At 35.2% G+C, this 72,089-nt stretch overlaps 1 protein-coding gene, 1 long non-coding RNA gene and 1 other non-coding gene across 3 annotated transcripts; 2 read left to right on the top strand and 1 right to left on the bottom strand.

Moving 5' to 3' along the window:
- Nucleotides 1-37,826: 37,826 nt before the first annotated feature.
- Nucleotides 37,827-39,006, top strand: LOC141719228 (uncharacterized). Its single transcript, XR_012574048.1, has 3 exons — nt 37,827-37,940; nt 38,092-38,170; nt 38,962-39,006. It is a non-coding gene; the product is annotated as an uncharacterized LOC141719228 (long non-coding RNA).
- A 6,793-nt stretch (nt 39,007-45,799) lies between these two features.
- On the bottom strand, nt 45,800-48,700 carry LOC141721212 (floral homeotic protein DEFICIENS-like). The gene is made up of 7 exons (XM_074524023.1): nt 48,361-48,700; nt 48,114-48,180; nt 47,294-47,355; nt 47,083-47,182; nt 46,425-46,466; nt 46,284-46,328; nt 45,800-46,198 (listed from the first exon to the last, which is right to left on the bottom strand). Exons 1-7 carry the CDS (start codon nt 48,546-48,548, stop codon nt 46,031-46,033), a joined length of 672 nt encoding a protein of 223 aa, XP_074380124.1. The 5' UTR covers nt 48,549-48,700; the 3' UTR covers nt 45,800-46,030.
- An 18,169-nt stretch (nt 48,701-66,869) lies between these two features.
- LOC141722591 (small nucleolar RNA R71) lies at nt 66,870-66,976 on the top strand. Its single transcript, XR_012575602.1, has one exon. It is a non-coding gene; the product is annotated as a small nucleolar RNA R71 (small nucleolar RNA).
- Nucleotides 66,977-72,089: the final 5,113 nt, after the last annotated feature.

The following is a 72,089-nucleotide window of genomic DNA, read 5'->3' as shown; positions in this document are numbered from 1 at the left end:
CAAGTTATTGCATTCTTAGAGGTATTGGCTTATTCATTTGGTTATGGTTATTCTGAGGGGATCGATTGCATTCTCATTTAGTTGCATTCACATAGTTGCATTCATGCATTAGGTTTGTTTTATAGTTTTGAGTCTGTTTATGCTTGAGGACAAGCATCGATTCAAGTTTGGGGGTGTGATAAGTGGATATTATATCCACTTGGAATGCTTCATTACAAGCTTAAATTGGTGTTTTGGACTCAAGTTGTTGGTATTTTGATGTGTTTTTGTGTTATTGCATTTCAGGTATCAGTTAAATGAAGAAAAGAGCTTTTAAAGGAAATATGATGAAAATTGATCAGAATTGGAAGCCAAGGCCATTGTCAAGTTGTAGAGAATCTCGTTAGCTTCGCGTGGGCAGTTGAATCGCCTAATTCTGACGAGTAGAACTCAAGTTATGGCCAAAACAAGATTCATCAGAATATTTTCCCAGTCAGTAGCTGAGCGCCCGCTCAGCAGAGCTGAGCGCCCGCTCAGAGAGCTGAGCGCCCGCTCAGGAGAGCTGAGCGGCCACTCAGGGCGCGGCTGGTCGCTGATTTCGCTGAAAAAGCCTTTTTTGAGTGGAATTTGACGATTTTAAGGGTCTAGGTCCACTAGGGGCGTATATATACTTAAAAAAAGGGTTTTCATCATCCGGGAAGATTGGGATACCAAGGAGAAGACCTAGAAGCATAGAACAACTCCAAAAAAGAAGATCTTGTTTTCAACTTGTGATTCTTTGAATTAGTTGTAACTTTGGATGCTCGTTTTCGTTCTTGTTGAACCTAGATCTCGTTTATTCGTACTTTAATTATTATTCAGTTTATTAAGACCTTGTTTATACCATGCTTTCACTGGAACCCATGGTGACGATGAGTTCGATTATGGGCTAATCGTTGTCATGGGGTTTTAGCGGATTTACTTAAGAATTTCAATAATTAATTTGTTTTGATATCTTGGTGTGTGGTGATTGATTGATATCCTAGTATTGGTTGTGTTTATTCGTCTTATATGCGTAGCTAACATATAAGATAGCGTGTTAATCTCTATTGAAGCGACAGTGAATATAGAGGTTTAGAACTTGCCATGCTAGCATAGGTTCATGTATTATATGCATGATTCGTAGGTAACTCTAACCGTTTTACTTGCCCTGTGTAATCAAGATAGATAACTTGTGCTTAAACCATTATGTTGTCAAATTCTATAGACATATAGGGTCTCAATATAATTGGTGCCTATTCAGCTTCTATCTCTTTTGTGGATGTTTGGTAGAATGGTACTCGTGCAATAAAAGTTGGCGTTTATCAGTTTTGTGTTATCTGATTAGTGTCATCACCATCACATGCTAAGGTTAAGAACAATGACTTTGAATGAAGTATTTAATGAAGTTAGAATCCCTTGTATGTCATATATATTAATTCAACCTCAATTCTCTTAGTTAATGTTATTTAGTATAATCTCTTAGTTTAATAAAAACCCAATTTATTATTTGTCTTAGCATTGAGCAATAACCATACATTGTTGCATAGGTGCATAAATTGAACTTAACCTAAACCAGTCTCTGTGGGAACGAATCTGATTTATATCTTATACTATTTACGAACGCGTATACTTGCGTGAATATTAGCGTGTGTTTTCTCCCTAACATCATACTGGAATTGGATGAAGAAGATAAGTTCTACACTCTTGATGAGCTTGATGAGCTAGATAAATCAATGGCTTACTTGGCTAGAAAATTCTCTAACATTAGAGTGAAGAAACCAAGATTTTTCAAGAGCAAAGGACAGTCCTTCAACAAAGACAGCAGCTAGAAAGGAAAAGGGAAGTACACTCCTGATAGCAAAAATGGCTACAGAACTGGATCTGTTTATAGATCAAACATAAGGTGCTTTAATTGTGATGAGCTGGGCCATTTTGCTACAGAATGTAGGAAACCCAAGAAGGCAAAGAAAGACAAAGCCTATCTTGAATTGGAAGCAAAGTATGATGCTCTTCTAAAGAAGCAACAAGGGAAAGCTTATATTGCTGAGGGTAAAAGATGGGATGATTCAGATAATGATGAAGATGAAGAAGTTGGAAACTATGCACTCATGGCCTTGGAGCAAGGAGACTCTTCATCATCTAAATCACAGGTACCAACTCTTACCACAATTGATTTAAATGTGAGTCAATATAAGGAAACTGTTGAAAAGATCAGCACGGAAATGTTCCACATTCATACAAGCATGGTTGCTGCAAATGAGGAAGTTAGCAGATTGAAAAAGATCAATGAAAAACTTGAGAGTGAAAAACAAGAGACTGAATTGTTGCTGGTTGAGCTTGATACTGCTAAGCAAGAAAATTCATACTTAAAGAAAAAATTAAAGTGTGCAAGTGAAATTGAAGCAGTATTGAGAGAAAAGTTGGAGAAGAATGAAGTGAAACTGAAATCCTTCAAAAATGCCTCTGATTTGATTGGCCAATATCATGAAAAGAACAAGCCATGTGCAAACATCGCCATTGGTCTTGATTATGAGGGTTTGAACAACAAAAAGAAGTCTATCAGTGACAAAGGAAAATCAACTGAAACTGAGGATGTTCCAATTATTCTGAAGAAAGTTGAATCACCTTTGTTCAAGGCATGTGAAGTGAACTTCAGTGAAGAAGAGTTGATCATCAAACATGAGATAGCTGATGAGGACAAGGAAAGGAAAAATGATGAGACAACTCAGTCTTCCATCTCTGTTAAAACACCAAAAGCCAATCAAGAAACTAAGGAGTCTGTGAAGGAGATTAAAGCTGAACAGGTCAAAAAGAAAAAGAAGAATAGAAATGGAAAGATTGGGATAAACAAAAGTAATAATTTTGCTTATGTTGAAAATGCTCCTAGAAAGAGGTGAGAATTGTGAATCAATGAATCACCTAACATGAAAGTGATGAATCAATGAATCACCTAAGATTGGGATAAGCTAAGGATAATGATCCCTATTCATTCTGTGACAAGTTTGATTGCATTCCCTGCAACATGAAAATGATGAAGAGTTGCCATAAATTGAGAATTGATCTCATAAAAATCAAAAGTTGGTTCTATATCTAAAAGGGAAAATGCTCAATAGTCTATGAATTCCATTTTATCTAAAAATTCTCATTTAACCTATGCAAAATCAGTTAACAAGAAGAAAGTGCCCAACACAGCTTGGGTAACTAAACACAATTAATCCTCATTGTGTGCAGGGAAAAGGAAAGAAGGTTATGTGGATCATTGATAGTGGATGTTCCAGGCATATGACAGGTGATAAGGCCCTGCTATCACAATTTGAGGAGATGGCTGGCCCTTTGGTGACCTTTGGAGACAACAACAAAGGATTCACAATGAGATATGGCAAGATTATTTCTGAAAATGCTGTCATTGAAGATGTAGCACTAGTTGCTGGATTAGAAGTAAATCTCCTAAGTGTTAGTCAATTTGCAGACAGAGGTTTTCAAGTTGTTTTCAACAAAGAAGATTATGCTTTTATTAGAAAAAAGACTGGTGAAATTACTCTTAAAGGAGTAAGAAAGGGAAGCTTGTTTGTTGCAGACTTAGACTCAACAAATAAGGATGGAGTGTGTTATTTCTACACCAAAGCATCAGAATAGCAAAGCAAATTATGGCATAAGAAGCTATCTCACTTGAATTTCAAAGCAATCAACACCTTAGTCAAGAAGGAGCTTGTGAGAGACATGCCCAGTCTGGAATTTGCTCAACTGGAAGTTTGTGAAGCTTGTCAGAAAGGAAAGATGAAAAGATCTAGTCACAAGTCAAAAACTGTGAATTCCATAAGTGCACCTCTGTAACTTATTCACATGGACTTGTTTGGGCCAGTAAATGTCTTGTCCATTTCAAGAAACAAATATGCCCTTGTCATGGTTGATGATTTTTCAAGATACACTTGGGTTGAGTTCATGTACTCTAAAGATAAAACTCCAAAAATTATAATTGAGCACATCAAGAAAATTGAGAAGCATGCTGAAGGAAAAGTTAGTGTGAAAATATTGAGAAGTGATAATGGAACAAAATTCAGAAACTCAACATTAAGTGAATTCTGCAAAAGCAAAGGCATTGTTCAAGAATTTTCAGTAGCTAGAACACCTCAACAAAATGGAGTAGTTGAGAGGAAAAATATAACATTGGTTGAAGCTGCTAGAACTTTGCTACAAGATGCTCAATTGCCAACTAGTTTTTGGGAAGAGGCTGTTAATACTGCATGCTACACTCAAAACAGATATCTCATCAACAAAGCTCAAGGCAAATCACCCTACTCAATCATGTCTAACATGAAGCCTACAGTGAAGCATCTACATGTGTTTGGAAGCAAGTGTTATATTCCAAAAGACAACTCTGAATATGTAGGAAAATTTGACTCTAAAGTTTTTGAAGCAATTTTTCTGGGATATTCATTGGAAAGAACAGCCTAAAAAGTTTATGTGATTGATCAAAAGAAAATTATGGAAAGCACATATTTGACTTTTGATGATGACAAGTGTCCAGGCTTGGAATGCCTTGATGTAAATGATGTTGAAACCCTTGCATTTGAAAATCTAACCATTCATAGTGATTCTGATGAGGAAGATGAAGTTATGGCACAATAAGTGACAAATGAAGAGACCTCTGAACAAAATCATGGGAATGAAAGCTCTCTTCAGACACCTGAATTTGATGGCACAAACTCAGGGGGAGAAGAAGAGAATGGAAATGATAGTCATGGTAATACTGAAGAAAATAATGAAGGCACTAGTCAACAGACACACACTAGAAAGTGGGATAATAGTCATACAGTAGAGGCTATTATTGGTGATCCCTCAGCTGGTGTGAGAACTAGGAGTGCAACTGCTATTGAATGCCTACATGCATGTTTTCTATCTCAAGTAGAGCCCAAGAAAACTGAAGAAGCCCTATTGGATCCTGATTGGATATGTGCTATGCAGGAGGAGCTGAATCAGTTTGAGAGAAACAAAGTTTGGAAATTAGTTCCTGCACCAAAGAATAGAAGCATAATTGGAACTAAGTGGGTGTACAGGAACAAAATGGATGAAAATGGAATTGTTACTAGAAACAAAGCAAGGCTGGTTGCTAAAGGCTACTCACAAGAAGAGGAAATTGACTATGATGAAACTTTTTCTCCTGTTGCAAGACTAGAAGCAATAAGAATTTTTCTGGCATTTGCTCCACACTCAAATTTCAAGGTGTATCAAATGGATGTCAAGAGTGCTTTTCTTAATGGTGAACTAGAAGAAGAAGTTTATGTGCAACCGCCACCTGGCTTTGAAGATCCAGAATTCCCTAACTTTGTTTACAAATTACTCAAGGCTCTATATGGATTGAAATAGGCACCTAGAGCCTGATATGACACACTGTCAGAATTTTTACTCAAACATGGTTTTATCAGAGGTACTATTGATAAGACTCTTTTCTACAAGAAGCATGGTGAAGATATGATCCTAGTTCAAATCTATGTGGATGATATCATCTTTGGATCTACAAATAAAAAGTTGTGTCAAAGATTCTCTAGGCTAATGTAGAGTGAGTATGAAATGAGCATGATGGGAGAATTGAGTTACTTCCTTGGCCTTCAAGTTAGTCAAAGAAGTGATGGTATTTTCATCAGCCAAACCAAATATGTGAATAAATTATTAAAAAAATTTGGTATGGTGGATAGCTCACCTGCATCTACACCTATGTCTACTGCAACCAAGTTGGATGAAGACAAGAAAGGCAAGAGTGTGGATATTTCAAGCTACAGAGGGATGATTGGATCATTGCTTTATTTGACTGCTAGTAGACCAGACATCATGTTTGCTACTTGTCTATGTGCCAGATTTCAAGCCAATCCAAAGGAATCACATTTGATGGCTGTAAAAAGGATTTTCAGATACTTAAAGGGAACTCCAAACTTGGGATTATGGTATCCTAAGGGAACTGGTTTTGAAGCTGTTGGATACACAGATGCAGATTTTGCTGGATGCAGGGTTGATAGGAAAAGTACTAGTGGAAGCTGTCAATTTCTTGTTCAAAGACTTGTATCCTGGTATAGTAAGAAACAACAATCTATGTCAACTTCCACAGCTAAAGCTGAATATATAGCTGCTGGAAGTTATTGTGCTCAGGTGCTTTGGATTAGAAATCAGCTAATGGACTATGGTCTAGTGTTACACAAAATTCCCATTATGTGTGATAATACTAGTGCCATATCTATAGTAGCTAATCCAGTTAATCATTCTAGAACAAAGCACATTGATGTTAGGTACCATTTTATCAGGGAACATGCTACAAATGGTACCATTGAGCTCATTTTTGTTCCAACAGAAAAATAATTAGCTGACATTTTTACCAAACCTTTGGATGAAGCAACCTTCACTAGACTTGTGAGTGAAATTGGAATGCTCAATTCTTCATCCTAAGGCAAAGAACGCAGCTAATATGTTGGATCAGATTAATTTCTAATAAATCAACCTAGTTTGATTTAATTGGAAATTAACTGAAATATGAATTATAAATATTTCAGAATCTCTGTATATTTATTTTTCTTAAAAATTCAAAAATTAACTTATAATATTTCAAAATTCTAAGTAAACTGCTCAGTTGTTAATTTACATCTTAAATGTGTAAAATTAACACAAGGCAGAATTACAGTACTCAAAGGTATAGAGAACTGAGTTCTCGATAAGTCAAAATGACTTATCGACAAGTCATTTTGGAGTTCTCGAGTGAGTCCTCGACAAGTCTATTTACAGACTTCTCGAATGACTTCTCGATAAGCTCTATTATGATTTATCGATAAGACCATGTAGAGTTCTCTAATAGTGTTAATTCACAGAGTTCTCGAAAAAAAATATTTTGAGACTTATCAATAACTCAGAACTAAAATAATTTAATTCAATGAATTATTTTAGTCAAATAATTTTGGAAAATTTATTCTGATTTGAATTTGATTCAATTCAAATAAATTAGAATTATTTCAGTCCTTTTTGGACAAACTGGGCATTTATCAGAGTGCTCGATAAATCATCTCTTAGTTCTCGAAAAGAATTAATAAAATGACTTATCGAATGTACCTTTTTTAAATTCAAAATTACTTCTCGATAAGTTTAATATCAAACGTTTATTTGACTTCTCGATAAGTATTTGACTTTTTCTATAAATACCCAGACTTCCCCATATATCTTAACTTGGAATTTCTCAAAATTCTAAGTAAACTGAATATTATTACGTCATATCTTCAGTATGTGAACCTAATAAATAACATATCAAAAGAAGCAAAAAGTATGAAAAACTGAACAAAATTAATTCATAAATTATGTTCAAAAAAATACTTTTGACATACTTTGTCTCTAAAATTTCTCTAACTTATTGACACATTTACATGCTTATAAGATTTCTTGCTTACGTGGAAATATGTTAGTCCAATGTTAGTAGACTAGTACATTATTTGTGTTGTTTTGAGTATGCTGATAGTGATAATTTTATCTAATTGCTTGCTGATAGGGAGAGTTACTTTTTGTGTAGGGAGTACGTGCTTATTTGCATGGGGAATAGTTACTCTTTAAAATAAACTAATATTCTTGAGTACTTGCATGGGGAATAGTCACTAGTCATTTCTAGCTGTCTAGTAGGCTTATGTGATTATTATTCCTATTATCCGGGCAACTCAAGAGTCTCTTGGTTTCTATCTTTACTTCCTCTATAAATTAAAACGCTTCACTCTTTATCACTCATCACTCTCCTACTCTCAACAAACATCAAATTTCAAACTCACCTTCTGTTCATCTCTCTCTCTCTCTCTCACATTCAAATGGATGCCCCAGTCTTCTACAGACTTGTTAATGGAGCTTATCAACCGGTCCATCATTTGGATGATGATCTAGTGTATTTTGATCTTTTTGGACTTCGTGTCCGCCTCAAGGGGGTTGTTTACAGCCCCTTTGATATTCCACTTGAGGTCTTTTACGAACTCTCGTGGGATGATCAAATCGACATTCTCTTCTTTGAGATGGAAGCCTCTTTCGAGCAGGTAAGACGAGCCAGGGTGGCTGAGCAGCAACGCCTTGCTGCTTTGGAATTGCAGGAGAGGATCATCTCTTTTGCACACTCCATGTCCAGAGCTTACCAGCGCAGGACAAGGAGGTTGGAGGCCGAGAAGAAGGAGTCTGAATTAGAGTAGTTAGGATTATGATTTACTTGTTAAATCTATGTCTTAATGTACTATGTTTTTTTATGAAAGTTCCGATTCTTGTTTTGAAATATCTTGTTTGTGTAATAATTACTATGTGCTTATATCTATATTAAATTTTGTCTTCTCTGCAATAGTGCTTGCAACTAAAATATCTTACAATGTATTTGTCTAATGAAACTCCAAAGAGATACAGTTGTTCAATGCATTTCAGGTCTAATACAAGACATCAACAGGGAATTCAAATAATCAATTCACACGTATTAGTGCTAAAACTGCCGCAAAATCACCTCAAAACCAAACTGTGGTTTACCTAAGCACAGCAACACAAACACAAACTCAAACACAATCCCACTCAAGTGACTCTCAAAAGCCACTTGTTTTATAAAAGGATAGCAATTTCTTGATGACCTTTAGATTGATTCAGTTGTTTGAGAAAAGAATCCACCAAACATGAAAGTTTATCAGTTACTGAATATTTCATGAATGTTTCTCTTGCACCTTCATGTGCACAAACAGTCTTCATAGACTGAAAGGTTTGAGGATAGTACTCCTGAGGGGGAGCTATCTAAATCCTCTCCAATTTAATTGGAGATTCCTCAAAAAGGAACAACTCCCCTCATAACTCTAGCAGAAGCTGTCTTAGCAGTCAAAGCTAGAAGAACAATTGCCTATGACAATATCATAAGAAGGGCAATCTTATCACATTTATGTGACAGTGCTCTGCAAGGTGCACAAAGGTTTGAGGCTGGTGTACATGACACTAACCCAGTCAAATCCTCTCCAATTCCAATGGAGGTTCCCACTACAAGTGGAGGACAACACACTGTCATAACCACAGAGCAATCTGTGAGTCAAACTGTGACCCCAGTCACAGATGCTAATGCACTCATTTTTCTGGTGAAATGAGTATGCTTAGCCCTAAATGGTCTTCCTCTAATCATATGATCACAGATTACCTCTTCTCAGCCAATTCTTATTTATGTAGGTCAAACAACATTTGAGCCTTTCATGTGAGGATACGAGATAAGAGATAAGAGAAACTATCTCAGCATGATCAAGTTGTCATAGATTCCATCTCTTTGGATGCTGAGACATTTACTCATCCTGTTCCAGCATATCAACTTTTGGCTGAACAGGGTAATGCAAATGCAGAAAAGATGCTGAACTTGGTGCATACTACTCAATCAATACAAAGAGCAAAGGATGCCATCACAACCATGCCACCTAGAGCTAGTGATGATGTTGACTGTGGTACTGGTGAATCTGCAGATTTCTTTGGAGATGATGGTGATGATAGTGAAGAGCTCATGGACATAGGGGGAGAAGAAGGCCCCAGCCCAGATCTGGCCTGCCTTCCTGGGCATTTTCCAAGGAATGTGATGTTCAACACTTTAAGACCACTCTCATCCATCAAATTCAAGAGACACATAAAGCTCTTCAATCCACCACAAATGCTAGCACCATGAAGCTCTTACAGGCACATCATAACTCTCTACATTTACATCAAATTCAAGCTCTTCAACACAATCAGGATGTCACTTCTATCAAAAATGAGATTGACCAAGTAAAGAAGGATGTTTCTGAAAAATTGGATGCTAAACTTCCAGATGCCATAAAGCTTGACATTAAAAGATAGCTGTTGGTATATAATAGATGATGTCAAAGATTACTGGAGCTAATAATATCATCAACATCTATGATCTGAGTATATCACATTTGTGATCTGAGTACATCAGAAGATCAGAAGAGTTGAAGGCAGCAGTCAAGAGCAGAATATCAAAGGATGGAATATTTATGAATGTAAAAGTTGGCTCTTTGTCAAGATACAGGATAGGGATGTTAGCTAGTTATCCTAAGCCGGATTTGCTGAAACTAATAGAGGCTCTAACTGACACCCCTATCCTAGAAGAATTAGAAATACTTGTGCAGATTAAGAACATATTTGAGAAAGAATCAAAAAGCTCAGTCTTTACTTAATCATTGTAAGCTGTCAAATGTTCAATGCACAAGTGTTGTATCAACTTTTGTATCATTTTATTTTCATTCTTTAACTTGGGGTTAGTCTTGTTAACAGGCATGAATTTGTGAGAAGCAATCTTCTCACAAATTGGGGGAGATTATTGTGCAAGACATGCCTGTATCATAACAAGACTAAGTCATACTGACAACCCTAAGATTAGTTGTATTGTAACCTTAATCTGTAATTAATACTTGTAACACTTAATGTCTGTAAAATGTAAATGGAGCAGACTAGAGCATTTTTCTCTAAACAGTGTCAAGCCTAAGAATTCTATCTGGAAGAAGATCAAGAAGGTCATGCCTCAGAAGAATTATGAAGAAGCTTGGAGTTGAATAAATTTGTTTGGTGTAAAACATTCTAAGTCAAGATATCTACAAGTCACAAAATTAGTGTTATAGAGAAGTCATTCGAGAACTCAGAAAGACCTATCGAGAACTCAGGATTTGTCTATCGAGAACTCAGGAAATGCTATTGGAGATATCGATAAGTCAGATACCCATTCGAGAACTCAGAGATATCGACAAGTGCACATTCATTAGAGAACTCTGAGTTATCGATAAGCCAAAGTCCATTAGAGAACTATGAGTTATCGATAAACCAAAATTCATTAGAGAACTCAGAGTTGTCGATAAGTCAAGTCAATAATGAAGTTTCAAAGATATCGACAAGCCAACATGCCTATCGAGATGTCGAGTTCTCTACAGTTTAATTGGAGATCTCGAAGTGAAGAAATTTCTCTAAGTACAGAATTGCAGAACAGTTCAATGTCCAAAGTTGCAAATCAACAAACAATTCACATAGCTGGATTGACAAGTCTACAAAAAGCATCTTGAGAGATGTGCAAGATCAATGGCAAAGATTAACTGACAGAGGAGATTAAAGTAATCACGGGATGCTAAAGATATGCTAAGCCAGAAATGGAAGATTTGCTTTTCTATAAATAGAAATGACAAGTGACAGTTTAGAAAAGCTAATAGCATGTTTATTATCCACTGTGTAAATCAGAAGTTAACTGAGTTATAAAGTTAACACTGGTCCTCTAGTTAAGTAGAACAATCTAGATAGAAAATTGTGTGTTCTCTCTCAAGAAAGAAGCTAAGTTCTAAAACAAGAACTTAGAGATTTTGTAGCAAAACACTGCTTGATTTTTAATATAAAATTAAGTGAGTTTTGAAGATCTTTGTTTTACATATTTACACAGTTATTTATGTTTAACATCTACTCTACTAAATCATTATTAACAACCAACTGCTAAAGCCAAAGTCGATCAAAATCAAACATTAAAGCCAAAACACATTCACCCCCCCCTCTGTGTTGTATTCATAACTAACAATAGATAAGGAAGAATTCTGATCTTGTCACTAAAGTGGATTCCCTGGATGCAAGGCTAACTGCAATAGAAGCATCTCTCACAGGTATCCAACTATATCAAGCACAACAAACTCAATTGCTGCAAAAGTTGGTGGCTGCACAAACTTCTACCTCCACTCTACTTGATGATAACAAAAAGGGGGAGAAAGATTTAACAATCCAATCAATCAAGCAGAGCCAACCGGTGAGGGGGAATATGTGATAAATGTTCAAATCAGTCAAGTAATTGTTCCAGAAATTACTCTGCTAAAGCCACCAGTATTGGACAACATTGATCTGATCCAAATAGCAGCTGTTAAACTTGATTCAAAGACAAATCCCAAGATGCTTGATGTTGCAGCTGTTGAGAAGGAACTAGATGAGAAATGGAAGAAGATTAATGCAAATATTCAGGAGAAATTTGGTCAGCTACAGAAGCCAGACAAGACCTTTCATCACCATTCTCAAGTCAAACACATCAGTGCATGAAATGAGTCTAGGCAACTTGGAAAAAGGCCAAACTTCTTGCATCAAATCTCCAAAGGCAAATCTGGTCTTGAAGCCTAAAAGAAACTACTCAAAGTTCTCAGACAAAAATCCTGTGGATCTTGTGTTTGAGACACCTAGGCCAGATGAGAATAAGATGTTGGCTAGGTCAATTATATTTTTCAAAGATCCAACTGATTCAGCACTTAAAAGAAGGATAGCCAAAATCTACATAAACGGTAAGGAAATCTGTGTGGTGGCTGGACACCCTCAGTTTGTAGAAGCTAAGAAGGAAGAGAAGGAAAGAATCAGGTAAGAAAAGAAGCAGGGTGTCTTAGATGCTAAGAAGGTCAAACAAAAGAAGAAGCAAGCTGCTATCTTGGCCAAACTTCAAGTTGTGAAGACTACAACTGAGATTTTTGCACAACCATCTGTGATTACTGAACCTCAAGATCAGAAAATGCATCAGGAACCACAACAGAAAAGAAGATTCAGATACAAGTTCTATTCCAAAAGAAAATTGGACTTTAGTGATGAGGAAATAGAAGACTACATTCCCAAAAAGTCTACAAATTCAACTCAGACATCCAAGCCCTCAGTGGTACATGAAGAATTCAAGGTGGATCCAACTAAGAATTTTCATGGTGAGCCTATAATTCCAAAGGATGAGCCAATGGATTGGGATAGTTTGCCAATTCCTGTAGTAAATTTACCTATCTTCAACAAGCCAAAGAAAACAAAGATAAGAGCAACCAAGAAAAGCAAGCCTGTAACTCTCAGAACCAAGACCTTAACCAAATCTAAATCTACAGTCAATAAAGAAGATCTTTTATATATCTGTGATATCAAGGAGTTTTAAGATCTAAACCTCTACTTGGATGAACTGGAAGAAGTAAGAGGAATTGATGCTCACAGACATCTTCCTGAAAGATTGGTGTTTAAGTACAAGGCATGTAAAGAAATCACATGGCCTCTTTACAGGATTCTAGAAGAAAGCTGTTCTGTACTAATAAAGATCTACTCATCTTTCAAAAAGAACTTTGGATTTAATGTGACTGCAAAGAGATTGGTTCTAAAGAAGATTGAAGAGCTAAAGAGTAATGAAGCCAAAGATACACTTTTAAGAATTCTATCAATTCCCTTCACAAGAAAGATAGTGCATTTGAGGTCTTATTGGCTAATGAAATTCATGGATGATAAGGGATTTAGAAGATTCTTCAGACTGGATGACCAATTGAGTATCTCTAGCACTGAGACTCTATTAGAAATGCAAGAAATGTTGGACCTATCTGAAGCTGATGAACTTGAATTCCACAGACAACTCCAGAATCAAATAGAGGAAGATAACAGGAAGCTTGGGAAGAAATCCAGACAATCAAGGAAATAGAACTATCTGCTCAGACTAGAGGAGCACCGTGATAATGATTGTGATAAATCTTTGTACACTTTGCTTTGTTTAGTTTTCAATAAATTTGGTAGCACTTATCAGTTTTATCTACTACTTTTTAATCTGTATTTTTAGGGTGTTTTGTTATCATCAAGTTTCTCTTAATTTATGGCTACAATTCCAGTAGACATAAATTGGGGGAAATTGTTAGGAATATGTTGTCAACTTGATGATAAGTTAAACAAAACACCTTAGTAGATTTAACTTAGTGAATTTCATAGCACTCGACGGATGATCTAATATAGTCCCGACGGATAAACTTTATAGTCCCGACGGATGACAGATTAACATCCATCGAGTGAGTAGCTTATATAACAAATAAGTTATGTATCACATTTCTGCAAACAACATGTTTTAGTCAAGTAGATTGTGTAGGGTTCTCTAAGTCATGTTGACTACTAGATTGATATGCTGAATAAGTTGACTAATTGTAAATATGAGATGTCTTGTAATTCTATATAAGTGAACTAGAGTCAAGTGACAGATAGACTCCCGACGGATGATCTATAAGACTCCCGACGGATGATCAACATAGCTCCCGACGGATGACAAATATAGTCCCGATGGATGATCAAATTCAAATAGTTGTTGACAGTGACAACACAGTCACATGCATTGAGTGTTTGCAAAAGGAATGTGGCAGCCTGTTAAGCAGGAATTTGAGAACAAAGAAGCATTGCCATTTCCATGCTAATATGAAGATATTCAAAGATGCTTGAATATAGTAATGAAGTAACATGATTTTAGACTAGATAAATTTTGTTTTATTGTCTTGTCTTATTGTCATGTAACTTGGTGATATATAAACCAAGTGTAGCAAGTAGAACAATTAACTAAGCAAGCTTATTTTCAAAGAAACATGTCAAGCTGCATTCAGTAAGCATTTCTCTGTAGTTTTGTTTGTTCAAACTTGTAAAGCAGCTGTGAGCTAGTCAAAGCTTCACAGGGTTCTCAATTGATATATATCTCTGGTGGATACTCTCAAATCCACCAGAAAGTTTTAAAAGCTTGTGTTTTTATTACTTAGTGTTTTGATTTCTATCTCTCTTTATTCTGCACCTTTGCTAATCAAACACTGTTATGTGTATTAATTTAGAACTTTTTAAAATCAAGAAAAAGTAGCCAGAATTACATTTAACTCCCTTCTGTAATTCTTGTTGTATTGTTAGGGAATAATAGTTTGTGCATTTTCCCTTGCAGATGTAGATCCAATACTGACTTCTTTGAGATCTAATCTCAGCTTATGGAAACTTTTCATTACTTTTAAGTTACATGGAATGTAGTCAAACTTATCACAAAATGAATAGGGATCATTTACCTTGGCTTCATTATACTTGCAGGCTCATTCAACTGGCTTGCTAACAACCTTTTTACAAAGGTAAGTTAGGTGATTCATAGAGCTGCACTTTTCACATTTCTTCCTTGGTGCATCTGCAACATAAGCAAAATTGTTGCTTTTGTTTATCCCAATCTTTCAATTTTTATTCTTCTTCTTCTTTCTTGCATCTTTAGTTTTCACTTCCTTGACATGTGTCTTGGAATATTGGTTGACCATGGGCTTCTTTTCATCTTTGAAAGTTGGAGTTGTTTCCGCATTCTTCTTCTCATTATCTTCATCAGCAATTTCTTGCTTTATGATCAACTCTTCTTCACTGAAATCCACTTTACATGCTTTGAACATAGGTGAACCAACCTTTTTAAGCATAGCTGGAACATCTTCATTTTCATTTGCTTTTCCTACAGTTTTCTTCTTCTTGTTCAAGGCATCATAATCAAGGCCAATAGCCATATTAGCATATGGCTTATTTTTCTCATGGTATTGTCCAACCAACTCAGATGCATTCCTGAAAGATTTCAACTTGACTTCATTCTTTTCTAGCTTCTCCCTTAACACTGCTTCAATCTCATTTGCACACTTGAGCTTGTTCTTCAGATATGCATTTTCTTGTTTCACGGCTTCAAGCTCTACCATCAACAACTCAATTTCTTGTTTCTCATTTTTAAGCTTCTCATTTATCTTTGTCAGTCTGCTAACCTCTTCATATAAGCAACCATACTTGTATGAATGTGAAACATTTATGTGCTCATCTTTTCTACAGTTTCCTTATATTGACTCATATTTAAATCAATGGTACCTATTGTAACGCCCTCCAAACCCGGGTCAGAAGTTTGGGGTCCACAATACACACACACACACACCATATTTAAACCTATTTATAAATATAATAATATATATACAATGACCCTACTTACCATTATCCATGGATCAAAGTAGTTTAAAGTATGGTCACAAGCCACAACCTTATTTATTATAATGTTTCAAATCCAGTTTATTTATCTTACAATGGAAGTAAACTTTATTACAAACTATCAACACAAACTAAACCAACACCATCTTCTAGCTTATTCCATCTCAACCCGGATACCTAGCTCACACACTTTTCTGGGGATCCTCGCTACCACCAGTTTCCTTTTTCACTGGAAAAAATATAAACATATTTGCAAGAGTGAGCTAACTAGCTCAGCAAGTCACAATGACAATACTGCGATTAACCAATGATCAATTGAAATGATGTAAAGAATCAAGATTACTGATAAGTAATGATTAGAATTGGATATTCACTTTTATTTTAAAAACCAAGATTATGCTGCTGATCAGTCACGCACTAACCCCGAGCAAGGAACCCAACTTTGCTCTATATACTGGATCCAAGGCACACATTGGCCTATTATGACCACGATCTGGTCCGACCACGAATCTGGTCCATATTTAAAAATAATTCAATTCCAGAATAACAATATGATAAACAATGTAAATCAATAAGCTGAATTATAAACAACATTTATCTCGAAGCATAGGGTGATTCATAATACCATGAAGGTATAACAAGGAATTCGAAAAGGTATAACAAGAAATGAAATTACATATCGAGAAGTCATTTAAAATTACTCTTATAGAGAACTAAAAATTGACTTATCGAGATGCCAAATAAATACCCAGTTTATCCAAAATGGACTAAATTAATTCCAACTTTTATTTGAATAAATTCAAGATAAAATTAGAATAAATTTGCCTAAAGTATTTTACCAAAATAATTTATTTAATTAAATTATTCCAGTTCTGAGTTGTTGATAAGTCTAGAAATTATACTTATAGAGAACTCTGTGAATTAACACTACTAGAGAACTCTACAAGGACTTATCGATAAGTCATATTTAAGCTTATCGAGAAGTCACTCGAGAAGTCAGTAAATTGACTTATCGAGAACTCACTCGAGAAATCTTAAAATGAATTGTCGATAAGTCATTTAGACTTATCGAGAACTCAGTTCTCTATATACTTTTGATCAATTTAATTCTGCCTTGTGTTAATTTCACATATTAAGAATGTAAATTAACAACTGAGTAGTTTACTTAGAATTTGAAAAATTCCAAGCTAAAATTTTGTTTTGAAAAATAGATATGCAGAGATTTCTGAAATATTTATAATTCATATTTTAGTTAATTTCCAATTAAATCAAATTAATTTTGATTTACAAGAAATTAATCCGGTACAAAACATTAGCTGAGTTCTTTCCTTAGGATGAAGAATTAAGCATTCCAATTTCACCTATAAGTCTAGTGAAAGTTGCTTCATCCAAAGGTTTAGTAAAAATATCAGCCAATTATTTTTCTGTTGGAACAAACATGAACTCAATGGTACCATTTGTAGCATGTTCTCTAATAAAATGGTACCTTACATCAATGTGTTTTATTCTAGAATGATTAATTGGATTAGCCACTATTGATATAGCACTAGTATTGTCACACATCATAGGAATTTTGTGTAACACTAGGCCATAATCCATTAGTTGATTTCTAATCCAAAGCACTTGAGCACAATAACTTCCTGCAGTTATGTATTCAGCCTCTGCTGTAGAAGTTGATATAGATTGTTGTTTCTTGCTATACCAGGATACAAGTCTTTGACCAAGAAATTGACAGCTTCCACTAGTACTCTTTCTGTCAACCCTGCATCCAGCAAAATCTACATCTGTGTAGCCAACAGCTTCAAAACCAGTTCCCTTTAGATACCATAATCCCAAGTTTGGAGTCCCCTTCAAATATATGAAAATCCTCTTTACAACCATCAAATGTGATTCTTTTGGATTGGCTTGAAATTTTGCACATAGACATGTCGCAAACATGATGTCTGGTCTACTTGCAGTTAAGTAAAGCAATGATCCAATCATTCTTCTATAGCTTGAAATATCTATACTCTTGCCTTTACTATCTTCATCCAACTTTGTTGTTGTAGACATAGGTGTAGAAGCAGGTGAACAATCAACCATACCAAACTTTTTCAATAAGTCCTTGACATACTTAGTTTGGCTGATGAAGATCCCATCACTTCTTTGACTGACTTAAAGTCCAAGAAAGTAACTTAATTCCCCCATCATACTCATTTCATATTCACTCTGCATAAGCTTAGAAAATCTTTGGCAAAACTTTTCATTTGTAGAACCAAGGATGATATCATCCACATAGATCTGAACTAGGATCATATCTTTACCATATTTCTTGTTGAAGAGAGTCTTATCTATAGTGCCTCTAGTAAAACCATGTTTCAGTAGGAATTCTGACAATGTATCATACAATGCTCTAGGTGCCTGCTTTAGTCCATATAGAGCCTTGAGTAATTTATACACAAAATTTGGAAATTCTGTGTCTTCAAAGCCAGGTGGCTGTTGCACATAAACTTCTTCTTCTAACTCACCATTTAGGAAGGTACTCTTGACATCCATTTGATACACTTTAAAATTTAAATGTGCAGCAAATGCTAGAAAAATTCTTATTGCTTCAAGTCTTACAACTGGAGCAAAAGTTTAATCATAATCAATTCTTTCTTCTTGTGAGTAGCCTTTTACAACCAACCTTGCCTTGTTTCTGGTAACTATACCATTTTCATCCATCTTGTTCCTGAACACCCATTTTATTCCAATAATGCTTCTATTATTTGGTGCAGGAACTAACTCCCAAACTTTGTTTTTTTCAAACTGATTGAGCTCCTCTTGCATTGCAGATATCCAATCAGGATCGATTAGAGCTTCTTTAGTTTTTTTGGGTTCTATTTGAGATAAAAAGCATGCATGTAGGCACTCATTAGCAGTTACACTTCTAGTTCTCACACCAACAGTAGGATCACCAATGATTGCTTCTCTAGTGTGACTTCTATCCCACTTCCTTGTATGAGTTTATTGATTTGTGCCTTTATCATTCTCTTCATTATTGGTATGACTACTAGATCTTTCTTCTCTTTCTCCCCCTGAGTTTGTGCTATCAAATTCAGGTGTTTGAGATGAGATTCCATTCCCATGATTTTCTTGTTCAGTAATCTCTTCATTCAATATCTGTAGTGCATTGACTTCATCTTCACCATCAGAATCACTATCAATGTTGAGGTTTTCAAATGCAAGGGCTTCAACTTCATTTTCATCAAGGCATTCCAAACCTGGACACTTGTCATCATCAAAAGTCACATTTGTGCTCTTCATAATCTTCTTTTGATCTGTCACATAGACCTTGTAGGCAGTTCTTTCCAATGAATATCCCAGAAAAATTGCTTCAAAAACTTTTGAGTCAAATTTTCCCACATATTCAGAGTTGTCTTTCAAAATGTAACACTTGCTTCCAAACACATGAAGATGCTTTACAATAGGTTTTCTCTTAGACATGATTCAGTAAGGTTATTTGCCATGTGCCTTGTTAATGAGATATCTATTCTGAGTGTGACATGCAGTGTTAACAGCCTCTTCTCATAAACTTGTTGGAAACTTGACATCTTGCAGCATTGTTCTAGAAACTTCAACTAATGTTCTGTTCTTCCTTTCAACTACTCCATTTTGTTGAGGTGTTCTAGCTGCTGAGAATTCTTGAACAGTCCCTTTGTTTTTGCAGAATTCACTCAATGTTGCATTCCTGAATTCTGTTCCATTATCACTTCTCAATCTTTTCACACAATTTTGATCTTCAGCCTATTTTTCTATCTTCTTGATGTGCTCAATTATGATGTGTAGAGTTTCATCTTTAGAGTGCATAAACTCTTCCCAAGTGTATCTTGAGAAATCATCCACCATCACAAGTGCATATTTGTTCCTTGAAATTGATAAGACATATACTGGTCCAAACAAGTCCATGTGAATAAGTTGCAATGGTGCACTTATAGAATTCACAGTTTTTGACTTGTGACTTGATCTTTTCATTTTTCCTTTCTAACAAGCCTCACAAACTTCAACTTGAGTAAACTCCAGTTTAGGCATATCTCTTACTAACTCCTTTTTAACCAAGGCGTTGACTGCCTTGAATTTCAAGTGAGACAACTTCTTATGCCATAGCTTATTTTGTTCTTCTGATGCCTTGGTGTAGAAGCAACAAATTATATCCTTATTTGTTGAGTCCAAGTTTGCAACAAACAAACTTCATTTTCTTACTCCTTTCAGAGCAACTTCACCAGTTTTCTTGCTGATAAAAGTGCATTCTTCTTTATTGAATAAAACTTCAAAACCTTTTTCTGCAAATTGGCTAACACTGAGAAGATTCACTTCAAGACCAGCTACTAGTGCTACATCATCAATGACAACATTTTCAGAAATAATCTTGCCATATCCCATTATGAATCCTTTGCTATTTTCTCCAAAAGTCACCAAAGGGCCAGCCTTCTCCTCAAACTGTGATAGCAGGGCCTTATCACCTGTCATATGTCTGGAACACCCACTGTCAATGATCCATATGACTTTCTTCACTTTGCCCTGCACATAATGAGTTTTAAGTGTGTTTAGCAACCCAAGTAGTGTTGGGTACTTTCTTCTTGTTAACTGATTTAGCAGAAGTAGAATGAGTTATTTCAGATAAAATAGAATTCAATGACTATTGTGCATTTTTACTATCTGATGTAGACCCAAATTTTTTTTCTTTAAGGTATACTCTCAGTTTGTGGCAACTCTTCATCACTTTTAAGTTGCAAGGGATACAATCAAACTTGTCACATAATGAGTAGGGATCATTTGCATCTACTTCATTGTATTTGCAGGCTCCTTCAATTGGCTTGCTAACAACCTTTTTACAAAGGGGAGTTAGATGATTTACAGAGCCACATTTTTTACACTTCTTTCTTGGAGCATCTGCAACATAAGCAAAATTATTGCTTTTGTTTATCCCAATTTTCCCATTTCTATTTTTCTTCTTCTTTCTTGCATCTTCAGTCTTGATTTCTTTGGGAGGTGTCTTGGAACTTTGATTATCCATGAGCTTCTCTTCAGTTTTGAAGGATTGAGTTATTTCTGCATCTTTCTTCTCATTGTCTTTATCAACAATTTCTTGCTTGATAATCAACTCTTCTTCACTGAAGTTAACTTCACATGCCTTAAACATAGGTGAATCAACCTTTTTCAGGATTTTAGGAACATTTCAGTTTCTGTTGCTTTCCCTTTATCACCTATATTCTTCTTCTTGTTGTTCAAAGCATCATAATCAAGACCAATAACAATGTTTGCACATGGCTTATTTTTCTCAAGGTACTGTCCAACTAACTCAGATGCATTCTTGAAGGACTTTAATTTAACATCATTCTTTTCCAGCTTCTCCCTTAGCACTGCTTCAATTTCACTTGCACACTTGAGCTTGTTTTTCAGATATGCATTTTCTTGTTTTACAGTTTCAAGCTCCACCAACAATAATTCAGTTTCTTGTTTCTCACTTTCAAGCTTCGCATTTATCTTTGTCAATCTGCTAACTTCTTCATTAGCAGCAACCATACTTGTATGTATGTGAAACATTTCTGGGCTCATCTTTTCTACAGTTTCCTTATATTAACTCACATTTAAATCAATGGTAGTGAGAGTTGGTACCTGTGATTTTGATGAGGATGATTCTCCTTGCTCTAAGGCCATTAAAGCATAATTTCCAACTTCCTCATCTTCATAATTATCAGAATCATCCCAACTTTTTCCCTCTACAATGTAAGTTTTGCTTTGCTGGTTTCTTCAGAAGTGCTTCATACTTTGCTTCCAGTTCAAGATAAGGTTTGTCCTTCTTTGCTTTCTTGGGTTTCCTGCATTCTGTAGCAAAATGGCCTAGTTCATCACAGTTAAAGCACCTTATCTTTCATCTGTCAACAGATCCAGTTTTGTAACCATTTTTGCTATTAGATATGTACTTCCCTTTTCCTTTCCAGCTGTTATCTTTGTTGAAAGACTGTCCTTTACCCTTGAAGAATCTTGGCTTCTTTACTCTAATGTTAGAGAACTTTCTTACCAGATAGGCCATTGACTGATCAAGCTCATCAAGTTCATCCAAGGTGTAGAACTCATATTCTTCCAATTCCAGAATAACATGTTCTTGTGAATTATTTGTTCTTTGCTCACTTGTTGAGGTAGCTAGAGTCTGGAATCTTGGCTCATCATTAGAGGTTTGGCTTTCATTGACAATTAGGGCACTTGAACCATCTACAACATGCCATTGACCAAACCTTAATGATTTCCTTTGAATTATTTCTAGTTCATATGTTTTCAAGATTCCATACAGGACTTCCAGAGTTATTCTGCTCAAGTCTCTCCCTTCCCTGATTGCTGAGATTTTCTATTCCAAATGATCAGGGAGAGTAAGCAAGAACTTCAAGTTCACCTCTTCAGCTTCATAGTATTTGTCATGAAGCTGCAAGTCATTTATCATCTTATTGAACCTTTCAAACACATCAGTGATACTTTTTTTTGGCTTGGACATGAAACCCTCATATTGTAAAATCAGTATCCTTCTTTGATTAGATCTAACTTCCTCTGTTCCTTCATAGAGTATTTCAATCTTTTCCCAGATTTGCTTGGCAATGTCATAGTTGACAATGTTGTTGTACATCATATTGTCAAGTGACTCTATCAATATCAATTGCAAGCTACTATCCAGGGAAACTTTCTCCTTTTCAGGCTCAGAGTACTCAGAAGGGTCTTTTGGAGCATAATGAGCTGGAATGACCATATCACCATCTGTTGATTCCTCAACTCTAACCATAGGAGTGAATGACCCATTTTTTAGAATCTGAATATAGAGTGGATTGGCCATCCTGATAAATAACAACATTTTCTTTTTCCAAAGAGTGTAGTTAGCTTTATCAAATGTAGGAATTTTGATGCTATTGATTTTCTATGTATTCATTCTTCCAAGATCTTGAATCTGTTTACTTTCAGATTTTGCTCTGATACCACTTGTTAGGAAATGAATAACACACAGAGGGGGGGGGTAATGTGTTTTACTATTTTTATACTTTTCTTGAGCTTTTTATGGTTGAAGTAAATTAAATCTTGTAGTGAAATGTGTTACTGCAGAGATTAAACATGCAATAATAAAGAACACGGATCTTTCAAAACTCACTTAATTTTATAATAAAATTTAGAATGTTTTGCTACAAATTTCTAGGCTCTTTGTTAATAAGGAGCTTAGATTTATTTAGCAAAAAAAGAGAGCTTAGCTTCTTCTTGAGAGTGTTACAAGATTTTCTTTCTCAATTGTTACTACTAACTAAAGGATTAGTGTTAACTTTATAATTTATTTAACTGCTGGTTCACACAGTATACAATAAGACATGCTATAAACTTTAGTAAACTGTCACTTGTCATTTCCATTTTAGGAAAAGTGTATCTTCTACTTCTGGCTTAGCATATCTTAGCATCATGTGTTTACTTTGATCTTCCTTTGTTAGTTAATCTGCACCATTGATCTTACACATCCTTCAAGCTGGTTTTTGTAGACTTGTCAATCCAGCTGTTTGGATCGTTTGTTGATTGTAAATCTTGGATATTGAACTGGTCTGCAAATTGTACTTTGAGATTTTACCTCGAGATCTCCATTTAGGTCTATAGAGAACTTGACATCTCGATAGGTATATTGGCTTATTGAGATCTCTAATACTCCATAGTTAATTTGACTTGTAGAGGTCTCTGACTTCTCTATAAGAGAATTTGGCTTGTCAAGATCTCTAGTCTTCATTTTTTCACTTTGACTTCTCGATATCTCTGAGTTCTCTAGCGGTTTATTGACTTCTCGATAACTCAGAGTTCTCTAGTCAAATTTGACTTGTCGATAACTCAGAGTTCTCTAGTGAATTCTGACTTATCGATATCTCTGAGATCTCTAGTGGAATTTGACTTATCGATAACTCAGAGTTCTCTAATGAATGTTGACTTGTCGATAACTCCGAGTTCTCTAGTGAAGAACTGACTTGTCGATATCTCCAATCTTCAAGTCTTCAATTTGGCTTGTCGATATCTCTGTGAGTTCTCTATTAGCTTTTCTGACTTCTCGATAAGTCATTTAGAGTTCTCGAGTGACTTCTCTATAACACTAAATCTGTGACTTGTAGAGATCTTTGACTTAGAATATTTTTATCCAAATAGATTTATTCAATTCCAAGCTTCTTCAATATTCTTCTGAGGCGTGATCTTCTTGATCTTCTTCCAGATAGAATCCTTAGGCTTGATACTGTTTAAATAAAAAGACTCCAGTCTGCTCTTTTACATTTTTACAGACTTTAAATGTTACAAGTACAAATGCAAACTAAGATTACAATACAACTTACTTAGGTTTGTCATTTTGACTTAGTCTTGTTAAAGTACAGGCATGTCTTGCACAACAAGCATTATTCAAATCCAAGCTTCTTCACAATTTCTCTGAGGCATGATCTTCATGATCTTTTTCCAGAGTTTATTCTTAAACTTAAAACTGTTTATATAAAAATACTTCAGACTAATCTATTTTACATTTTTACAGACTTAACTGTTATAATACAAAATGCAAACTTAGATTACTATACAACTTAATTAGGGTTGTCAATTTGACTTCGTCTTGTTATTGTACAAACATGTCTTGCACAATAACATTAATTGAAGAGAGTGTTTACAAGAGAGCAACTACAAAGGAAATGAAAACTAGATCTAAAAATTGAAAAGAGAGACTACTACTAAATTTAGAGTAAACTAAGATAAGCTAGATTTTTTTGCAAGGGAAAATGGGGGAATTTATAGCTAAAAAGTAGGGTTTTAGGGTAGAGTTGGGTGAATCTTGGCCATCCAAGTGTGAGGAGTGTTCTGTGGATCTTGACCATTGATTTCCACCAACTATCTCTTTTGGCTTTTTCTTCAAGTTGATTTGTGACATTATATTTTTTTTCATTTTTGCCCTTTTCTTATATTTTCTTCACATTTCTTATTTTTCCAAATATCTACAAAATAATGAGAATGCAACAAATTAATTTATTAAAAAAATGAAAGCAAGCAAGAAATAGGTATAAAATTATACAATAATATGTGATTATCAAATTTGCAAAACTCTTCCATAGAACTGTTATTGAATTCAGTTCCATTATCACTTTCGATTATCTTCACTTTGTATGTTGATCTTTTTTTCAGTTCTCTTACGTGATCAAGAAGAATGGATGTAGATTCATCCTTGGTGTATAGAAAGTACACCTGTGTGTATCTTGTATATTCATCAACAATTACAAGTGCATACATCTTCTTGGCAATTGACATAACATTGACTGAACCAAAGAGATCAATATGAAGTGGATGATATGGTTTAAGAATTAAGGATTCAGTTTTACTCTTGAAATATATTTTCCTTTGTTTTGCTTTCTGGCATGAATCATATAAGCCATCAGGAGTAAATACTGCATTGGGCAATCCTCTCACTAGGTCTTTTCTCACAAGTTCATTGATGTTGTTGAAGTTGAGGTGATAAAGTCTTTTGTGCTAGCTCCAGTTGTCTTCCATAGATGCTCTACTAAGTAAACAAACTTCTGATTCATCAGTATTTGTGGAGAACCTGGCTTCATACATGTTACCATGTCTTACGCCAGTCATTGCAACCTTCCCATCAGATTCACTAACAATTTCACAATGTTTCTTATAAAAGTTCACATGGTAATCTCTGTCACAGACTTGACTCACATTGATCAAGTTATGTTTGAGTTCTTCAACCAGAGCTACATTTTCAATGATGACATTCCCATATTTGATTTTTCCATATCCCAAGATTTTTCCTAAGTTGCCATCTCCATAAGAAACACTTGGTCCATCTTCCTCCTTAAACTCTGATAGCAGAGATATATAACTAGTCATATGTCCCGAGCATTCACTGTCCAAAACTAATGAATTTCTCATGTTACCCTGCAATCAGCATTTAAAATTATTTAGTGTTTTTAAGGACCCAGACTTGCTTGGATCCTTTGTCCTTTTTAAGTTTGTTAACATATGCAACAAAAGACTTCATATCAAAGTTTATGTTAACATCCTTATTATCAATATTTACACATGCAGAAACAGATTTTGCTTTATTCAAATAAGGTTTTAGTTCATAATAATCATAATATAAACTGTGATACTCTTTACATGTATAAATAGAGTTCCACATACTTCCACAATGAAAATAAGGACTCTGTGGTTTATATCTAACTGTTCTATTCCTAAACTCTAATTTGGGAGGAATATTATTTATCTCTTTATTTTTGCTGCAAGAATTAGCAAGATGATTAGTAATATCACAGTTCAAACATGTCTTTCTAGGTGCATTGAGAGCAGTTACATAATTACTATTCTTATTTACTCATACTTTACCATTTCTGTTTTTCCTAGGCTTTTTCTCCTTGTCTTTCATGTGAACTTCCATCAGCTTTTGCTTAAGCTGTTTCTGATTCATTAAACCAATATTTACTGATCTTGAGTGAACCTGTTCTCTCTTATCAGTACTTAAGCTTGACTTAAGTGTTGAGGTTGGACCTTTCTCATAAATTGACTTAACATTATCAGCACTTGAATTAAACTTAATGGATTTCAACTGAACCTTGTTCAGTTTTCCCTTGATATCAGTATTTACTGGTTTAGTTTTCTCAGTTTTTTTTCCATTTTTCTTATCAGAATTAGATATTTTAGCATATCATAATCCTGATCCCCAACAACCATTTTCAAAAATCTCATGAGTTGTTTATCCTGAATTAGTCCAAATCTTAATAACCTCTCTTTCTTTAGCTAACTCCTTTTCTAGATAAACATGCATTTCTAACAGTTTTTCTTTGACATAAACAACATTATCTTTTTTTTTGAATTTCTAGCATGGAAAGCAACTCAATTTCTAGGTGATCATTCATTTTCTTTAACTCAGAGTTTTCACTCTTAATTATATTATTCTCTAAGGTTTAATCCCTATAACTAACATGCAAGGATTTAAGAAACAGTGTTAATTCATGGATATCATCAGTATCAAAAGCAAGGGTAGTTTGAGGTACCTTTAATTCAGCAGTGTTAGTCTCAGTATCAGCATTTTCCATGAGAGCATAGTTAACACCATCATCTGAATCTGATGAATCATCCCAATTTTTCTTCTTTGTGATCAAGGCTTGTTTCTTCCCAGCTTTTGGTTTTCTGCAGTCAGCTGCAAAGTGTCTAATTCCATCACAGTTATAGCATCTTTCCTTTGACTTGTCAAGTTTTCCAGACTTTGATTCCTTTCAGTCAGTATTTCTTTTGTCATTCCTCCTATTAGAGTTGGAGGAAGTGGAACCCTTTCTAGAAAACCTTTTTCTTATCTTGAAGTTCTAGTAGACCATCTTCTTGAAGCTTTTAACCAGTAGAGCATGCATTTCTTTCATGTCTTCATTGTTGTCATGATCACTATCAGTATATGACTCACTATCAGTATTTGACTCATCATCAGAGTTTGATGACTCAGTATCAGACTTTGCAATCATGGCTTTTCCTTTAGAGTGACCTTTTCTTCCAGCTTTATCCTTTGACTTCTCTTCAACTCTAAGTACAATTTGTCTAGCCTTGGATCATTTTCTCTTAATTCTTTGCTTCATCTCAAGTTCATGAGTTTTCAATATGCCATAGATCTCATCTAGAGGTGTTTCATCAAGTTCATAATTATCCCTTATTGATGTGACCTTAAAGTCCCACTTTTCAGGGAGTGCAAGAAGAAACTTCAAGTTTGAGTCCTCTAAATCATATTCCTTGTTGACAAGAGATAAGTCATTCAACAGCTTCTGAAATATGTCATAGATCTCAGTTAAGGGCTCATTATCTCTTGTGTCAAAGTGTAATAACCCCAATTTTTGGAATTTTTTGAAACACTTATGAATAGTGATTTTGCTGATTATGCTGAATACGAAAACTTTTCATACCACACTTTGTAGAGGTTCTTTTATTGTTATTCTGAGATCTTATTAGTACTCTATATGGTATATAAGTGTCTGTAAAGATCGTCAGAATCCAAATTCGAACACTTTGATTTTTCCAGAAAATCTACCAGATACAGAAAAAATTGAGTATAAGGTAACAGGATAAAAAGGATTTAAATTCAAGGATTATAAGAGAGGATCATATAAGAAATAAATATATTGAAAAAGGTTTAGGGGAACCCAAGTAATAAGATCCCGGGTATGATCCCTCAAACGATAAACGAGAACGAAAATTAAGCGAACCGTATAACAGATAAGCGGTCATTAACCAAACAATTAAGCAAGGATTAGCATAAGAAGATGCTTCCACCACCAAGTGATGACAAGTGGCAAGAGATTAAGTCACCAAGATGATGCCATGCTTAGTCATACTCCACTCACTTTAAACAACCAACAAATCATCCAAATATCCCATTCACTTCATTTTCCACCACAAAAACATTCAACAAAGCAAATACTCTCCCAAGAACACATAGCTCACGACTTTTTCATTTTTTCAAGGAGAAAAATTCCAAAAATCAAGTTTCTAGCTTTGTTAATTTGCAAGGTAATTACCCAAGGTCCCTTATGATTAGATAAGCATATCCTAGGAGTTTAAGCTTCTATTTCTTCATGAATCTCTTCCAATAAATCAAGGAAGAAGATGATGAATAGTGTTTTCAAGATTACTAACTTTATTTTCTTTGATTTCCTTTAAGATCCAAGCATTCATAAGCTATCTCAAGACTTCTCAAGGCTTCTTAAGGCTTCCTAGCTACTCTAATCACTCCAAGGAAGGTATAACACCTCCAAACCCTAACTTTACTCTGATTATTAAGATGATTTTGATGGTTATAGTAAATGAGAAGCATGATGCTTGTGTGTGTAGAGTTTGGATTGGATTTGTAGTGATTTGGATGTTGAAATCTTGTTTATAGTTAATGAAACTCAAGTATAGCTAGTAGTTCATGTGTGGGGTTGTATAAATTGGAAAATATTGAGGTTTGGAGACTGATGTAGTAAGTTTTGGATGAGGGTTGGTTGTATTGTTGGTTGTGAGTTGAATGGTGGTTGTTTGGAGTGGTTTCAAACTTGGTAATCGCGTAAACATAGCCGTCGTAATGCCCGATTTACCTTAGACTATTTTTATTCTTAACATCAGGACCCGAGAACTCACTATTAGGTTTTGACCATTGCCATGATTAGATAGTTCATGTTACGAGTTTCGTTTTGATATATGGTTCGCTTGAATCCGATGTACGGTTTAGGAGAAACGACCATTTTAAGTAACGGCGTTTCGCGACCGAACCATTACCCCTCGCCTTACTTTGAAACCTTGGTTAAGGACTTTAAATGACTAATTGGGGTATGAAACAATTATGTTAAGTGAATTAGGCAGTTGGTAAGGTACTCGCAAAAGAATCGCTTTAAAATTCTTAATGGTTAATTTATTAAAAATGGTGGAGCCGAGGGTACTTGAGCGACGTAAGTGAATCGTTAAGCGCAAAAGCAAGCGTTAGAGTCTAATTGGTTAAAGTCTAGATTCTTAAGAGACTTTGGTTTAATTCCAACTTATATGTTATTTATAGGTTACCAGACTCATCCCAGGCCTTTTACCACCCCCAGTCGCTCAGGCAAGTTTTGTACCCGTTATACTGTTGTTGTGATATAAATATATGTATATACATTATCTTGTGATAAGTGCATGATTGTTATTAGCAAATCTTGCGATATGTTGGAGCATGTGATATGGTATATATGCATGTATGTTTCGTAATCTTGATATCTAATTTTTGATTCAATTGCTTATAAGTTGGATAATACCTATGCTAGAAATAAGCAGTAGTTGCGTATACCCTTAGTATAGGGGACCCAAAGGTGAGCATTTTTCTAAACCGGGAGTCGATGTTCCCGAGTATAATATATATATATATATATATATTGATATAGTTTTCAAAACTATTAATCGAATAAAGTTTATTCGATAACTTTATTTTATTTAATGAATATTATTTTGAATATTCATTCGAGGACTTATGACTCCGCTTACTTTATTTAATGAATATTATTTTGAATATTCATTCGAGGACTTAAGACTCCGTTTATTTTATTTAATGAATATTATTTTGAAAATTCATTTGAGGACTTATGACTCCGCTTATTTATTAAATAATATTCTTTATTTTATTAAAGAATAATGTTTCGATAATCAAACTTATTTTCGATTATTCAAATAAAGATCGTACTTTCGTATAAGTATATCTTTGGTTATTTATTATTCATTTCAAGTATAAGTTTTAAAACTTTTACTTCAATTATTTTTATAAGGATTATCCTTATGGGAATATTATTTAAATAATAATATTCAGATATTTTCTAATATATCGGGACTGATTTATTTCATTAAATCAGCATTACTCCAAACATTCTTAAAAATGTTTTTGAGTCTTCAAAATGATTTTAAAAGTTAGAGCGGATCCCAAAACTCGTTTTCAGATTTAAGATCTTCCTTTCGAAGGAGACTTGAATATTCGCTCAAAAATCTTAGGGATCCGACTCTGTGGTATATTTTATATTCGCAACGAGGTTGCTGCTTTGAGAAAACAATTTGATTACTTGCCCAACGTTCGGGAAGTAAGTCCATCTAATTGAGTCGGCATAAGTGACAGGTCGGGGTACGGTCTATGAAGGTGTAAGAGGCTGGGTGACAGTCCATCCACGCGTGAGTGGCCGGGTAACGGTCTAGCGCAAGGTCCTAATGCGGCCAGGGTGATGACCGGCGAGGAATTCATCCATCTACAGTAGAAAAGGTTACTTATTGGTATCTTTGCCTGATCAGCAAGATATCGGGTTTATGCCAAAATTCTTTTCTTTCCAAATTCATTGGATATTGCAACTCTGTTCATACTTTACATGACAGAGATTTTCAGGAAATGTATGAGAGATATATATGGATATATATATATATCGGGACTTAATGAAGTATCTCGTAACTTCATTTTATTCAATAATATTTCAAAGATTGAATCTATTCAAGTCTTATCTTGTAGTCTCATCTGTGTGATGAACTTTTGAAACTAATTATAATTTGAACGGTGGTAGTTCAAGTAGTATTCGGAAAAGATATAAGTATATTGGAGTATCTTGTAACTTCATCTTTTCAACTTGTATCTGGTTAATGATTATCTTATGCATGACAAAGATTTTCACAAAAAACGTTGAGACAAGGTTAAATATATGAGATCACCTTGCAACGATATTTTTATACAGTTATAAACTGCAACTCTGTGTATATTATGCATGGAAGAGGACTTCCAAGATTTTGAAAAGTATATATACATATATACTGAATATTTTGCGACTTGGTCGCGTTAAGATATCAAACTTGGTTCATTTCTTCTTGACCAAGACTTTCATGAGTACTATGAGAATGCTCATATATTGTTAATTATTATACATATTATTTCGGTGGGCTTGTTGCTCACCCTTGCTTTCTTCTTTCATCACACAACAGATAGACAAGATGAACAGGATCAAGCTCCCAATTCGCGAGCAGATAGGAAACGTTCCGCAGTTTCCTGTAGGCGTTGATGCCGTGTAGCTGAGATAGGATCTACCAATAGGCTAGCCTTTCAACTTTCGATGTACCAGACTTATGTATATTTATGAATTGTAATAATGGCAAAGAATATGTAAATTATTCAGAAACCCTTTTTAAGGTGAAATGGTTTATAATTGTGGAATAAAATGACTTGTGTTATTTTTGTTATTCATCTCTGAGACTATAACTTGTGGTGTGTGTGTGTATATTGTGGGGTCACAGTACGCAGTAGTTGGTTGACTGTTAAGATTAAGTATTGATAAGGGAAATGGAACTCGTGACAACCTGGATCCCCGACCCCGGATTTGGGGGTGTTACAGAAATGGTATCAGAGCTAAGCGTTATAAACCTCAGAGATGATATGACGTTAAGATAATAAGTTCACTAAGATAATAAGAATTTTTGCCAAGTTCATAGTCGGGCTACCTAACGTAGTACTGACAGTTAAAACCCTTATGTGAACCCTTATAAATATCGTGATAGAAGCGTAGTTCGTTATCATATATAGTAGCGGGACTTCGAACCCTGAGGTTGAGGAGCAACAGCGCGGTGATGTTTTATTACTGATTGGGGATCAGATTGTGGATCCAATGGAACACCCTAATGAGGGACCGGATGATATTCATATTGAGGATGTAGCGGTTGAGGATGTTGTCCCAGAAGGGATTGTTGTTGAGAAGGATCTCGTGGAGTATCCTAACAAGACTGAAGAGATAATCGCTGAGGAATTGATAACCATGGTTAGGGCGATTATCAGAGGTATGATTGGCCGGTCACTGCCGGAGGTTCGTTCAAGTTTGTAAAGATAGTAGCCCCTTTAACGCGGCTTACTCGTAAGACTGAGAAGTTCGAATGGACAGAGAAATGCGAGAACAACTTTTAAGAACTGAAGCAAAGGTTGGTGACGTCCCCTATGTTGGCGTTGCCGGATGGAAAATGAGATTTTTTGAAGTGTAGTAACGCTTCGCATAAGGAATTAGGGTGCTTCTTATACAGCACTGCAAGGTAATCGCGTACGTGTCAAGACAATTAAGGGAATATAAAATTCGATATCCCCACCCATGAGCTTGGGCTCGTGGTAATAGTTTTGCCCTAAAGATTGGAGGCACTACTTGTATGGAGAGAAGTGCGAGATTTACACAAGCCATAAGTGCTCTAGTACATTTTCACGCAGAAAGAGCTCAACATGCGCCAAATGAGGTGGTTAGAGCTAATCAAGGATTACGATTATGAGATTCTTTATCATCCAGGGAAAGCCAAAATGGTGGCTAATGCCCTTAGTAGAAAGGAGAAACTCAAGATGATATTGTCTTTAAGAGAGTTGATAAGAGATTTTGAGAAAATGGAAATAGAAGTGAACGTAACCGGAGCTGGTACCGAAAAGCTGTTTGAGATTGCTATGCGGTCTGGATTATTGGAAAATATAATGTTGTGCCAAGAAAAAGTGATGAATGAAGGCAGAGAGTCAATGACTGGAGAAGAGATCCATACCGAGAAAGATGATAAGGGGATAGTGAGGTGTTCCTACAGAATTGGGGTTCCAAAAGTTCAAGAGCTTAAGGATGAGAACTTAGATGAGAGCCATAGTTTGAGGAATAAGATTTAGGGCAAACCCTGAATGTGATAGTTAGGGAGGTTGCCATCAAGAAAGAAAGAACCCATAACATAATAGAGTGGAAAACAAGGTTTTTAATGTATAAGATAACCCCGATTATGGGAGAAGGTTGAAACGTTTCATACTGAGAAAACAGAAGTCGAACAAGATAAGGAGAACCAGGATGGTACTCCTATTGGGCAATTCATGGACCTGTCTAAACAGAACTTATACTTTTATTCCCAACCACCACCTTGAGGAAACAATACGGTGAGAAATTCTTTCAGGACCTTTAAGTCGCTAAGCTCTCAGAGTTCCAAGGAACAAGCTGACCTAGCCGAGGCAAGAGCCTGGCTAAAGGAAGTAGAGAAATGATTTTATATTCTAAATGATTGATGAAGCGCAAAAGACTGTTTTTGTCACTTACCCTCCTAAGAGAGAGGCCACCCGCTGGTGAAAGGCCAAGAAAGGCACGGAGCCAGAGGTTATGATAAACTGATTAAAGTTCAGTCAATTGTTTTCGGGAAAGTAATTCCCAAGGATAAGGAGATAGTGTAAAAGCTTTGGAGCTAGAACAAAAGCGGATGAGTATGATGAATTATGAATCTAAGTTGTAAAAGTTGTCAAGATTCGTTCTGAGGACACGAATCCAGAATGACGGGATGTTTGAAATCAATGTTTATGTTATGTTGGTTCATGTAATGGTTGTAATGGAAATGAAAATAAAAGACTAAAAAGGGAAGGAGTATAAAGGGATATAAAGGAAATAGAGTTGAGAAGTGATAAGGGAGTTAGGTATGGGAAACCCTAAGAAACCCTTGCAATAAATATAGAGAAGTGTGTCATCATCAACGCGATGGTGACTGATCATGAGATAAATTCAAGGTTGAAGGCGTAAGCTATATGTATAATTAATCCCCTTAAGTTGAGAGTATTCGAGGAAACCTTGAGATAGTTCGAAGGATAAATAATGAGACGCGGATAGACTAAGGAGACAAGAAAATAAGAAATTAGGAAAATTGGATGAAGGAAGTGACCTTCAAGAATGTGAAGTGTAAGACCGGTGGCATGATACCCAGAAAGGGAGACGTCAGGTATGAAAGATATCCCAACATTGAGATGACTGTTGAGATAAACAAAAAAAGTACATGAGGATTTATTAAGAAGATTTTCATGTTGAACACGACCAATATCTTTCAGAACATCCATGTTATCATTACCAAATCAGGAGAGAAAAGCGGATAACCATTGTTATCTTTTGGAGGCCATATGGATTGACCTCAATTTGAATAAAGATGCTATTATAAAATTAGTTATAGACTATCGAGGTGGGAATGATGAATAAGATAATCTATCAAGGAAATATGACTTGATTTATCCATGGAAGGATGCATGTACCTTTTTAAAGGTGAAATTAAGTATAGAACCTCGATAACTTGAGATGAATCCTAGGGGAATTCATAAAGGTTGGCATTTCGCCCTTAATAGAGACATCATGAGTTTTGGAAGTATATATTAAAAAGGATTATGGTAACAACAACCTTTAAAGATCAGTAGAGAAAATATTTAGAAGTACATAGACAATGGTTCTAGTATTAGTAAATGGTATTTTGATATGCCCTATATCTACGGAATACAGGAGGAGCGATTCAAGGATAACCTTAAAGGTTTTACAAGAAAAAAGGTAATATTCAAAGTTCTCAAGAATAGAAATTTTGATAAAGGAAATATGATGTAATTATAATAATGCCAGGTGGGGCACGTGTTGAACCATAAGAAAGTATAGATCAACCCAATGAGGGTCAAGATTGGTGAAAACAAGAAGGACCCGTGATAAGAGACGTCCTAAGTATGATCGAGAGTCAGCCGTGACAATGTTCATATCTAAAGACTAAGGCAATGACTTATGGAAAAATGGTGATTTTTTTTCTTTCTCACCAGGACTTAAGAAAAGCATTTTCACATAAGCAATGATTGAAATGAGGTAGAAAATTTAGTTGAAGCTGGTTAAAAGACATTGATTATAAGGAACTATTACTATCAGGAAAGGCCAATGAGGTGGCCGACACTCTAAGTGCAAGAAAGCAATTATAGGCGCTCGTGCCAGAGGAATGAAGTGATAATGGTTGAAGCCGTGAAGGTTGTACTATGGATTGGAAGATTGACATTCCTTTTGATGACTGTGCAATACCCAACCGTAATAGTAGTTTGGTAAAGGTTTAATTCTTGTAATCGCCATGAGTGGGCTATCTATCTTAGAAGGAACTATCTTGAGAATAAGCCAGGACCATGTTTCAAAAAGGACTAAATGAACCTTTGAGCTTCGTGTATCCTAATATAGACATATGATTAAGAATGGTATTAACCTACTATCGTTGCTTTCATTAAAACTCTTCTGCATTTTATCTGCTTCATGTCATGAATGTACGTCAGGATCAGGAGTGTTCTTCATGAATCATGAACGGTGATCATGTTACCTCCTTAGAAGAATTCGATACGATATGTATGGACTCTGTATGGTTAGCTATTAAGACTTCATGGAAAGCGAATGACTACAGTAGGTCAGTGGTGGACCATAGTAATGCTCCAATGAGTCTATGAATAATGAGTCAATGATAATGGTGAGAGTTGTATTGTAATGAATGTTGAGATTGAGTACCACTAATCGGGTCGTGGTGATGTATAAGTTATCATTGAATAGACTAATTAAGTAGATTATTTACCTATTGAATATTTATTCCTCCTTATCAATAGAGGGTCGTATGACTATACGAGGAAGATTGCGATGCAAGCATAGAATTCTAGTAACGATGATGTCTAGAATGAGATCCCAGATTTGATTTTCGATGTCGAGGGAGTTTCAAAGGTGATTGTGTATAAGCTCGAGGAAGAGCATGGGTCCATAGAATGATGGACGGAATAGCAAAAATATTTAGGCATGTGAAATACGATGCTATAATACTTGATGTTGATATAAATACGTATATGTTTTGTTCTCCTATGACAAACCTCTATAGTTCAGAGGTAGATTCCAAGCCAGATATTTTATGGCAATATTTTTTTACATATATACAATTCTCTTCAGTTCGTTCTTTTCTCTTCTTTTCATTTCATGTAAGCTGAGAAGAACAACCCTTCCAGAAGGGGAGGTATTGCCGAATGACTATCTATCTGTGTGATAGAAGCCCAGTAGGATACCACATGTTGTTTAATTGCTTGTCAAGTACTAAAGGTTGGCCACCTTCTGTACTAACTATGCGATATAACAAGTGTTCATGATCATAGTGATCTCTCAATAAATTCTTTTACTTCTATACGATGGATCAAGCTTTCAAAGATGGAAGCAGCTAGAAAAGAGTAGTATCAGTGCGGTGGTATTCCGAATCTAACGCGTTCGTGATACTAAGGTTGACGCAATTATTAGAAGGTTATAGAATGCTAACGAGCAAAAGTGTAACCAGTATAGTATTATGTACGGAAGATAGTAATGACTACGAACTGGAAAAGAATGGGTATTGAGAAGCAAAAGCTATAATGCTAGAAGCTATGATGAGAGACTGTGCAATAGACTTGAAAGAATTTGAAATGGTCACTTAACACGGATTGAGTTTTCTTACGACAATAGATCATATGTCATTATTGAGATGTCGCCTTATAAGATCCTTGAGGGAAGACAATGTCGATCTCCCTTATGATATGATGATGTTGCAGAGCGCAAGATGCTTAGACCAGCAGTGGTCCAAAGGACCAAGGATATAATAGATTTAATCAGAGGACGGCTGGTAGTAGCCCAAGATGAGCACACAAAGTATGTTGATTTGACACGAAAGGACAAGGAATAGGAAGTAGGGGACCTAGTGCTATTATAGGTATTCCCTTAGAAAGGATGGATGAGGTTCGGAAAGAAAGGAAAGCTAAGCCCACGAATTGTTGGACCCTTTGAGGTATTAAGACGTATTGGGAAGTTAGCATATGAGCTAGCCCTACCCCCGAACATGTAGCAAGTTCATAACGTGTTCCACGTATCAACATTAAGGAAGTATAATTCGGATGCCAGACAAATAGGGGAATATGAGCGCATAGACATGCAACCCGACGTAACCTATATGGAGCAACCAGGAAGGGTTATAGATTGAAAAGGAACAAGTGCTTAGGAGAACGGTTATCAAACTAGGCAGAGTTTGGTGGTAGGACCACAATGTGGGAAATCTTACTAGAGAGTTAGAAAGTACAATGCTAAGAGAGTATCCCTATTCATTTTCTATCTGATTCCGGGACGAAATCCTTTTAAGGAGGGGAGACTGTAATAACCCCAATTTTTGGAATTTTTTGAAACCCTTATAAATAGTGATTTTGTTGATTATGCTGAATAACAAAACTTTTCATACCACAAATTTGTAGAGGTTCTTTTATTGTTATTCTGAGATCTTATTAGTACTATATATGGTATATAAGTGTATGTAAAGATCGTCAGAATCCAAATTCGAACACTTTGATTTTTCCCGAAAATCCACAAGATACAGAAAAAATTGAGTATAAGGTAACAGGATAAAAAGGATTTAAATTCAAGGATTATAAGAGAGGATCATATAAGAAATAAATATATTGAGAAAGGTTTAGGGGAACCCAAGTAATAGGATCCCGGGTATGATCCCTCAAACGATAAACGAGAACGAAAATTAAGTGAACCGTATAACAGATAAGCGGTCATTAACCAAACAATTAAGCAAGGATTAGCATAAGAAGATGCTTCCACCACCAAGTGATGACAAGTGGCAAGAGATGAAGTCACCAAGATGATGTCATGCTTAGTCATACTCCACTCACTTTAAACAACCAACAAATCATCCAAATATCCCATTCACTTCATTTTCCACCACAAAAACATTCAACAAAGCAAATACTCTCCCAAGAACACATAGCTCACGGCTTTTTCATTTTTTCAAGGAGAAAAATTCCAAAAATCAAGTTTCTAGCTTTGTTAATTTGCAAGGTAATTACCCAAGGTCCCTTATGATTAGATAAGCATATCCTAGGAGTTTAAGCTTCTATTTCTTCATGAATCTCTTCCAATAAATCAAGGAAGAAGATGATGAATAGTGTTTTCAAGATTACTAACTTTATTTTCTTTGATTTCCTTTAAGATCCAAGCATTCCTAAGCTCTCTCAAGACTTCTCAAGGCTTCTTAAGGCTTCCTAGCTACTCTAATCACTCCAAGGAAGGTATAACACCTCCAAACCCTAACTTTAATTTGATTATTAAGATGATTTTGATGGTTATAGTAAATGAGAAGCATGACGCTTGTGTGTTTAGAGTTTGGATTGGACTTGTAGTGATTTGGATGTTGAAATCTTGTTTATAGTCATTGAAACTCAAGTATAGCTAGTAGTTCATGTGTGGGGTTGTATAAATTTGAAAATCTTGAGGCTTGGGGACTGATGTAGTAAGTTTTGGATGAGGGTTGGTTGTATTGTTGGTTTTGAGTTGAATGGTGGTTGTTTGGAGTGGTTTAAAACTTGGTAATCGCGTAAACATAGCCGTCGTAATGCCCGATTTACCTTAGACTGTTTTTGCTCATAACATCAGGATCCGAGAACTCACTATTAGGTTTTGACCATTGCCATGATTAGATAGTTCATGTTACGAGCTTCGTTTTGATATATGGTTCGCCCGAATCCGATGTACAGTTTAGGAGAAACGACCATTTTAAGTAACGGCGTTTCGCGACCGAACCATTACCCCTCGCCTTACTTTGAAACCTTGGTTAAGGACTTTAAATGACTAATTGGGGTATGAAACAATTATGTTAAGTGGATTAGGAAGTTGGTAAGGTACTCGCAAAAGAATCACTTTAAAATTCTTAATGGTTAATTTATTAAAAATGGTGGAGCCGAGGGTACTTGAGCGACGTAAGTGAATCGTTAAGCGCAAAAGCAAGCGTTAGAGTCTAATTGGTTAAAGTCTAGATTCTTAAGCGACTTTGTTTTAATTCCAACTTATATGTTGTTTATAGGTTACCAGACTCATCCCAGGCCTTTTACCACTCCCAGTCGCTCAGGCAAGTTTTCTACTCGTTATACTATTGTTGTGATGTAAATATATGTATATGCATTATCTTGTGATAAGTGCATGATTGTTATTAGCAAATCTCGCGATATATTGGAGCATGTGATATGGTGTATATGCATGTCTGTTTCGTAATCTTGATATCTAATTGTTGATTCAATTGCTTATAAGTTGCATAATACCTATGCTAGAGATAAGCAGTAGTTGCGTATACCCTTAGTATAGGGGACCCAAAGGTGAGCATTTTTCTAAACCGGGAGTCGATGTTCCTGAGTATAATATATATATATATATTGATATAGTTTTCAAAACTATTAATCGAATAAGGTTTATTCGATAACTTTATTTTATTTAATGAATAATATTTTGAATATTCATTCGAGGACTTATGACTCCGCTTACTTTATTTAATGAATATTATTTTGAATATTCATTCGAGGACTTAAGACTCCGTTTATTTTATTTAATGAATATTATTTTGAATATTCATTTGAGGACTTATGACTCCGCTTATTTATTAAATAATATTCTTTATTTTATTAAAGAATAATGTTTCGATAATCAAACTTATTTTCGATTATTCAAATAAAGATCGTACTTTCGTATAAGTATATCTTTGGTTATTTATTATTCATTTCAAGTATAAGTTTTAAAACTTTTACTTCAATTATTTTTTTAAGGATTATCCTTATGTAAATATTATTTAAATAATAATATTTAGATATTTTCTAATATATCGGGACTGATTTATTTCATTAAATCAGCATTACTCCAAACATTCTTAAAAATGTTTTTGAGTCTTCAAAATAATTTTAAAAGTTAGAGCGGATCCCAAAACTCGTTTTCAGATTTAAGATCTTCCTTTCGAAGGAGACTTGAATATTCGCTCAAAAATCTTAGGGATCCGGCTCTGTGGTGTATTTTATATTCGCAACGAGGTTGCTGTTTTGAGAAAACAATTTGATTACTTGCCCAACGTCCGGGAAGTAAGTTCATCTAATTGAGTCGGCATAAGCAACAGGCCGGGGTACGGTCTATGAAGGTGTAAGAGGCTGGGTGACAGTCCATCCACGAGTGAGTGGCCGGGTAACGGTCTAGCGCGAGGTCCTAATACGGCTAGGGTGATGACCGGCGAGGAATTCATCCATCTACAGTAGAAAAGGTTACTTATTGGTATCTTTGCCTGATCAGCAAGATATCGGGTTTATGCCAAAATTCTTTTCTTTCCAAATTCATTGGATATTGCAACTCTGTTCATACTTTACATGACAGAGGTTTTCAGGAAATGTATGAGAGATATATATGGATATATATATATATATATATATCGGGACTTAATAAAGTATCTCGTAACTTCATTTCATTCAATAATATTTCAAAAATTGAATCTATTCAAGTCTTATCTTGTAGTCTCATCTGTGTGATGAACTTTTGAAACTAATTATAACTTGAATGGTGGTAGTTCAAGTAGTATTCGGAAAAGATATAAGTATATTGGAGTATCTTGTAACTTCATCTTTTCAACTTATATCTGGTTAATGATTATCTTATGCATGACAAAGATTTTCACAAAAACGTTGAGACAAGGTTAGATATATGAGATCACCTTGCAACGATATTTTTATACAGTTATAAACTGGAACTCTGTGTATATTATGCATGGAAGAGGACTTTCAAGATTTTGAAAAGTATATATACATATATACTGAATATTTTGCGACTTGGTCGCGTTAAGATATCAAACTTGGTTCATTTCTTCTTGACCAAGACTTTCATGAGTACTATGAGAATACTCATATATTGTTAATTATTATACATATTATTTCGGTGGGCTTGTTGCTCACCCTTGCTTTCTTCTTTCATCACAAAATAACAGATAGACAAGATGAACATGATCAAGCTCCCAATTCGCGAGCAGATAGGAAACGTTCCGCAGTTTCCTGTAGGCGTTGATGCCGTGTAGCTGAGGTAGGATCTACCAATAGGCTAGGCTTTCAACTTTCGATGTACCAGACTTATGTATATTTATAAATTGTAATAATGGCAAAGAATATGTAAATTATTCAGAAACCCTTTTTAAGGTGAAATGGTTTATAATTGTGGAATAAAATGACTTGTGTTATTTTTGGTATTCATCTCTGAGACTATAACTTGTGGTGTGTGTGTGTGTGTATATTGTGGGGTCACAGTACGCAGTAGTTGGTTGACTGTTAAGATTAAGTATTGATAAGGGAAATGGAACTCGTGACAACGTGGATCCCCGACCCCGGATTTGGGGGTGTTACACAAAGTGCTCATATTCTTAAGTAAGTATTGTCCTCCTATTCTTCTTGATAGTAGTGGTACCTTGACACTTTACTTCTAAAGCATCCCATATTTCCTTTGCTGTTTTACATCCAATGACCCTATTGGACATAACACTATCAAGACTGCTATGCAAGATGTGTCTTACTTTTGCATCCTTCAAAATAGATGAAAGATCTTCAGGAGAATAGTCCTTCTTATCTTTATCAACCATCTTTTCTGCTTCTCTTGCAACATCAACTACCTTTATTGGTCTATGAGGACCATAATAAATTCTGCTCAGGTATTCGGGATCTGTTACTTCCAAGCACATGGCCATCCTAACCTTCCAGATTGGATATTCATGTATATTCAAGATTGGAACCTTGATGGCTTCATACCTACTCATATTACTGCTAATCTTTGATGTGGTTGGGGTGGTGGTGGATTCTGTGGAGCTTCTTTGTCTGCCATTAAAGATTAATTTTCAGAGCTTAAGCTATTTGTATATCAACATGAGGCTCTGATACCAATTGTTATGTTCGTAATCAACTATAGAGGGGAGGGGCGAATACAGTTTATGCAAACAATTCGATAAAGCTTTAACAGAATCAACAGTCTTTATATTAATCTGATAAAAACTGTTACACAAGTACTCTCTCAAAGGATGAACAATTATCCTTGAGAGTTGATAGGTTATCTGAAAGATATAACAATTTGTAACACATATAGTGTAAACCTAATATGTGCTTATATAGTGCAAAGTTACACAATCAATAAGGAATTCTATTCTATTATAATAAGGAAACCTATTACATATTCATGTATGATTGCTTCTGCTATAAAGTCCTTCACCGCATTGAATTCTGCAATCTTTTTCCTTCTCGAATATCTACTGAAGTGACAAATCCTGATTACATCAACTGCTGATCATCAAGTACTGATATGAGTACTGATGACGTCACTCTTCAGTAAATACTGATATTAAGTCCTGATAAGAACTCCTGATAGTTTCTGTCCTGATATCATCAATTATATCTAACATAATGTGAATGTATTAATTAATTAGTCCAACTCATTATTACATATATTTATTACTATTTCATCATTTAAACCAATTTATAACTATATAAATAGATTACATCTATCTTATTCTGTCTTAAAACTGAACATAATTTTAACACAATTTTAAAAATTTATTATTATGAGTGAATATATTAAATACAAAAACTATTTTTAAGAAAAAAAATAGGTTAGTGTATTAAGACTTCAGCGTGAAAAACACAAATTATTTTTATATAAAAGGTAAAAGGAACTATTATAAAAAAGCATAGTTGTCATTATACGACCAAAACTAAACGTACACAAATATTAGATCGAAAGATATACATGATATAATGCTGAAAGTTTTAAACGTATATAAATACTTTAATGTATATAAGAAAAATAGTTGAGCAAAATTGTAAGGTAATTAATCTTACAACACATACTCCTCAGAGATTATTAATCCCATGATACGAAGATTTCAGGGTGACGAGCACAAATTATTTTTATGTGAATGTTATAAGAAACTATTATAAAAAAATATAGTTGTCATCATACGACTAAGACCAAACGTACACAAATATTATGTCGAAGGATATATATGATATAATGCTAAAACATTTTTATATATAACAAATATCGAACTTTCATGTATATAAGAAAACAGTCAAACAAATTTGTAAGATTATTAATCGTACGACACAAACTCCTCGAAAATATTTAATCTCACAATACATATTTTCGCCAAGATCAATAATTATGTAACTTATTTATGACACGGTCTATTCGTATTTTGAACAAACATGGCTTCCATGTATAGCTTGTAAACAAGTTATCTCATTTTTGTTGCATTTGCAAGTTGCAATATTATGTTAAGATGTTTGGCGCCTCATAATGACATGATTCTGGTATGAGTAATAAATTGTAAGGCGATATCTATCTATTAGTATTATATATATAATGAGTAATAGTATGACAACATCTTAATCGTCCATGTGTCAAGATCTCAAGACATCTCAGTAGCAAGGGGACAGCTGGGCCCCGTTGATAATCTGGACCATTCAATCATCCACCAACTAAGATTCACCATTGGCTAGGATTACGAGATTATTACTTGCTCTCTACACATATACACACACCACTGCAATATATTTGAATAGTTCTTTTCTTCCCCTTCTCCTTCTTCTTCTTCAATAAACCTCATCTTATTCTTACATCGGAGTTGTCGCGGGACGCCGCCCCCCTCCGGTTCTATTTTGCTGGAACCCCACCACACAGTTTAACCACACACCACCGTTTTCATATTAATGGAGCTAGAGCTTGTGTAAGTAGTGGAGAAGACGCTGGGAAGAAATAGGGTTATCATCCCTTCATATTCATATGTTAATAATTATTTTAATTTAATATGCATTACTTACCTTTAATTTAATATGCATATGTATTAAGTATTATGCCTCATTATTACGTACATTTATTACTACTTAATTATTTAATATTAACAATTTATAACTATATGGATAAATTAAGACGTTTTTAAGGAGAAAAGAAATATTAGTGTACGAAGGTCGAAGCATGAACAGTAGAATTTTTTTTCAAACAATGTGGGAACTATTATAAAAAATCGTAATTTTTAACAATGGTTAAAAATATACGTAAACAGTGATTAGATTGAAACTTTAAAGATATATATGATATAATACAGAAATTTCTTAACTGTATTAATAAATAACAAATGTTGAAGTTTCATGCATATAAGAAAAATAGTTGAAAAATTCGAGGATCATTAATATTACACATACTCTAAGTTGATGGGATAATTAGTCTAACATCAAGATCATCAATCATGTACCTCACTTATCGCACTTTTAGCATTCAAATATATTAGGTATTTAAAAATTTATTTATTCACATTTCGGGCAAAAAACACCACTACATTTCTTCGTTATTTCAGCTTGATATCAAATGTCGAAGAACTTGTTTTGCATCGATATAATCACACGTTAAAAAGTCAAAAACTACTCATATACAATATGTTAATATCATCAATTCACCTAGAAACAACACGAATACACTGCCAATAACTGCAATTAAAAACGCACAATTTTGAACATGCCCGTGCATAATATGTTATAAAGCATTCGATCAACTTGATTTTTTCAAGTGCTCAATGACACCAATTCAGTAATAGAATTCAAAATATAAAATAAGTATAAGTTTTACGAATATCATTTATTAATTATCTAATATAAAATAAAAAAAAATGTATCTTACAACATAATTTATATTATATTTATATAATATGTACACAGTTAATTAAATTGGGAGTTTAGAGCGTTATAAAGCTAATATCTCTGGTCCGCCAAAAAAGTAACTACGACGACGACTAAAACGATTTGGCCTTGGCTTAGGTTTTAGCTTGGCCTGGGTTTTGAACCTAGTTGTGTTGATAGAAATCTTTGAATTGAGATTTTAAAGTTTTTTTTTTTGAAGTTTGAAAATTATGGGATATCTTGTGTGGATTATTAAAAAAATGTAAAATTATAATAAGAATTGAAAAAGTTTTTTCAAATATGAAGTATTTAATTTACATTCTAAAAATTTCATTAAAAAATATTGGTATTCAATTTAGACTTTTTTAAAATTCATTAAAATTTAAAAGTATTCAAAACTTCATGAATTTTATTTGTTTTTTTATAAATTGGTAGATTTTGATTAATTTGATAGAGTAACATTTTTATTATCTGAAATCTTAGCAAAATTTATGAGATTTTAAAAAAATTGTAGAACTAACTCTATGAAATTTTTATAATAATTTCTGATAGAATTAAAATCAACAACAATCATATAAAATTTATGAACCTAAAATTCAAATTAAATACCTCAGTGTAGCCTCCTAATTTGTACACTACAAGTGTTACTTACCGAACGGGTCCCTATAGTTAGTAAATTGGAGAGTGAGCTACAAGTTGCGAATGAAAGGAATTGGGCCTTGAGTTTGAGATATGCTGTGAGCTTTTAAGATACTGGATCGAATCTATTTGAGCCAACAGAAATTAGAATTCAAGTGGTGTAACTTGTTCTCCCTCTCATTTTGAGCCTTCTATAAAATATAGTTTTATAATATTTTTTCAATTTTTTTTTTTTAATTAAAGATTAAACATAAAATTTTTATTAAAAAAAATATTATGAAACTATATTTTAAATGAGTATTAAAAAATGTGCTAAAGGTAACGTAAACAATTCAGTGGGACGGTGGCATTATAAGTCAGTACACTGTATACTGTGTAGTATTTTACTTGGTGCAGCCGTGCAGCATTAGAAAGACATTAGAAAGACCAAAATATGAATTTAAGGTAGGAAGCAGAGTGTTTTAAAGATCAGTATTTATAATGGTGTTTTGTTAAAAGTGTAAGTTCCAAGTACACTATACTAAAATTAGATTAGATGATCCCTGCTCATTGCGACCTAACAATACAATTCCAACAACATTGAAATTAAACATTACATCAACATGCAAGTTCGTCTGCAGTTCAAATATCATTGTTAGACAACAGTAAGGATAGATAGACTAACCTTCAGTCTACACAATAATCCACGAAAACACAATAATTCATTCAGTTATTTATAACATTATTTAATTTTCCAGACTTCGACAATCACAGACTATTTGACATCAAACTGGTAGCTACTTAAGCAAAGGTGAGATCTGATCCTGCTCCCCCATGAAAATTGTAGTGATTAGACTGCAATCTTAAAGCTAGAAGCCCAGGATATGCATTTGAACATCCGAAAACAGTCTCATAATCCCCTCCATTGTCAACTAAACCATAATGAGGATCCTCTTCTTTTATTAGCTCCTGCCAAGATAATTAATGATCAAGAACACTCTTTTTACAGGAAACCTTGTCACAAAAGCAATCTCAACATTTAGATACAGCTTACAAATTCTTGTAGAAGGTTTCTTTGAACTTGTTCCCCATTTCTGACCTGTATGAATCAAGAACATACTTATTAGTTATCGTAAGTTCTAGAAACAAACAAACCATCAAAGAGTTCAAGAATAAGCATTTTAATAAGAATTACCTTCTTCTTTGACTTCTCAATAGCAGCTACAATTGTTTTCATCTATAATTCAGGAAAAGAAGGACATTAAAACAAGTCCTAGTTTTTTTTTTCTTTTGCTAAGTTAAAGAAGTCCTAGTTACATATTTGAACACACATTACTCCGAGTATGCAATCCCTGTTGACTTTAGACCAGTTTCAGAGCATGAAAAAATAAAAATGAAAGCTGAAAAATGCAAAAAGGAAATGATGGTTATATATACGTTCATATATAATGAAAAATTATCATAACTTTACAAGTTGAACATTAGAGACTTTTTTTTTTTTACTTTTGTTTAGTGATGTCTAGTTTATAAATTCAAATGATACAGTAAATCATAGTCGCATAAGTACAGAAAATAGTCAGTACATTCGTATATGGTGCATAAATATACAATACATCAAATTTTATAAAAGGTGTGTAAACTTGTTTAAATTAATCCTGAAAAATAGGGAGATTCCTTTTAAAGAGTTACAGATTCTATTATTTGGTGATAAAGCTCAGCAGATAAACAAAATGCCTATCTCCTAAGTCCTAAATCTAATCTAATACATTGAAAAGAAATTCAACTTCGCATATATAGATGTGTCAGAGGGAAAATGAATGCCAGAAACAACAGGAGTGATACAATAACACAACCTTCTGTGTGCGAGTGATATCAACTGCTTCCTGCATCTTCTGCTCAAGAACGTATAATTCCTCGTGCGACAAACCATTCAAACTCTCACCCTTCCTGTGGCTATAAAAGCAAGTCCATATCTCAGTTATGACCAGTATTAATTGATTGACTAAGTAAAGAATTCAAACTTTTCCAGGACGAAATTTTTTCCAGTAAATAATTATTTATTACCTAATCTCATTCCTAAGATTCCTGTTCACCTCTCTCAGCTTCCTTAACTGTTCCTGCATAACCTGCACAATGGCCATCAGAAACAAATTTAGTCAATCCAAGTACACCCACCTAAACTAATATTTTTATTGAAGAAATTGATCACTTACATAAATCTTTTAACAAAATTTACATTAATAGTTAAGATTCTACCGTCACAAAAATTAGTGCAGTGTCTAAGATACAAAAATCCTATTTCAAACAAAAGGAATTAGTGTGGGTAATAAGTTTACTGCCACGCCCCCTGTAATGTCATGTATACACACTGATGACTTGATACTTTCTCTTCCATGTTTATTCACTAAATTTCTGGGGGTTCACTTTTTTTCATACAACAATTATTCGTAAATCTATTTCAAGAATGTCAGGCTTCTAATTTTTTTCGGGTTCAGGACTTAGACGGCTATACCCACTATTTTATTTTGCACAAGTCCTAATCAAATACATCATTTCCTGCACAAGTTTCTTCTATCATTATGCATATGACATATCAATCTTTTCTCAAACAGTCAAATATTTAACACATGAGTTCACATCCTAAAAAATCTTATACCATTTAGTTTTTCTAAAAATAACTTCATACAAAAAATTGGATTTTATCTCCAGATGACTTTTTAGTAATGCAGAATTTGCCAGCGAGACATAAACAAGATTAGATGGAAAAGCTGTACAAATATTTGGAAGTTTTTTGCAAGATCTTTATATATAAAAAATCTTTGTAAAAACAAGAAAAAAAATACAAGAAATAGTATTAAGCTTGAAACAACAGAGAGAGGGGCACCTGGTAGTGGCTACTCCAGAGATCACAAGGTTTAGCCTTCTGGTACTGATCATAAAACTGTTTTTGCCTGAACATACACAAACACATACATAGATACACATGTAAGATCCTAAACTAAGTAATACAGAGAGAGAGGGAGGGAGAGAGGGCGAGAGAGAGAGGGAGAGGGTTAGAGAGGGAGAGCGAGAGAGAGAGACAGAGAGAGAGAGAGAGATGTGTGTGAGAGGGAGAATAGAGGGGTACGTACGAGAGGGGTTCAGTGATGAATTCATGAAGCTTTCTAGTAGAAGAAACCATAATGATAGAAACCTTAGCATCACAAAGAACACTAAGTTCATGAGCCTTCTTGAATAAACCAGTTCTTCGTTTGGAATACGTGACTTGCCTGTTAGTTGCGTTCTCTATTTTCTTGATCGGTATTTTTCCTCTAGCCATGATGATTTTTTTTTCTCTTCAACTTGGGCAAGAAAATGAGGAGAGGTTGCTTAAGAAGTGAGATTTGATGAGAATGAAAAGATGAAAGAGACGAGAGAGAGACTTTTATGAACAATTGTACTTTTTAAGTTTGATAAAAATGGAAATGGATTGGGGAAGTGCTGGAAAGCTTTGGCAGAGTATGTTAAAAATAGTAAGTGAGTTTATAATGCAATGTGAAATCAGTCATTTATCAGTTATATGTCACCGTTGTTACCACTGGTACCATCACTGCTACCCTCAACTACTGCATCTCTTTTACTTTACTATTTACCTTTTACCCGCCTTTTAATTTTTAGTACATTTGGATTTTTAAGTATTAACATTGTTGTGACCGCTATATACTGGTATTCTATATATACTTGGTTCTATATATTACTTGATTATCCAAATATTTTTGAGTACAAAGAGTTGGATTTTAAGTTATAAAATCCAAATCAAGTTTTATATCAATCGAACTGAGGGGAATAAGACGTAAGAGTAAAGTTTCTTGAACTTTGAATCTGATCTTTTTTTCTTAACAAATGGTGGCAAGTGTAAACTTTTAATTATTACAATAGAAAATTCAAGCTTTCGAGATGTTCGATTAGAAGATTTTGATAAGAAGCTTTCCGAGATTGTGCAAAATTGGCGTGAATTTAAAATTATTTGCGCTGTACCTATAAAAATGTAGTGTGTGAATATAAATTTGGCTACAAAAAATTTAATGAGATTGAAATTTTGTAAGATTGAGAAATTGAAAGAGATGGTGAGAGATATTTTGCGTCCAGAAGGGAGACCGGGAGGGTCAAACCAAACAATAGAATAGATTATAATTTAAAAAGATGCAATGCACAATAGAATTATAGAATACGACAATGCTATCTTTGGTGTTATTACTATATTATAATATCAAATATAAAAAAAAAATCAACTACAAAGGAGTATCATATTTAGATGCAAATATGCATATATGCATCCTTGATTCTATATTTGAAACCAATGATGCATATATGCATCCTTGCCACATCATCTATTACTACAAATAAAGGGGAAAAGTTAAATAATTATTATCTTTTACATCTTAAAGTATCAAAATAATATTAAATTAAGTAGAAGTTAAAAGATTTATGAAAATTTGAAACTACTTATGCAACTAGTATTAGAGAGCAAATTTTATTTTAGAACCAATATGCACTTTTTGATGCTATATTATAGCAATAGCTATACTATTTTGCATCTAGTAAGAGACTTGCTCTTATTAAGGGAAACAAAGCAAGAGAAGCATCGTAAATTTACACTACCTAAACACGAAAATAGAACACGGTCAACTATATGCAATTATATGTGACTTGTATACTCGCCAATGATCGTAAATCATAACAGTCGATCTTGTTCCTGACCATGTGTAAGACCCTTGCGCTGGAGAGCATTTTAGTTTAGATTCATTACGTAGCCAAATGAAATTGGAACCAAGTATCACTAAAACGCGATACGAATCAGGTGCTGAGTGGCTACTGAAACTAACAACTGTGTAGGATAATTTTGGTTGGCTAATCACGTTAAATTGATGGCTAATTATTATGTGGGCGACACAAAATTGGGAGCTAAGTTTGAAATTTAGAATGACTAAAACAAAGTAAAAAATGTGGGCACTTCTGTGGTATAGGAATTGATATATATGTGTAGTTGCTGAGATTATGTTGGGATGCTCGATAACTACCTAGCAGTGAGGGCTAAAGAAATGGTGATTTTTTTTAAATGATGGCATTTGAAGTTTGAAAACTGCTAGTCACCGCTGACAGTTGAAGACTTGGGGCTGATGGGGCTGTGTGGACAGTTAGGGTCGGGACAAGTTGCCAAATATATATATAGGCATTTTATGTATGTAATCTATGTATTGTACTGTACAAGTTCATATTAGTCAACAACTTTTATTACTTTACTAGGAAATAACACAAGTCTATAAGCATAGTTTGGGTTGTATACTTATATTGTATGGTCAATAAAAGGTCGAGCGTTTTATGCTCATAAATTGGTTTTCAGTTTACATTTGTTTGATTATTAAACACACCAACAAATATATTGGATTCTTGTTGTGCGATGATTTCATATAGTTTTCATGTGCTTGGTTTGTTTGGGTTGATGCGACGATAATCTCTCGTGAAGACTGATTGTTTGGCTGGGTACGCCTCGCAGGTTCCGAAAATTCGGGTTTGAAAATATGTCCATGTAACAAGTAGTACCAGAGCTGCATTTATAAGTTTATGGATTCAACATAATGGTTGGTGAAAATTCTACGACTGTAAGGTTGACAAGGCAAGAAGTTTTTCTAGGCGCACCTTTGTCAATGAATGAGATTCCTATATACAAATCAATTTCAGGTCTTTCGGGATGGCCTGGATGAATTTAAGTAAGGGTCATGGATGAGGGATATGATGCCCAAATTCAAGAATTTTGTGATGAACTAGTGTTGGTTAGTTGTCGCTAGTTCCCTTGAAGTTGAAAATTCCGGAGCCGAAGTCATATGACCAGGCGAGGGTTGCCAAGGATCTGAAAAATTCTTAATGAGACATGGAGCAGTATTTTAGGGTTTCTTGTATTGATATTGCGGAGTAAGTTTCTTCCACAAGTATGTACTTGCTTAGTGGATGCAAATTTATGGTGGCAGACTCGTATTGTTAGTGATGCAAATATGGACAGGCTGGTGATACCACCTTCGAGACATTGAAAAAGGAACTTAATTAAGGAGTAATTTATGCCACTCAATGTTTCTTGGCTTACTAGGGCAAGTTTAAGGAATCTAAAACAAACAGGATCTGTTCGGGATCATGTTAATAAATTCAATTTTTTGTTGTTAAATATTAAAAACATGTTGAATGATGATAAGTGGTTCAATTGTATTAAAAATATCCATAACTTTTTGAATACATGAAATTTTAAATTATTATTCTAATTCTTGATTGAAGAATAGTAGAATTTAAAGTATCTTTTAAAGTTTCAATTGAATACTCCAAGTTTTTAAAGTATTTTTTAAAGTTATAAGTATATACCACTTGACATTAGATTTTAGCCGATATATTTTTTTGGTGTAATAATAGGATATCCTTAAAACGTAGCTTTTTAACCGGTGTCTAGGAGAAAATAGAACATCAAGCCCTACAAATTGATGTTTTAAAAGTTGCGTGACATCAGTTTCTTATGAAATTGTATGTCTATTGAGGTTTGCGTGATCAAGAGACTGAGATATGAGTAAATGCTTATCTCCGAATCAAAAAAAGAATATATACATCATAACAAAATAGAGCACATACAATATACCTTATACACTATATATGCTAGCTTTTAATATAAAGAAAAGAGAGACATCCAAACTAGCAAACTACCTTAGACCTTATTGTTCAGAGGAAACACGCATAAATATTCGAGATGCAATCTAACAGTGTAGAGTACAAACACAACATGTACAAACGGAAAATCCACGTCCCAACTTGTATTATTAATCAAAAAATATAGCAATAATACATCAATATATAACACATCAACAGTGTGCCAAACTGATACTTGAATCAACCAATGCTCAATCATCTCACGCATGATACCTAACACGATTACATCTCTTAAACATACCTATTAAACATAATATGACTATGTATATACAGCCATCCAAAACTTTGCCAACAAGACATACTTAATTTGATTATAATAATAATTGTCAACCCATACAATTATTATTCAATCCGATTATGACAATTATTGTCTAGCCATACAATTATTTTTCATTCACATTATGATAAGATATTTTTTTCTATCACCAAACCCATATTACCTATTGGGGTTAAACCCAACAATCCTCCTCTTCAACCCAATACAATTTTACAACCGAATTGACGTAGCCTTCAAGCCATCAACGTCTGTCCGTCAATGCCTCCCCTCAAACAACAATTCTTTCATCTTTCCCAATGCCTCCCCTTGAACAAGAATCCCTTCATCTCGTTCTTCCAACTTTTGAGAATCACTAAAACCCGTATAGTGAACTCCCAACTACCGTTCTTCATAATAACGATATATCCATCCACAAAATTACGTGCATCAACAACAAGTGTCTCCTTTCACCATTGAGTCACCGGATCCTTACTTTCATAAATCTTCAGCCTCTAGAGGAACGTCTTTAGTATCTGTTATTCACTAACAATCAACTAGGTTAATTTGTAGAAGTGATTTGAATACAAATTAAACTTTTCAAGTTAATTTGTGCATAGGAAAAGAAATATGAACACACATGTTTATAATTTTAGGTGGGTTATTTTTCGACTTGCCACCTAAGTTTTATTTCGAAGAAATAATATGTTACAATTACAATGTAATCTCACGGCTGCGGTTTCAATGTTTCACTCATAGGAGGATATCTCTTTAAACCTATCTGAAAATGAAGAACCTATTTCTTAAGTGAAACACTGCTACTACTTGGTTTATATATCATCAAGTTATAAAGCTTGGTAGACTAAACATATCGCAGTCTTCGAAGTCCAACAAGGTTGCTTCTTTACTCTCTTTCCCGTGATGCTTGACAAATGAGGATATATATTATCTTGATATACAGCCTTGAATATCTCTTCAAATTTCCATGCACGGAAATGGAATATTTCTTTTTTATTAGAAATCCAAGATCACATGCAAAGTTTATCATGGCTACTCATCTTCTTTTCTGAGATACCTATCAACACATTTGTTGTGACAATCCTAGGTTTTGTCCATTGTCATGTCACTATCAGTAGCTATAATTTGCATTAGCCATTGATAGTTGTTAGTCGTAGAACTCCCTAGCCAATGGAAGTTATTCTGCTACAGCTTCCCTTAGCCATTGATAGTCAATTTATTAGCAGTTGATAGGCTGACATATATAGCAGTTGATGCTTCTCTTCATTTAGACGTCGAAGATTCACTTCACTTAATCTGAATTACATGGAATCAAATATTTATACTTAGCCATCCTATTTTAGATTATTTACTGAGTCAATATGACTTTTGAATCAATAATTGCATTGTTATCTATTTGTTGAGGTCTCAGACAAGATGTTACAATGACCACATCATTTGATGGGCTACTTCTCCAATTGATATCCCTTAGGACGGTTAGCAGTTGGAGGATACATTTTGACTTAACATAATTATGCAGATGTAGTTTTGTTTATCATCAGAATTTGGGCTTGATTTCTAAAAATCTCCCATAATTTATGAATGATAGAATAACAACCATAAATTACACCCTTGATGATAATAAAAAACATCCTGGTAATTTAAACATTAGGCGTGCATAACTGTGTTATGTTAAGCTGCTCAAAAATGAAATGTACAAGGAAATAGTTTTGAGGAAAGATGTTACTTTGAAAGTTTCTCTTTCTGTCTGAGCATGTATGAACATGTTATCTTTCATATTACTTTGCAATTTGAAATTGCAATATGCCCTTCTAAGAAAGATCCCTTCATCCTTTACTTTTGACAGGATAGCTTTCCAGTAAAACTCTAAAGATTTATACTTATGGCAGTGGACTGTGGAAGTACAATTTCCAGGTTATTTTAAGTCTAGGCATAGCTCCGTGTCAAAGATTGCATATCCTTTATTGATGAACTAAGATGGATGTTGTAGGCTACCGCTACTCTTCTTGTGTTCAGACACTGCTATAAAATCAGCTTCTGAGGTAAAATGTAACTTCTCAACTTTATAGATCTTGTTTGGATGAAGTTTGTCCTGGAAAAACACTCATCTATATTGAAAAAATACATGATTATGTTATTTTCCTCAGTCTCCTTCTTTGAGATAGAAGATTTGTAATTTTTAAGACTGATTTGTGTAGAACTTTATTGCTTCTGATGACCTTCACGTCCCTTTTTGAAGATAAGCTTGAAGTACTCTTTTCCTCAGGATTGATAGGCCATATATTGGACATAATTGGATCCGCATTAAGTTCAGTGGTTAATGAAACCTAACAACTAAACTTTCTTTTTTTCCTTGTAGTTGTGCCTGTTCTTTCCCTTGGATTTTGTGACTGCTTATTGACTTACTGAATAATTGATAATTCAATGTTTTTACATTTCTTCAGCCTAAGCCAGTTCTTAGCTTCCAAGTGATGGAAAGATCTTCTCTTGAGCCATTACTCCCCATTTGTTGATGCACTGTTATCCTTCTAGTGAATTCTTGAAGTCCCTTGCTTCTTCTTGTCAAAAAAGATTTTCAGAAAAGACTTACAAAGTTGTCTTCAGCTCCCCCTCACCTAGAGACTTCTTGATCCCACTTAGTTGAACAAGTCTACATAATTTTCTTCTTTGTATTGCTCTTTTTCTAGCTAGAGTTACTCCCCCTCAGCTAGAGTTGTGACTTCTGTAGATTGTTCCCATAGAGTTGCTCCCTCTCAACTTGAGCTATGGCTTCTGTCTTCTATAAGATTAAACTACTCAACTTACTTCTCCCCCCTCAGCTATAGTTGTGACTTCTGTAGATTGTTTCCTTAGAGTTACTCCCCCTCAGCTTGAGCTATGACTTCTGTCTTATGTAAGCTTAAACTACTCAACTCACTTCTCCCTCTTTTTGTTAGCATCAAGGGTTTAAAATAATGGTTGTTTTAAGTGTCTTTGGTTCACTTTGAGGATTTGAGAAGTTTGACTATCTCAAATAGAAAATGAGTTTGGGTAGCTAGAGTGTGACATTATGGCTTGTACTTTGTATTAGCCTTCTGATGTAATCACAAAAGATCTTCATGTAGCATCCGTTGTACCTGTAATTCACTCATGTTTTCTATTTTCTTGCATCAGGGGCTCCCCCTGGCTCACACATCTCACACCCTCACTATCACCTGCTAAGGTGGGAAAACTCATCTTTTACTTAAAGGGCTGAATTACCCCTCCTTTCATTCACTTCTCTTCTTTTGCCTGCTTTAAAAAGAAGTCTCTCACTCTCGGTGTTTTCACTCCCTTCCCTCAGACCTATGAGTGTTTAAAATGATTGTGTTTAGCAAACTATATAAGATTTGCAGACTTTAGTATTATCAACTGTTGTAAGATAGCTATTGATACACAATATGACATGTAAATGGTTTTTCCAGGAGACTAGTTATTTATAAACTAACACTTTTCAATAAACTGAACGATAGTCATTCGTGAAGAGAAGAGAATAACAATTGAGAGTTTCATAGCAGTTGAAAACTATGAGAATTGATTTGCATTTGAAGAACATAATTTTAATTGACTATGGCTGAAATGAGAGACTGATGTTCCAATATATCATCCATAGGATAATGAACACCAGATTTAGAATATGTCTTCACTATGAGATTGTTGTGCAAGACATGCCTGTACAATAACAAGATTAAGTCAAATTGACAATCCTAAGTAAGTTGTATTGTAATCTTAGTTTTGTATTATCCAGGACATAGCATGTAATTATTTTTATCGATAAATGATTATTATGTGATTATTATGTGATTTTTGGTGAATTATTTGACGATTGGTGTTGTTATGTGGATGTTGATATGTGGTAAAGTATAAGTATGTTAATTTTATTATGTTCAGAATAAAATATAGATAATTAAGGTATTTTTCTGGTAATTTTTGGACTGTTATATGATTTTATATTAATTTATGAATTTATTAATTATTTTCTGAATAATTATAAAACTATTTTATAAAGCCGGGAATCATCTGACTTCAACCATTTTTACGTTTTGACAACCCGAAACTCTTCCGAAAACTCCTTCCTAACCCAATTTGGTAATTCCGAACATTTTCCGTGTTTTGACTTTTTCAATTCGGATTAGGGTTTGACTCGTGCGCGGCCTGGCGTAAGATTTTTGATACGATAATTATTTCGGTAAATCAACAAAACCCGTATTCTCGAAAGATGGGATATTATTATATTATTTTCGTATAAAGTATTTTATAAATATAGATGATTGATGTTTACTTCATAATGGGATGTTGTGAGCATCAAAGTTCGTATTGATATCTAATTTGATATGACATCAAAATGAGTAGTAATGTCAAGAGTTCAGTTTTGAATGAGCTATGAGAATGAAGAACGGAAATAGGAAAGGAAGTGGAATCAAAATGGTGATAAAGAAACTTTCTAAGATACCAGGATATAGGTAAGATATGGGTAATATGAAAGACAGAAGTAAGGTGAAAAATTCATTTGCAAATTGAGATAGGGAATGCATCCCAGGAGTACGATCAAGTACCGAGGGCTAAAAGAAAATATCTAGTGACCAGACGTGAAGAGAAATTGGGGGAAAACATGTAAATAAATGTTATACCTACCCAAGAATTAAGACGGGACATTAAGGGCTAGATAAATACATTTCGCCAGGAGATATCATAGTGAAATCACCTGAGAACTAAAGGTGAGGAAAGCGTTAATTGTATCATTATTAATAGGTTATCCAAACCTAATCATTCTCTTTAATTAATAAACAGTTTGTCCAATAAGTGGGTTAGTTGCTGCTTGAAGAAATGGTGGTACGTCATCAGATCCATAAATTGATTGTAAATGATCAATATTGTTTGATTTGAGATGTGACAGGAGTATTCAGAATACGATGAATTGTGTCGAACCAAAATAGTATATACCACTCCTAGATGAACGGGCATTAAGTAAGGCAAAACTAAAAGATAGAAATTTGGCTACGATAACTCAAGGGATTCAAGCTACTCCGAGAGTATGATACAAGGCATAGATGTTAAAAAAAAAGAGGACTTTCCGATAATATGGCATAAAGAAAGAATAAGCGTTATATGTGACTAGATGTCAAGGAAAGCAGTGTAGTCAGTTTCGTATGAGAACTTCTTATAACCAAAATAAATGATAATATGGGTTAGAGTATGCGGGTAATGCCTCCAGGTTAGTATATTTTCCTCTAAATCGAAAGATATTTTCACTTGGTATATACTCGATTTTGATTCAAGGAAAATAAGATATGGTGATAAGTTTGTGCGTCAATCATATTCAGTCAAGATTTTCTCGTTAATTCTTAATCCAGATATAATTTCGAGAACTTCAGGAATCGAATATGCCATGGTCTCAGTATATCATTCGCAGATGGATGAGAAGATTAAAAGAACGATTAAAGAGATTCGAATGCGATTGGAAGCGATTACAAACTAGGTTAATTGAACAAAGGAACAGGTGGGAATGAGGTTCAACAACCAGCAACTATTTTAAATGTTCATGAGCATGAATTATTAAAGTTAGAAAGAAAAGAGAATTAATAGGCATTATGTTGGTCCTTTTGAAACAGTTGTTAGGCGGAAAATAGCCACTAATAATTCAAGCAAGTATACGCGTTCACAAGTAATATTGAATAAATTCTAGTTTGTTCCCACAGAGACTCAGACTAATTATGTTCAATTACACTTACTCACCATTGTATGATTACTTCTCAATGTGAAGACAATAACATTTAGATTTGATTAACTAATTATTAACTATAATTAACTACGAGAATTAAACACTTAATTGATACTTGAATTAATAATATTAAACACACATGAGATCATAACTTCATTACTACTTCCTTCAATAGTTATTATTATTACCCTTAACATGTAACGGTGATGATATTAATCGATCAACACAAAACTGATAAAAGCCAACTTTCGTTGTACTAATACCATTCTACCAAATATCCACAATTAAGATAGAAGTTGAATAGGCATCAATTATGTTGAGACACTATATGTCTGTAGAATTTGACAACATAACGATTTAAGCACAAGTTATTCCTTATGATTACACAGGGCAAGTAAAACGGTTAGAGTTACCCACTAATCATGCATACACATACATGAACTTATGCTAGCATGGCAAGTTCTAAACCTCAAGATCCACCGTCGCTTCACAAGAGATTAACACCCTATCTTATATGTTCACGATGCACATAAGACAAATAAGCGCAACCTATGCTAGATATCATACAATCGTCACACACTAAGGTATTAAACAACTAACTAAAGAATTCCATAGTAAATCCGTTATGACCCCATGATCACGATTAGCCCATGATAGAACTCATCGTTACCATGGGTTCATATGAAAACATGATAATAACACACAAGATAAACTAAATAAAATACTTATTAAAACCAGAGTATGTCACTAATAAGGTTCAAAGTAAAGAAAACTAGCATCCACTGATACAACGAATAAAAGAATCACAAGAAAACGTATGCTTCCTCTTCTTTGTTGCGATGTGCTAAAACGGTCTTCTTCCTTCTCTTCTTACTCCTTAATTGATACCATGATTCATCACATGTGAAACGTCTCTGAAAACTACTTATATAGAAGCCCCACAAGTCAGAAGTCAGAAGTCCAACAGAAATATAACTCTAAAAATAAATATTTAATTTTACGACCCTGAGCAGCCGCCCAGCAATCCTGTGCGGGCGCCCAGCTTCCTGAGCAGCCGCCCAGCCAGGCTGAGCGGGCGCCCAACACCTTTCTGAAAAAATGCTTATTCTGCTCCTGTTTTCTGCTGCGTTCTGCTCCTAACTTCCCACTTGCAATGCCAAGCATATACCTAGGCTTATTCCTGATGAAATCTCTCCACAAATGCAAGTAGTACCCTGAAATGCACAAACATTAGAAAAATGCATCAAATACACAAAATACTTGATTTCAAGACATCAATTCAAGCAATTATAAGACGTTCTAAGTGGTATAAAATGCAACTTATCACACCCCCAAACTTAAATCGATGCTTGTCCTCAAGCGTCACAGACTCAAAAACAAAACAAAAATATGCATGAATGCAATCTACATGAAATGCAGCGATCCCCCTCACAACGACTAAATCAACCAACTCATGACATCTCAACAAATGCAATTTGGCGAATAAAGATCAATTAAATCATGCAAACTAACATACAACCAGAAACGTGGTGTGTGCGGATGCTTAACAGATATGCTTCGAAACTAGATCAATTATCATAACTCGACTATCCTCAAGGCAATCACATGATTATACGAAGAATAAATTCTAGGCACAAAATGACTTATAACACTTCAAGATTACTGGAGCTTATTACGGAATCATGCTTTTTATTCAACACAACAACAAATGCTTATTTGACCGTGCAATGAGTGAGGTCCACAAAAGACTTATGCAATGGCATCCATTTAGCGAGCGTTAGGTTAGCGGATCCCAGACTATAAAAGCCTTAGGTCACTAGGCACAAAGTCCCCTAAGAACTTAATAACTCGAATACCAAAGAGCCCACTCGTGATCAATTATGCATTAACTCTTTATTATTTTTTTTCTCTATATTTTTTCTTCTTTTTTTTCTATTATTTTTTTTTTTTTCAAATTTCTGAGCAAGTGCGTTTCGCTCCATCTTGCTCAACCCTAAACTACTCGCATAAAAATACGAGCTGGCTACTGGCCATTTGACGCCTAGCCACAATTAGCAATGAATTCCAATTTTTACTCCAATTTTTTTCTTTTCATGCCTTTTATCATTAAGAACCTATTATAAATTCTAAGCATAATCAATAGATTAACCTCAAAAACCATCAAACCATGACAACAACCTAGTCCTTAAGCATACTCTAAGACTTAGTGAAATTACAAGTGTTTCTAGAATGCATGTCAACCTACAAGACTCAACATCACTCTAACGCTATCACTACACTTGCATCAATATCACAAATCAATCGGTAAAACAACGCAAAAGGGATCATGGTATATGCATGAGCTAAATGACATGATAAATAAAGCTATAAAAAAAACTATATGGCAAAAATATGCAATTATATGGACTAAACTATCGTGAATATGCAACTATATGACACACACACAAAAATATTCCTTAACTACCACCCCCAAACTTAAAATCTTCACTGTCCCCAGTGAAGGTAGTAGAAAGGAACACAGGGTATACCTACTCGGAGAAATCATCATCATCACCCTCAGAGGGTGGAGTATCAGGAGGCGAATAAGCAGAGTCCTCACCAAAAACGGGCCACTGGATGTCAGCTCCAAGGCCTCTGAAAGCAGTCCCAAGTACAAGGGTGAGCTCCTGAGCGAACCTACTTTACGACTCATACATCGCATCCATCCTCCTCGATAGCCTCCTATACTGGGCATCAGCCATCCCAGCACCCTTCTGAGCTCTAGAAGAGCCTGCCTCATCACGACCCGGCCTAGCCATGGTAGCACCAGCTGCTGGACGTACTCCTGGAAGACGATAACCCAACCCATGCTCCTCGGGCTCTCCACCCGTCCACTCCTGCATCGCATTCAGAATCGCTGAATCAATAGGAGCGGCCAGCATCTGCAACTGCTCGTGAGAAGGCCAATAAACTCCCACTGCTCGGCATAGCTTCATGACAGTAGATGCATAAGGGATGTTCATGTGCTTCGCTCCCCTCAAAAACTTCAAAATCCCTTGGTAGATAAACTCACCAAGGTCCACATAATACTCCTCATTCAAAATACCCCATAACAACCTTGCTCGCTCAACTATAACCTCATGTGCATGTGAAGTAGGCAGAATATTAGCACAAATAAAGGCATTCCATGCACGGGCATACCTATTCATCGCAATCTCCGAAAAAGAACGATACTCGTTAGTTCCAGTCTTGAACTTCCAAACCGTGCCCGGCTGACAGAGAGTAGCACAAATCAAATCTAAATCAAAGTCCCCGGGGGTCTTCTCATTCCAATTCTCCTCCGTGGGCTTCCACAGTCGCTGTCCAATCACACGATGAATCGTCGCGGCCTGATAATCAACTGTAAGCCCATGAACAACAGTAAACCCATTCTTTTCAGCCTTCGCGTTCGCATAAAACTCGCGAACCACGCTCATTGGAACAGCCTCCGGTGACTCACAAAAAGAAATCCACCCCTTTTCAGCAATCATCAGCAACAACTCACTATCCCTCCCCAATGGTAAAAATCCCCTCTCCTTCAAAATCGGCTTAGCTAGAAGCCTAGTACACTCTTCCTTCGTAGCCCTATCAAACAAACGAGGTCTCGCAGCAGTTCCCCTCGAAGAATCAACAATTGGAACGGTGCTGCTGCTATCAATAGTTCGGGATCTCTTGGGTGCCATTGAAACTAAGAAAAAGTGTTAAGAGTTGTGATTTGAGTGTAGGAGAGAGTTTTAAAGTTAAAAGTATGTAGGAGTGTATATGGTGGAGTTGTATGTATATATAGGGTAGGAATTAGGGTTAAAAATTGAATAGGAGTGGGGTTGTGAGGAAAAACGTGGGTTATGGGAAAAGAAATCGTGGGTTGTGGGTTGTATTTTTTTGATTTTTTTTGAATTTTTTAGAAGGCAAATTTTTTTTCCAACAGTCGGGGGCTGAGCGGCCGCTCAGCAAAGCTGCGCGGGCGCCCAACATCTTGAGCGGGCGCCCAGATGTTTTCTGGAAAATACTTTTTTCTTGCCCAATTTTTCTGATTTTTTTGTGGTTTTGGATAGGTTACTAACTTCTAAGGGTTCCTATAGTCACAAATCTTGGGTTGCCTCCCAAGAAGCGTTTCTTTTACGTCATTAGCTTGACGTAGAGTACCTTGATCAAGTTGACAATAAAACGGCACTAACCACTTCTCGGTTTGCCGTGTTCCTATAGTAATGCTTCAATCACTGACCATTAAGCTTGAATGCTTGGCCCGGATCATTCTCAAAAATCTCCACCGCTCCATATGGAAACACAGTTTTGACAATAAAAGGTCCAGACCACCTTGATTTCAACTTTCCAGGAAAAAGTCGGAGATGAGAGTTGAATAAAAGAACTTGCTGCCCCGACACAAATGACTTAGGATATAGCTTCCTGTCGTGCCACCTTTTCACTTTTTCCTTGTACATTTTGTTGTTCTCGTACGCTTAGAGTCAAAATTCATCAAGTTTATTTAACTGAAGCATTCGCTTCTTCCCAGCTGCATCTAGATCAAGGTTTAACTTCTTCAACGCCAAATAAGCCTTATGCTCAAGCTCCGCAGGTAAATGACATCTCTTACCATAAACAAGTTGAAACGGGGACATCCTAAGTAGAGTCTTGTATGCTGTTCTATAAGCCCAAACAGCTTCATCGAGCTTTAAAAATCAATCCTTCCTTGACGGACAAATAACTTTCTCTAGAATGCGCTTGATCTCTCTATTAGACACTTCAGCTTGACCATTCGTTTGTAAATGATAGGCTGTAGTAACACGATGATTCACATTATAGCGCTGCATCATAGAAGTCAACTTACGGTTACATAAATTCGACCCTTCATCACTTATGATTACTCGTGGAGTTCCAAACCTTGTGAAAATCTGCTTATGAAGAAAATTCAACACTACCTTCGCATCATTTGTCGGTAGAGCCTTGACTTCTACCCATTTTGAGACATAATCGACTGCCAGCAAGATGTACTGATTATTACAGGACGAGACAAATGGTCCCATGAAATCGATTCCCCAAACATCAAAGACCTCGAATTCCAGCATCACATTTAATGGCATCTCATCCTTCCTCGTAAGATTCCCCACTCTTTGGCAACGATCACACCTTAAAACGAACTGATGTGCATCCTTAAACAAAGTAGGACAGAAAAAACCTGCTTGTAGAATATGTGCTGCTATCTTTTCACCACCATAATGTCCACCATAAACTGTGGAATGGAAGTCTCATAATATCCCCTCCGTCTCACAGAATGGGAAACATCTCCTGATGATCTGGTCAGCTCCTTGTCTAAACAAATACGATTCATCCCACATGTACCACTTCACCTCATGCAGAAACTTCTTCTTTTGAGTTGCATTCATATTAGGAGGCATTATATTGTTGACAAGTTAGTTCTCAATGTCTGTAAACCATGGCTCTTCCTCCTGAACTGCGAACAACTGCTCATCCAGAAAAGATTCGTTGACCAATGTCTTATCATGTGGAGTAGAATCGAGATTCTCCAATCTAGAGAGATGGTCAGCTACTTGATTCTCAGTACCTTTTCGATCCTTGATCTCTAACTCAAATTCCTGTAGCAAGAGCACCCAATGAATAAGTCTGGGATTCGAATCCTTCTTTGAGACCAAATAGCGAATGGCTGCATGATCAGTGAATATTGTCACCTTTGTCCCAAGCAGATAAGATCGAATTTTTCAAAACCAAAGACTATAGCCAAGAGCTCCTTCTCAGTAGTGGTGTAGTTCATTTGAGCTCCATTTAGAGTCTTACTAGCATAGTAGACCACATAAAAATGATTATTCTTGTGCTGCCCAAGAACTGCTCCCACCGCATAATCACTCGCATCACATATCATCTCAAAAGGCTATGTCCAATCAGGTGCCGTAATAACTGGTGTAGTTATCAAACTTTTCTTGAGAGTCTCGAATGCCGCCAAGCATTCATCATCAAATTTGAAAGGCACATCTTTCTCAAGCAAGTTGCACAATGACTTAGATATCTTTGAGAAGTCCTTAATAAAACGCCTATAAAAACCCGCATGACCAAGAAAACTACGGATTCCTTTCACAGAAATAGGTGGTGGAAGATTTTCAATGACTCCCACCTTGGCTTTGTCCACCTCAAGACCCTTGCTAGAGACCTTATTCCCAAGAATAGTGCCTTTATGCACCATAAAGTGACATTTTTCCCAATTGAGCACCAAATTAGTTTCCAGACACCTTTTGAGCACCGCACGAAGATTATTCAAACATTCATCATACGAATTTCCAAAGATGGAGAAGTCGTCCATGAACACTTCGACATTGTTTCCAATCATATCAGAGAATATAGCCATCATACATCTCTGAAAAGTGGTCGGTGCACCACATAAGCCAAACGATACTCTACGAAAAGCAAACGTGCCAAATGGACAAGTGAAGGTAGTCTTTTCTTGATCCTCTGGTGCAATGCAAATCTGATTATACCCCGAATAGCCATCCAGAAGACAATAATACTCATGACCGGCCAACATGTCAAGTATCTGATCAATAAATGGAAGAGGGAAGTGATCCTTTCTCGTGGCCTTGTTCAACTATCTATAATCCATGCATACCCTCCATCCTGTGACTGTTCGAGTGGGGATGAGCTCGTTCTTCTCATTTGCTACCACAGTGATACCTCATTTCTTAGGTACACATTACACGGGGCTCACCCAAGAACTGTCAGAAATAGGATATATGATTCCTGCATCTAGCCACTTCAGAATTTCTTTTTTCACCACTTCTTTCATGATAGGATTAAGTCGTCGATGTTGCTCAACAGTCGGCTTACTACCTTCCTCTAGCATAATTTTATGCATGCAATACGAAGGGCTGATCCCCTTGATATCTGCTATAGTCCATCTGATAGCCAATTTGAATTCTCTCAAGATCCTTAAGAGCTTGTCCTCCTCACTGCCTGAAAGGTCAGATGCAATAATAACTGGCAAAGTAGATGCATCACCTAAAAAAGCATACCTCAAGTGTTCAGGAAATGGTTTAAGCTCCAAAGTAGGTGCTTCCTCAATAGATGGTTTGAGCTTTCCTTCAGCATTCTTGAGATCAGAAGTATCCAGAGATTCAAATGGCATGTCTAGCTTTCGCCTCCAAGGAGAAGCATTTAGATATTGTAGTTGCTCATTGCCATCCCCATCGTCACTGTCAAAGTCCCCCACCAAGGCTTTCTCTAAGGCATCAGACATTAGCATATGATCAAGTTCTGAAGTTACCGCATAATCAATCAAATCCACCTTTAAGCACTCCTCGTCTTCTGTAGGGAATTTCATCGCCTTGAATACATTGAATGACACATCCTGATCCTGCACCCTCATAGTAAGTTCACCTTTCTGCACATCTATCAAGGTACGGCCTGTAGCCAAGAAATGTCTTCCCAAGATTATGGGAATCTTCTTATCTTCCTCGAAATGCAAAATGACAAAGTCTGTAGGGAAGAAGAGCTTATCCACCTTTACTAACACGTCCTCCACTATGCCTCGTGGGTATGTAATAGAACGATCAGCCAATTGTAGAGACATGTAGGTGGGCTTCAGATCAGGCAAATTCAACTTTTTGAAGATCGACAATGGCATCAGATTGATGCTTGCTCCCAAATTGCACAGGCATTTGTCAAAAGACAACTTGCCAATGGTGCAAAGAATGGTGAAGCTACCTGGATCTTTAAGCTTTGGAGGTAATTTTTGTTGCAGCACAGCACTGCACTCTTCCGTTAGAGCAACGGTCTCAAGGTCATCCAGATTCACCTTCCTTGAAAGAATACTCTTCATGAATTTCGCATAACTAGGCATTTGCTCCAGAGCCTCAGCGAAAGGTATATTGATGTGAAGTTTCTTGAACACCTCCAGAAACTTACCGAACTGCTTATCCAACTTTTGTTGTTGTAATCTCTTAGGGAAAGGTGGTGAAGGATAGAGATGTTTCTCCCCTGTATTACCCTCATGCAGAGTGTGTTCAACAGTAGTCTTCCTTGGTTCCGCCGCTTTCTCCTTTTGCTTCTCTTCTTCATCGACAACTTCAGCTTCTCCGTCTTTTGCTTTTTCAGCATCAGCAACTTTTCCAGACCTTAGGGTAATAGCTTTGACTTGCTCTTTAGCTTCCTTCCTGCCTGGCACTTCAGTATCGCTGGGAAGTGTGCCGGGTTGACGGTTGAGCACTGCATTGGCTATTTGACCGATTTGATTTTCCAAGGTCTTGATAGAAATAGCCTGACTTTTGCACAATAGCTTGAGTTCCTCGAAATCAGCACTAGAAGGTGGGGAAGCACCTCCTTGTTAAGGATATGATTTCCCTTGAGCATAATGCTGTGGTTGCTGGAATCCAGGTGGATTAAACTGTTTACTTACGCCTTGCTGATATGGTTGCTGAATAGCATTCTGAGTGTTGCTCCAGCTGAAATTGGGATGATTTCTGTTGTTAGGATGATAGGTAGCTGGCACAGGCTGCTGCGGTCACTGATAATTGTTCACATACTGAACAGATTCATTAACAAGAGAACACTGATCCGTAGCATGAGAACCTGCACAAAGCTCACAGACCATAGCTATCTGATTGACTCCATAGGTGGCTAAAGAATCGACCTTCAAAGACAGCGCTTGGAGCTGCACTGCAATAGCTGTGGCTGCATCGACTTCCAGAATACCTGCTACCTTCCCAGACATCATCCCTTGAGTTGGGTTTTGATGCTCATTTGCAGCCATACTTTCAATAAGATTATAAGCCTCAGTATAGCTTTTGGCCCACAAAGCGCCTCCAGCTGCTGCATCGAGCATGGGTCGAGATTGGGCCCCCAAACCATTATAGAAACCAGTGATTACCATCCAGTTAGGCATACCATGATGTGGACACTTTCTCAACATCTCCTTGTAGCGCTCCCAAGCTTCGTACATAGATTCTATTGGTTGCTGCGTAAACTGAGTAAGAGCACTCCTCATAGCTGCAATCTTTGCCATTAGATAGAACTTCACCAAAAACTTTTGCGCAAGATCTTTCCAAGTAGTGATGGACCCAGCTGGTTCAGAATGTAACCAGTCCTTAGCTTTATCCCTCAGAGAGAATGGGAAAAACCTCAGCTTGATAGCCACATCAGTCACACCATTATTTTTGAAAGTACACAGATCTCGACAAAATTCCTGATGTGCATGTTGGGGTCTTCAGTCGCAGCACCTCCGAAAGAAACAGAATTTTGCACCATCTGAATAGTGCCCGGCTTGATTTCAAAAGTGTTAGCCTAAATAGCCGGATGAAGGATGCTTGACTGAATGTCATCAATTTTAGGCCGAGAAAAGTCCATAAGAGCCGGAACTATACGATCACCCATGCTTATTGGTTCTTTCTGCTTACTCTCTTTATCCGAATCTTCAAAATCTATCTTCTCCGGAATATCAAGAACTGAGTCTGTCGCCTCAGCCGTATCTAAAGTCCTCTTGCGAGTACGAGAACGTGTTTGCATAAACGCTCGCGAAAGTACCTGAAACACAACCGAAAATAATAAGTAACACATCTTAATTAATGAGTCCTAATCACCACTGATGGTAAGTACATAAACTAAACAAATACGCTGAGTCCCCGGAAGCGGTGCCAAAAACTTGTTAGGCGGAAAACAAACACTAATAACTCACACAAGTATACGCATTCGCAAGTAATATAGAATAAATTCTAGTTCGTTCCCACAGAGACTCAGACTAATTATGTTCAATTACACTTACTCACCAATGTATGATTACTTCTCAATGTCAAGACAATAACACTTAGATTTGATTAACTAATTATTAACTATAATTAACTACGAGAATTAAATACTTAATTGGTACTTGAATTAACAATATTAAACACATATGAGATTATAACTTCATTACTACTTCCTTCAATAGTTATTATTATTACCCTTAGCATGTAACAGTGATGATATTAACCGAACAACACAAAACTGATAAAAGCCAACTTTCGTTGTACTAATACCATTCTACCAAACATCCATAATTAAGATAGAAGTTGAATAGGCATCAACTATATTGAGACCCTATATGTCTACAGAATTTGACAACATAACGATTTAAGAACAAGTTATTCCTTATGATTACACAGGGCAAGTAAAACGGTTAGAGTTACCCACTAATCATGCATACACATACATGAACCTATGCTAGCATGGCAAGTTCTAAACCTCAAGATCCACCATCACTTCACAAGAGATTAACACCCTATCTTACATGTTCGCGACGCACATAAGATGAATAAGCGCAACCTATGCTAGATATCATAAAATCATCACACACTAAGGTATTAAACAACTAACTAAAGAATTCCATAGTAAATCCGTTACGATCCCATTATCACGATTAGCCCATGATAGAACTCATCGTCACCATGGGTTCATATGAAAACATGATAATAACACACAAGATAAACTAAATAAAATACTTATTAAAACCAGAGTACGTCACAAGAGTAAAAAGGTTCAAAGTAAAGAAAACTAGCATCCACTGATACAACGAATAAAAGAATCACAAGAAAACGTATGCTTCCTCTTCTTCGTTGTGATGTGCTAAAACGGTCTTCATCCTTATCTTCTGGCTCCTTGATTGATACCACGATTCATCACACGTGAAATGTCTCTGAAAACTACTTATATAGAAGCCCCACAAGTCCCAGCCATCTAAGAAGTCAGAAGTCCAACAGAAATAGAACCTTTCTAGAAAAATGCTTATTCTTCTCCTGTTTTCTGCTGCATTCTGCTCCTAACTTTCCACTTGCAATGCCAAGCACATACCTAGGCTTATTCCTGATGAAATCTCTCCACAAATGCAAGTAGTACCCTAAAATGCACAAACACTAGAAAAACTCATCAAATACATAAAATACTTGATTTCAAGACATCAATTCAAGCCATTATAAGACGTTCTAAGTGGTATAAAATGCCACTTATCAACAGTAAAATAGGCAAGATAAGTGTATGTGAGTTGGCTTCACCGCCACACGTATAGCAGGTTCATAGGTGTTTATATGTGTATACTCATAAAGACTAATTTAGCTCCATTATATATAAAATGGAGGCTTGAATTGAGTTATATGAGCAACTAATAGAATTTGATGTCAGCAAGAGTCTGTTAAGTAGTGAGTGATGTTGCGAGTAAAAGTTTATGAAAAGTTGTAAGGTTGAGGAATCAACCTGTGAATATGGAAGTGAGATACTTGAATGTATCATTATATGATCCTTAGTGTGATTCTGAGGACAAAATCCTTTTAAGGGGGAATGATGTAATATCTGGGACATAGCGTGTAATTATTTTTATCGATATGCATTCATAGCACAAGACTTTACTCATAATTGGCGAATTCGTAGGTTCAATTCCTACTGGATGCACGCCAATGGGACCCTCCAATAAGTCTATTATGTAATTTTTGGTAAATTATTTGACGATTGGTGTTGTTATGTGGATGTTGATATGTGGTAAAGTATAAGTATGCTAATTTTATTATGTCCAAAATAAAATATAGATAATTAAGGTATTTTTCTGGTAATTTTTTGACTGTTATATGATTTTATATTAATTTATGAATTTATTATTTATTTTCTGAATAATTACAAAACTATTTTACAAACCCGGGAATCGTCTGACTTCAACCATTTTTACGTTTTTACAACCCGAAACACTTCCGAAAACTCCTTCCGAACCTAATCTGGTAATTTCGGACATTTTCCGTGTTTTGACTTTTTCAATCCGGATTACGGTTTGACCCGTGCGCGGTCCGGCACAAGATTTATGATACGATAATCATTTCGGTGAATCAAAAAAACCCGTATTTTTGAAAGACGGGATATTATTACATTTTTTCGTACAAAATGTTTTATAAACAGCCCGGTTTGGATAATTATCCAATACGGGTATTAAATCGGATCATTTTTGCAGTTACTTAGCGTCTAAATAACTAATTCATCGATCCAAAACGAACCAATATTCCATAAATATATATAACCCTTTTATTATTTCATTTTATTCATATAATCATAATCGATCAGTAAAAATATCGAATTTACAGAGGAAAAACCCTAAAAACGTTACGTTCTTGAGAATCAAACGCACGAACGAAGGTGTTATCGAACTCTGATTCAAGCGTGCAATATATCAAAACGAAGCTCTCGAAAATCTCTTTTTGAATCAATAATCTGTTTTGGTGCAAGAATCAAGGTATTTTTCTTATTTAATTATTTTATTTCAAATTAATTATAGATTAAATTATAAAAATTTGTTCTTGATGTTGTTGATATGATTTGATGATTCCATTGTGTAGATAAACTTTTTCTTGTCATTTTGGTATATTATATGTCAAAAGCCGAGTTCAATAACATATAGAAAAGGGTGTTTGATTCTTGAAAATAAAAATTAGGGTTCTTGATATGAATGTTTTAAATTGAAAATTGGGTATTTCTGGGTTAAGGGTTATTGTTTAAAATTGATGTTACCATCTTGTAGATCGTTGAAAAACGATTTGATTGATGTATGGGTAGTGAACGGACGATAGCTGGAAGGGCTTCGTCGGAAAATTGTTCAAGGCGGCGGCGATAATTTTTAACCGGTTGTTTGGGCCGATTTATGGAGTTATAAACGATCCTGAGTACATGATTGTGTTTCTGGAAAACAAAAGATGAATCCTCGTGAGTTTCGTGCATTTCTGGGCGCGATTGAAGGTGGACGGAAAGCTCCAGTCGCCGTTAACGGCGACTGGCCGGCGGTGAACTGCGGGAGATCGCCGGGGAAGAAGGTGGGGGAAATTGCATTTTTACCCCTCTGCTTTGCAAACGTTTTTAAATTTTATACTTTAGTTGTAAAACTTACAAAAACTAGATGGCAGTTTTAAAATTTTTAAAATTTACATTTCTATTTATTTAATTTTCAGAAATTAGTTTTAATTGATTTTAAATTCTAAAAATCAATATTTTTTAATTCTAAAAATTATTTAAATTCGAAATTAAATCTTAATTATTTAATTAATTAATTTTAAGTGATATATATTTATTTAATTAATCAATTAATTTAATTATTTATTGATTAATTGATTTAATTAGTTATTAATTAATTTTAATTGATTAATTAATTAGATTTAATTAATTCTTTTGATTTAAAAATCCTGAAAAATAGTTTTGAGCTTCAAAATATTATTTTAAATTGTTTTCAAGGCTCGATAATTATTGTAAAATTATTTTAAAGTCAGATTCGGGTGTTCGAACCCTATTAATTAATTATAAAATGATTCGGAAACCCATTTTAATTCCGAAAAATGTTCAAAAATTCGTACTAAATACCCAGAAAATCATTTTAACCCCGAATCTTCTTTGAAAAATTATTTCGATTTAATATCTTGCGTGCTATGTGCTACGTACTATCTGATTGATGTGTTATATGCCTATGTGGTTATTGTGTGATGGTTTTTGTGGTAAATTTGAATCCGTAAATCAGATTTGGGTAAAGCGAAGGGTAGATAAAAGCTTATGACGTCTATGTGACGATTAGAACAATATGAGATTGAGTATTGATAGATACTTGTGATGCCTAGTAGAGTAATCGAGGCATAGAAATAGAAAGCCAGTGATCAGTAAATTGAACTGAAGCGTAGAAAAAGGAAGCAAGTGATCGGTGAATAGAAGCAAGACATAAAAAAAGAAGATAAGTGGTTGTTGAGTAGAAATGATAGATGAATGCAAGTGAAATTGGCAATCATCTGTGACAAGGCAAGTACTTCTGAACCTTCTTCAAGATATATTGCAAATATTTTCAAACTTTCTCATAACATGTTGCTAGTATTCCAAATAAATCATGTTTTATATTGCAAGCGCTTTAAACTATTCAACCCTGAACCCTGATTCTTATTAATCTTGAGCCATAAGCCTTATTCTTCATAAACCATTGATTGTTGAATTCTCAGATATGAGCCAGACACATACGATACTACTCCACAAATATATATCTACCACATACTGATTTCTGATATTGAATTACTTGACATACCAACCCTTATTCCTTGTTTAACAGAAGACCAATCCTTGGA

This window comes from Apium graveolens, chromosome 4, assembly GCF_009905375.1.
Source record: "Apium graveolens cultivar Ventura chromosome 4, ASM990537v1, whole genome shotgun sequence".
In the NCBI taxonomy this organism is placed as follows: domain Eukaryota; kingdom Viridiplantae; phylum Streptophyta; class Magnoliopsida; order Apiales; family Apiaceae; genus Apium; species Apium graveolens.
Note: the sequence above shows the minus strand (reverse complement) of the source record. Positions and strands in the feature narration are given on the sequence as shown.

Coding starts and splice junctions, on each gene's coding strand:
- LOC141721212 (XM_074524023.1), bottom strand. CDS start 48,548: ATGGCTAGAGGAAAAATACCGATCAAGAAAATAGAGAACGCAACTAAC. Junction 47,183..47,293: donor AATCTTAGGAATGAGATTAG/GTAATAAATAAT, acceptor TTGCTTTTATAG/CCACAGGAAGGGTGAGAGTT. Junction 46,329..46,424: donor TTGAGAAGTCAAAGAAGAAG/GTAATTCTTATT, acceptor TGATTCATACAG/GTCAGAAATGGGGAACAAGT.